Here is a 72,089-nt window from a genome sequence, read left to right as displayed (position 1 = left end):
TTTAAAGCCCAACTCTGGGTACAAAAAAAAATCTAAATGTCCTTTTCCCTTACCCAAAGCCATGGCAATGTAATGCTGCAGTCCCAAGTCCTTATTTAGGTGTCCATGTCACTGTCTGCATCCTATTGGCTTTCCAGTGGTGGAGTCCTCTCAGGATCAAGAAGAGGAGTGCCATGAGCGCTAGAGGACTGTCGGGGACAAGCTGGCACAAGCATATTAGCGCCCCCCCTGGCATATTTTGCCCAGAGTTGGACTTTTAAAATATGGCCAAATAGAATTGGTGTCCGGAGTTAACAAATCTCTTGTTTCATTTTAAAAAGATGGGAGGTAAGCCCAGTTGCGGAACTATTGCCATAGCGACCCAGGCTGCCGCTATGGGGCCCAGGACACGGGGCCCGGCCAGGATGAGGAACAAAGCCGTGCGGGCCACCTGCGTCGCTACGGCATCGCAGGCTGCTACTGGCGGGTGTGAGGAGGAACGCGTCGCTGTCCAGATCCCTGACAACCTGTCAGTGATCTGTGCAGCGGCGCATGCCTCCTCCCAGCCACTGCTCAGTCTGCAAGGGGCGTAACTAGAAATCACAGGGGCCTATACTTAATTTTGCTATGGGGCCCTGTGATTTCTAGCTATGTCCCTGGGTAGGTCATTAATGTTTAGTGCACATGGTTGTTTTTTTTATATTAGTTAATCATATTGAATGAACTATTGAATGAACATCAGTAAAGCATTTAAAAAGTGACAAGTATCTTTCTTCAAGCAATCCAAGCACCCTACAGATGCATCATGCAACACAGATCCTAATGGGAGTTTTGTCTGTAGGTTTTACAAGCACTTAGCAGGCATTATTATGCTTCAGGCCAGCATTTACAAACTCATTACAAAATTCCTGTATGTACTGGTCCAGTATGATTACATTCAGCTAGTGCAAAATAAGTGTTTTTTTTTTTTAATTAGAAGGAGACTTCAACCTTAATTTGTGTAAGCACGTTATGCATAAATGTGCACAGTAGTGGCTATGTCATTAGGTCATAGAGCTCTATACACTAGTTATTGCTTGGATCTACAATTACATGAACTTTACCCTTATTTTAAAAATTACAACAAAGACACATTTAGAAATGTTTAATACTGGCCAGGCTCTTTATTCTTTGCATGCTTTATTTTTCTTTTTCTCCCCATTCTTCGCACAGTGGCCATTTTTTTTTTTTTACTAAGGGCAGATTAATATATCTCCCTTTACTTCCTGGAACTCTGGCAGATGTGACCAGTAGACCTTATGTTAAGTTTTAGTCCTACTGTGACAACCAGGTCCCTACTGAATATCTCCCTCTGGAGGTAATTCCCAATATATTCCTAGTTACTCCACTACGATACCCACTAGGCCAACCAGTGATAAAATACCACCTTAAAGTAGTACTATGTTCTCATACTATTTTTCAGTGATGAATCCAGATCAAACAAACATACTGTATATTGCCCAGCAAAGTATTTCTTTACATTTGTGCCCAAACACTTATAGCCATCATGATTCCAAACAGCCCCAACTCTCTCATCTTCCCTTACCTGAATTTTCTGTCCAGTACAAAATCACTAGGGACAAAGCAGACGCTTGCCTTCTGCTTGACTGTATTTTGCATTTAAATTCCTTTCACATATTTTAGGGCTGCACCGATATATCGGCCGCCGAAACATATCGTCCGAAAATGGCACTTTTGGCTAAATGTCGAAAGTGCCATTTTCCTGCCGATACATCGGCGCATCCCAGGTTTCTCTCCTCCCCGCTGGGCGCTGCTGTGTGTCCCCGTGGGGAGGAGAGAAAGTGACAGCCGGCCGAGCGCTACGGAAGGAGAGCGCTGTGAGCGCCGGCGTCTTATTTAAAAAAATTGAAAAAATTTAAATAAAAACATTTTCGGTTTTGGCCTGACAATTTTTTTTATTTTCGGTTTCATTTCGGTATTTAAATTTCTATTTCGGTGCACCTCTAACATATATACTTAATTCTTCCTGTGCACTGAGTAGGAGGGTCTGCTTGCTATGATTACATGAACAGCCCCAGTATTGTAATAAAAGAAATACTACTAGGAAAAGGAGTAAGCCAATCACATGGAGCAGGAAAGGACATTGTCGTGTCAGTTCTGTACAAATACAGTATACGTCACTGCCCATCTGAATGTTTGCAAATAGGCTGAATTGTCTTATATAGAAAATCCTAGCTGGCTGCAGATTTAAGTAAAATGGTTATTTTTAATAACAATAAATTACAAAATGGCTTGTGTAATAATTACATATAATCTAAAGAAAAATGTGCGTCCAGACTATGGACATTTAAATGCTACATATTGTTTAACAAGCAATTAAAGAGCTTTAACCTCCCTGGCGGTCTGATTATAATCAGACCGCCATATATAATTAGACTGCAATATAATAAATAAAAAAAGAGAACAAAAAAGGAAAAAAATAAAATAATTATTTTATTTATTTTTTTCCTTTTTTGTTCTTTTTTTTAACTTTTAAAATTCCCGCCGGTTCCGCCCCCTGCGACGCGGAGGACACAGCGGGGATCATGGACAAGGTAAGAGACGCTACAATAAAAAAGGGGGTACTCACAAGAGTAAATGGATAAATAATCATGGGACTGTGAGCTAGAATGAGGCAAGTGGACATAACTCCTCCTTCCTCTCCAAGAGTTATAAGGGAAAGATTGCCCAATCAGGCCGAGCCGCAAGGGCTCGTCATAATCTATGCAAATGTGGACAGTGTGATTGTCCCCGCCCATGGGCGCTGGAGTGTGGTCTACTCCGTTGTCTTAGCACACTCCAGCGCCCATGGGCGGGGACAATCTCACTGTCCACATTTGCATAGATTATGACGAGCCCTTGCGGCTCGGCCTGATTGGGCAATCTTTCCTTTATAAGTCTTGGAGAAGAAGGAGGAGTTATGTTCTGACAAAGGGGGTGTGCCCCGGAAACGCATCAACGCAGATTTCTTCACTGGCACACAGGAACTGCTTTGCTGATGTCCACTTGCCTCATTCTGGCTCACAGTTCCATGATTTTTATCCATTTGCTCTTGTGAGTACCCCCTTTTTTATTGTTAACCTCTATTTGAATAAAACTCATCTGCACTAGGAAAGGCGCCCCTCTCTTTGTGCTTTTTTCTAGATAACACAGTCCCACTGGCTGAAGTGGGACAGCATCCTGCAGTGTACACATCATCATACCCTTCTGAGGAGTGACTGTCTTTGGTGCTTTTTGTCTATACAAGTCATCCCTGAGCTCTGTAGCTGTTTTACTGTAAAGTAATTAATTCTCAAAGAACCTCAAAGACCACAACAAAGAAAGGTTGGCCTGCCTGTCAAAGAAAGTAAAGGGGAAAGGAAATGTGATTTCAGTACCTCTGTTGTGAACTTTGAAGATACGTTTCTCCACAAGACATATAGCTAAAGCGGGGAATGAGGGCTTGTTCAAAGTGCTTTTAGTGCTTGTTTAGAATATGAAAATACTTTACTGTACATAGTTTGGGTACAGGTTAACGTTAAGACCAACAGAGTCATTAAAATGCAATGAGGCTCTTAAAGCAACCTACTGTGAAAATGCAACGGGCCAAAACGCTGAGCCAGCAAAATAGAGTAAATACTTATCTCTCCTGTTGCCCGAACCATTGACTGATGCTTTGACAAAAATTATCCCCTGAGAAACCAACACTTCCAAGAGTTTTGATATCCTGATCTCCCGCTGCACTCAGTGGTTCCTCCTGCAAACCTCCACTTCTCTACAGGACACAGTAGTGACATGAGGGTCAGTGGGAGAACTTCATGGGCACTATAGGGGACTAGCAGATCAGCACTCTCAGATGTCGGTGTGGAAAGCAGGAGAGGCATTTACTTTAGCTTTTTTATTCAGTTTAATTTTTGTTACAAGGTCACTTTAATAATATTTTAAAAGGAATGTGAAGGGAAGAGACACCCTGCTTCATGCTGTACACAGAGTTGTCAAAATAGAAGGAAGAACATTTGAGAGTATCTATTCACTATGTGCACCATGTAGTTACACTAAAGCAGGCCATGCACATTGTACTGCTAGGGTGAAAATTCAGCTCACTATTACACACGGGGGAATTAATCAAAAGTGGAGCAGCTTCTCTATGCCATTTTCAAATGTTACCTGAGCATACTGAAGAGAGATGCTGATTGGCTGCCATGGGCAACTGTTCCAGATTCTGTCTGCTCCAGTTTTGTGTTTGACAAACTGGGTCAATAGATAATCCTGCTGGTGGTTGTCACAAATGTCCCCACTGTGGATTTACCTATATACATATATTTAGATTCCTGTACTTTGCATCATTCTGTAATGTATCTAGCTGCTTGTATAATCTTCTCTTCTGTTATACTTAATAGATTAGAATTTTCATAAATAACCCATATTATGCAGATCAGAAAATATTATTAAAGCCAGCAGGCAGATCATATCATTGAGCATGTAGTTTAGTATGGGGATCATGAATATGCATTGTACAAACCATCTGCAGCCATTATCACTGGCTTGGAAGGGATATGTAGTGCAGTACGCATACTGTATATTGTCTCTCCGTTCAAATGTTTATAAATATGCTTTTATTATGTTTACTTTTGCTTGAATCGTGTATAATTGGTGTTATTATGTTGTATCTATGGCCAAAATACAGGAGTATGGATATTTAAAGGAGAACTATGAGATGAGTGATTTCCACTCACCTCATAGTTCTAGCCGACCTGTGACAATGAGACTGTCACAGGTCGGCTCAGTAGATCGGGAGGTGAGCGAACACATACCGGGTTCGCTCACCTCTCGATCCTGTCACGTCTCTCTGCTGTGACAGGGGGAGGGGCTGGATTCCCCTCTCCCCGCTCCGATCTGCCAGCGCTGACTGGCGGAACGGATGGGGGAGGGGGCTTGTACAGCTGGCTCTGCCTCTAGATAGGCAGAGCCAGCTGTCACTCACGCAGCTGGGCGTATCCCGACTAAGTCGGGATCCGCTCCGGCGTCTCAGTAGCTCGCGGTATACTGAGCTTAGGGTAACGGGAGGACGCTAGTTTGTGTCCTCCCGTTACCCTAAGGAGAACTATGGGGAAAAACACTGACCCCATAGTTCTCCTTTAAAGATGAAATCCAGGCAATCTAAACAATAACCATTGCAGTGGGGCTACCCTCGCACTGCAAGGGTTGACTGCTTGTTTTGCTGTAGGGGCTAAAAGAAAATAAACTCACCTGGTCCTGCAGCCGTGACCTCTCTCCCCCACCGCTCTGGCAGTTGAAAGTCCCCTGGTGTCCATTAGACATGATGACGTCACAGGTCCTTAGTGTGCTGGTGCCCAGGGGAAAAGAGGCTAAGGAGACCGGTCTGACAGCAAAGGGGACCAAGGATCAGGTGAGTATATTTTCTTTACACCTAGACTAAGCTAAGTCAGATATAAAATGCTCAAATTTCAAACAACAATACTTAAGAACTAAGGATCTGTGTTAATCTTCAGATCAGAGTCTGTGTACCAGGAGAGCCACAGGATGCTGGGTATAGGCTGTATACAGAACCTCGACTTGTGCCCAAATTGGTGCTAAGCCCCTTCCCCACCATTTCAAATGATAATGCCATACCATATTGTTTGCACTGTTGAATGGCAAGGAGACCAGTCAGCTTGGACAGATGCCAGCGTCGTTTGTTGAGCCGTCGGCTTGGACACACAGAAACTGATCTGTACATTGACATCACTACTTCTAGGTACCACAAGGTGCCTGCAGGTTAACAATATAGTTAGTGTAGACACTTTCCTGAGCCTCTCAAGTTCACTTTAAACAGTTCACATGTTATCAGGCATTGGGCTACGTATTAGTTGCTTTTACCCAAAACATATAACATACGTGTCATATTTCATTATTTCAACAATCCCCTTTTAGGGCAGGTTCACACCATTTTCCGGACCAGATATGGTCCAGATCTGGTCCGGAAAATGTTGTGAACCTGCCTGCAGTTCTAGTGCATTCCGGACCAGACAAAGCGCAACATGCAGTATTTTTCTGCTCTGGTCTGAAACAGACTGCGCTGGTCTGAACAGAGGCCAGAAATAGCATAGGGATACATTAGCAGGGCCGGATTTCCAACAAGGCCCGGCCTTGGGGCAGCAGGGAGTAGAGGGGCAGCAGGGGTGTGGAATTCCTATCTCCCGATGCCTGGGACATGCAGTTCCGGGCGCCGGGAGGGTAGTTGTTTTCTACATTTAGCCCTGCTTTGGGCAAGCATAGGTAAATGTACATCGGGGAAGCCGCCGCTTGTTTTGTACAAGTGATCCCAGCGATGTTGCCAAGATTACTTGTATGCAGCCTGCAGATCTGCCGTTCTACATGGGGGAGTGGTGGGGGGGTTGGAGCGCATTGAGGAACCTGGCCTTGGGGCAGCAGTGAGAGTAAAACCGGCCCTGTACATTAGGATGCATTTTCGGTCCAGAAACAATCCGGTCTGGTATGGAGATGATCTGAATGAGGGGTGAATAGGCCCTCAAACCTGCTTAACATCATTGTAGCCATATCAGTGCACTATTGTTACAATAGTATTCCTCTTTAAAACATTATCTCCTACACTTATAATCAGTCTGAAGCTTTTAATGAATTATTTATACTACACAAGATCCACATATGCTCAGTCTTCTCTACATAGCATGTTAATTATACACTATTTCTTTTTTCAGCTGGAAACCCCATTGACTATTGCCATGAAGAGGACACGGAGAAGCAAGGAATAGGCTGTGGTCTCTGTGCAGAGATTAGCTCAAATTCCAACTCTGAGTGGGAAAGTAGCTGTGGTGATTCTCAGTCTGCTGAAGATGCCGAGAAAAAGACATGTGAACTTATACCACCATATCACCAGGTATAAAACAACTGCCAGAGGCAAGGGTTGTCTTTAGTGAAAGAATGCATGTGCAGTAGATCCACAGATATGAGAACTAAGTTATTTGCAAATCTCCACTTTTCTTACGTTTGGCATGGCCCCACTACTCCCCAATTCCAATCCTCCCTGTAAGTCCTTTAGTGTGATGGGAAGCCTCTTTGACTAGCAAATATAGGTGGGTGATAGGGTGGACTATGGCATGTGGCATGTAAATGCAGCTGCTTCTATCTCTGGATTTACCAATAGTTGTGACAGTGAAGGAAATTTCTACTCATGCATTTGTTCATCTTATGCTCAGTTTCAGTTGTCCAGGAATGTAAAACTATAATAAGAGTATATACATTATTTATTTATAGTTTTACTTGTCTGTGTGATACAAGTATCTACTTCTGAGCCAACAGAATATGTTTAAGTATATAAGAACAACTTGAATGTTCGCAATGCTCACTGTGCTTCTGATACGTTATATGTAAAAATATTAAAAACAGCATCCAAAATAATTTTAAAAGTGACACTAAACTCAGGAGATAAATCTCAAAAAGACATTCAAGTACCTTAACTATGAACAAAAATGTATCTTATTTGTGTATCAGTCAGCTGTAGATCCTCAAATCATCTCTGAATTGGTGCCGACATTGTCCTTCCTTCTGGAGGGGGGCTACTTTTGTTCCTCATGGTCCATTTGTGTGTTGTAAAGTAGCCACCACACCAAGCTCACCCCTGTGATAGACTACAATTTCACAGTTAGTTTACTAATTTGTAGGGATGCACCAATATCGTTTTTTCGGTATCGAGTACGAGTACCTATATTTTGCTTTCGATACTCGCCGATACAGAGTACCGATACCGGTGCTTCCGCTGGCATGGAGCGGGCTTCTCGAGCAATCAGGAAGCCGGGCGGCGGATAATGACTTGCAGCCCTGCTTCCTGGTTGCCCGGGAAGCAGGCTCAATGTTGTTTGGCCGGCTTGATTGTGATTGATTGGAAAACCGGCTTCCCAGCCAATCAGCATCGAGCTGGCTTCCCGGCCAATCAGGAAGTCGGGCGGCGAGTAATGACCCGCCTCCCAACTTCCGTATTAGGCAGGAAGTCGGCTCCATGCTAATTGGCCAATCAGCAAGGAGGCGGCTGTTCGGCTGGCTTGATGCTGATTGGCTGGGAAGGCGGCTTCCCGGCCAATCAGCATGGAGTCGACTTCCCGACTTCCTGGGTGAGTACGAGTACTCACCCAAATACTCGGTATTGGCACCAATACCAATACTAGTATCGGTATTGGTGCGTCCCTGCTAATTTCTATTGAGATTGTAGTCTATCACAGGAATGAGCTTGGAATGGTGGCTACTTTACAACACACACAGGGACCATGGGGAACAAAAGTAACCCCCCTCCAGAAGGAAGGACAGTGTCAGCACCAATTCAGAGATGATTTGAGGATCTATAGCCGAGTGATACACAAATAAGAGACATTTTTGTTTATAGTTAAGGTACTTGAATGTATTTTTAAGATTTAACTTCTGAGTTTAGTGTCACTTTAAACATGCATGGGTCTGACAATCCTTGATGCTGACTTGGTTAGTTCAGGGTTGCGCATATATTAAGAGCAATGAGCCTCACAGTTACTTTATAGAAAACTAATAGGACATACATAATCACATTGTTGTCATTTTTCTTTCCTCCCTCATTAGTGAGTCGTTGACCTGGAACAAGCATGAAATTATGGGGTGCTGGGACACATAATATGCATTTTCATTTCCAGTATTGCTCACTAAATGGTGCAGAAAGAATAAAAAATGGCAGTTGCAATGAACAAAAATCAGCAAGACAGCTTCCACAATTGATTGCATTTTCCAGGAATCATTGCATTTTCATGTGGCTAATGTGACTTTTTCTTATAGACTGGGCAAATAGCAAACAACTTTTCCTATTAACACATTGATGTTTGTGAGTGTTACCCAATTCAGTGAATGAGCAGCTCAGTCTGGCTGGTGAATGTGCTTTATTAATAGGGTGAATGGCTCTTTGGAAGACACAGGGCAAGTTAGTTCAGAAAATTCCTCAAGTCACCTATCATTGTTAAAAAAAAATTGTTTGGATGCAGGGATTTTTTTTTTCTTTTGCATAAACTTTATCAGAAGCAGAGTTAGCACTGCAATTGTTGTTATTTACATAAATATATTCTGTTGGCTCAGTAGTAGATGCTTGTACCACACAGACAAGTAAAACTATAGATACATACAGGTGAAACTCGAATAATTAGAATATCGTGCAAAAGTTCATTTATTTCACTAATGCAACTTACGGTAAAAGGGGAAACTAATATATGAGATAGACTCATTACATGCAAAGCAAGATAGTTCAAGCCGTGATTTGTCATAATTGTGATGATTATGGCTTACAGCTCATGTAAACCCCAAATCCACAATCTCAGAAAATTAGAATATTACATGCAATCAATAAAACAAGGATTGTACAGCTACAGCTAGCGGTATACTGAGACGCCGCGGCCGGAAGGGATCCGACAATTATGTCTGGATCCACCCAGCTGAGTGAGTGACAGCTGGCTGTGCCTATCTAGAGGCAGAGCTAGCTGTACCCGCCCCCTCCCCCATCCGTTCCGCCAGTCAGCGCTGGAGGATCGGACAGGGGAGGGGGGGAATCCAGCCCCTCCCCTGTCACGGCTCTCTGCAGGCACAGGATCGAGAAGTGAGCGAGCGCTGGTATGTGTTCGCTCACTTCCCAATCTACTGAGCCGACCTGTGACAGTTTCATTGTCACAGGTCGGCTCAGATTATGAGGCTGAGTGAAAATCACTCACCTCATAATTCTCCTTTAATATACCCGAATGAGAACACAAGAAAATGTGCCTTTCTAATCATTTATTGAACAAATTATCAATATATGTACTGTGGAAAAGTGGAGCCTTGCCATCAAAAGCTGGTATTGGCCCCTTCAGCAGAAATGACTTCTTATAGGCATTTTGTTTAACTACCCACCAGTCTCTTACATCAATAGAGCATGATCATAAATACAGAGGGGGTGGAGCCTGTGTCCCTTAACGGACTCCAAATAAAGGATTTCCCGGTGAGTACAGCAATCCTGACAGGGAAGAACAACACTGATTCATAAACCATAAGCCTAGAAGCTGATCTACTGATCCAACTAGAAAGGTGGAACGAAAACAAATTCCCTACAGGGACCTTGTGAAGGGCAAACAAGGAGAAAGGACCTAGACCCAGGTGTGTAGATCCCACATCAGCCAATTTTCTGCTACAGCCAGAGGACTCCTGCACCAGGAAACAAGCCTGTTCAGCATGCAGATGACCCAGGGTATCATGGGGCCCCCATCCGACATCCCTTACCTGCAATGCACCCAGGTGTATGGACCAATCACCTATGTCCAGAAACAACCAGTTGGAGAGACCTGACCTCCAAAAGACTATGCTTGAGATAAGCACAATGGATAGGCTTAGAACACACTATTCTGTGCAATTCAAGATCCAAATTACCTCTCTTGTCACAGCAGTGGCGGACCTAGGGAACAAAGGGCCCTGGTGCAAGATTATTGCAAACCCCCCTAACCCATATCTCCTTTAGCAACCACAAAAAAAAGTTGGAAAAATGGCATTGCTGTATAAAGTACTGCTGAGATTTGTAGTCCTCTATACAGGGTGCCATTCTGCATTGCTGCAATGCAGAATGGGACCTGCTATATAGAACTACAAATACCAGCTGTACTTTATACAGCAATGCCATCAATTGGGTTACAAACAATAATGATCTATTAACTTACCTTCACCTCCTCTGGCTGTTTCCTGGTGGGGGAGGCTGCAGAAAACCACCCCTGTGTGTGTGTCCATCTCAGCGCTCAGTGTACTCAGGCGGCTGTTTGCTGGGTCCTCACGGCCGAGACCCAAGCTGCCCCCTGCAGTGCCTGCAGGCTTTTTTTTATTCTTGGTTCCCTCCACAGTTTTCGGCTGCCGACGGGCCCCCTCGTCTCTGCGCCGGGAGTGTCGGAAAGACCCGATACTCCTAGCGCAGAGATGAGGGGGCCCGTCGGCCGCCGAAAACTGTGGAGGGAGCCGAGAATAAAAAAAAAGCCTGCAGGCACTGCAGGGGGAAGCCCTGGGCCTCGGCTGTGAGGACCCAGCAGACAGCCGCCTGAGCACACGGGCGCGCTGAGATGGCCACACACACAGGGGAGGTGCTGAGATGGACACACACACAAGGGGCCCGTCAGCCAATGTGATCAATGGACACTCCCGGCGCAGAGATGGGGATGCCCGCCGCATACCGATCCGATCGTAACCAGCGGCCGGACACGAACGAGCCCCCCCATCTCTGCCCCAGGGTTGTGTTTGAATGGATACTGGGCCCCGGTGCGGCGGCACCGCCCACACCGGCGGTAGTTCCGCCACTGTGTCACAGCAAGATCTCCTGTTCCTGCTTGATAATAAAGGTATGCCAGCACAGCACAGTGACATTTTCCAACTGGCTCCATAACAGGAGACCTGTTCAGGGGGTGAACCTGCAATGTAGGAGGAACCACATTTTCTAGAAGTCCAGGATGTAGAGCAGGCAAACATAATTCTCAGATGACAGCATCTTCCACAAGATAGGAAAAGGAGTACTCTCCAACCCCACAACTGTAAGACTGATTCTCCAGGCCAGGAACTCCCTAATCCTCAAAGGCAATTTAGTGAGCTCAGAAACTCGACCAACTTGATCTACAACTGCAGTGACAAGAGCTGAGACAGTTTGGGAAGAGGCTACAAAAAAGGGATGCCTCTTTAAAGGGTGGCCCATCAACACATGACTCTCCGGAAACAGCTCGGAGACGGGTAACTCCAAGACTAAGGGACAATGACATGATAGCAAATATACTGTGCATTCTTCTGCTGAAGAAACATTCAGAATGAAAAACTTCCAGTGGAGATTTCTGACAATACAGGATCAAGCTGAATCGTGGGGACATCTGGACAATCAGTGAGATGTTGTCCAAGAGTGCCCATGCTATCTGTGTTGTCCAGTTGGTCCTCTGGGTATCCCAGAATGGGGATGCCATTAAAAGGTACTAGGACAAAAAATGGGGCCAGTACCCTGAAATAAACTCGGGGAGCAGGGACGAGGCTGAAGAATCTGAAAGGCCCTGGAGAGATAGTGATCTGTAGGCACATGTCTTAGCTGGCCACAGAGGACAGAGGGTCTCTTTGGAGAGGTAAAGGGATGGTAGATCTGATGGGTACCATACAAACCTTTTGGAATAGAAGGTTCCAAAAAAGGCAGACATTCTCCCTGGGAGAAAGAACAGCGACTAGTCTGAGATACTGCTTCCGAGACCAAAAGAGCAAACTGCAATTAGGCTATGACTGTTCATTTTTGTTTACTGTGGTCTAAATTCTAAGTATTCCACTGCAGAAATGTATTACAGAGCTCCTCACACATTTAAAGTCTGTAGAGATGTGGAAATCTGAGTGGGGGCTGAAAGGAACCTCTTAGTAGTGAAATTCTGATACGCACATACAAAAAACCTTGTGTAACATAGTGGGCATGATTAAAAACAACTCTCCTGCAATACAAGGTTTTTACTTGATGTCTGAATCACTATTTTTTTTTTTACTGAAGCAATATTAAGACTATCAATGTGGTTTCAGGTTTATGTGGATGGTCCCAGCTTGACTTATGAATATGCAAATAGCAGCAAGGATGTGATACAAGCTGTTCAAAACATCAGGTATATTGCTGATATTTACTAATTCTGATATGAATATCTGATTGAGCTTTTATGTAAATAAAACATATATTATTTTATAATCTGACCACTAAAAGAAAGCTATCCACATGCTGTAATAGTGTCAATATCGAATAATCATAGATGATAATGTGCAAGCTCCAAAGAGAAAGTGGTTTCAGGGATTTTTTTTTTAGCACTCAAGGGCTGATTTTTAAACCCTTCACACAGATTGCAGTTGAAGAACTTTGTAAAGTCTTAAGAATTTTGAACATTTCAGCATTAATGGCTTCTAAAATGTAATTTAATCTTCAAGTAAAAAATAAAAAGTCCTGTTTAACCAACACACAGCATAAAATCCTTATTTTAAAATCCATTGAAGGACACAGGAAGTCATTCACATTCTGGTAATCTCCCGCTTACATTAGGATTGGAAAATGTCAAACAAAACAGCTGTAGGCTTGCACAGGATAAGCCCTCCTACTACTGGCAAGCCTCAGTTTTGTAGCAAACAGGAATGAGAGCATGCTTATAAACACCAAGGAGTGGGATCCATGTTCCTCAATAGACTCCAAGGAAAGGATTTTACTGTGAATACAACAATAGGAACCTTTTTTGGAGCCCATTTGAGTGACAGCTGGCTCTGACTATCTAGAGGCAGAGCCAGCTGTAACCGCCCCCTCATTGTGCTCTGAGAAAAGGATTTTACTGTGCGTACAAGAATCCCATTTTCCCTATCGTCCATTGAGGGACACAGCCTGATAGTACGCAACCCAGGGACATCTAGAAGCAGTCCAAATAAAAGGGTGAGCATACCTATACAATACAGGGAAACCCGCCCAACTAAATTAAAAAAAATGAACAAAACACAAGGTAAACCAAGGGCATGAAATAGCTGTTCGTAGAACCTTCAAGCCAAAACTAGGATCTGCGGAGGCAGATACATTGACTTTGTAGAACGTAGAGAACATATGTACAGAAGACCAGGTCATAGCCTAACAGATATTAGACACATGATATGAGAAACACTTACTGCCCTTGTGAAGTGGACTTTACCAGGAAAAGGAGGCACTTCATTTCACATCTCATAGGCCTGTACACTAACCTGTGTAATCCACTTAGAAATAGTGGATCTGGAAGCCAGAAAATCTCTTTTAGGACCATCTGGAATAACAATAAGGGAATTATTCTGAAAGAAGCAGTGGCAGAAAGGTAAATCCTGAGGAAGTTACTTTATTTTTACCTGGTGATTCAGTCAGTAAGTCTGTTATTTTTCAACTTCCTTTAATAGACCAAGCTGTCCAGCAAAAGTGGAAGGTAGAGGGTTAAGGCAAACCATTTATCAATGACAGGGGTGCCTATAATAGTCAGGTTTTATTCATTTATGTAGGGATGTACCGATACCATTTTCAAGATCGAGTACAAGCAACAATACTTTTCCTCAAGTACTAGCCGATAACAATTATAGATACCTTTTTTTTGGTGTCATGTGACAGTTTTTCTAACAATACAGACTAATGATTTTAGGACACAATGGTGGAGCGCCAGGGCCCAGTCGTAGCTGCAACTGCTGTGTCCCTGGTAGTTCTGCCACTGACTGGAGGACTACAAATGCCAGCATTGCATTATACAACAATGCAAAATACAACCAGCAATAGAGGACTACAAATCCCAGCAATACAGAATACCATCAGCTATAGAGGACTACAAATCCCAGAAATACATTATACAGCAATGCAGAATACCATCAGCTATAGAGGACTACAAATCCCAGGAATACATTATACAGCAATGCAGAACAATATGAAGCTACAAACACTCTGTTGCTCACCAGGGCTGTGCCGGGTCACCAGACCCTGTGCAGGGTCTGACCAGGGCTGTGCCGCGTCTCAGGAGGCTGTGCGGGGTCTCACCAGGGCTTTGTGCGGTCTCAGGAGTATGCAGGGGTCTCACCAGGGCTGTTCGGGGTCTCGCCATGGCTATGTAAATTCTCACCATGGCTGTGTGGGTCTCACCAGGGCTGTGTGCGGGGTCTCACCATGGCTGTGCGGTCTAACCAGAGCTGTGTGCAGGTCTCACCATGGCTGTTTGTGGTCTCACCAGAGCTGTGTGTGGGTCTCACCAGAGCTGTGTGTGGGTCCCACCAGGGCTGTGTGTGGTCTCACCATCACTGTGTGTGGTTTCACCGGGGCTGCGTGCGGGTCTCACCAGGGCTGTGTGTGTGTGGTCTCCCCATGGCTGTGCGGTCTCACAAGGGCTGCATGCGGGTCTCACCAGGGTTGTGCCAACTCACCAGGGCTGCGTGGGTACCCAGAATACTTTAATTTGTAGCAAGCAGTACCAAGAGCATGACCATAAACACAATGGCGTGAGACTTGCATTCCTCCAGGAAAAGTATATACAGTGAGTACAAAAATCCTATTTTCTTTCTTGTCTATTGAGAGACACAGAAATTCAAATACTGTTGGGAGGTCCAAAAGCAGTCGAACTGAGGGGTGGGCAACACAGCAACAACCACTAACAGGTCTAAGGAAGAGAACTGGGGATTGCCTATAGCCCAGGAACCACATGATGGAGCAACACCCAAATCTAAACCAGATTATGTCAAGCCTTTTACCAAATAGCTGAACCTGCCAATATAAACAGACGAGAAGGCACAGAGAATCAACCTGATGCTCGAGACATGGAAAGTTCATCACAACAAAGAATGATTCTACAAGGAAGAAAACACTGAACCAGCGATAAGGTGATAAACCAAAAACTCACCAAAAACAGATAAAACCATGACAAATGTCTGTGAAGGAAGAGAAGACTCACTACTTAATGTGGTCAACAAAAAATTAGGGACAAACCCCAAGAAGTAACAAAAACCCTAGAAGTAACCTGTCCAGGTAAGAGAGACCAGACTATCTAATGTGAAAGCCTGAAGCCTTAACACCCTTGATCCCCTATGATTAAAGTGATAAACTCTGGCCAGACAACTAATCTTGTTAACAGCCCACAAGGGTGTGAAGTGACTCCTGAATCCTCCAGAGGACTAGGGTTGCAACCTGTCCAGGATTCACCCGGACAGTCCGGGTTTCATGGCAGCTGAAACCCGGACACATGATGTCAGGCAGACAGGGGAAACCAAAATTAAGATAGGGGCTACTGGCCCCCCACTAAAAATAGATTTGACTGTGATATTTACATATAATAAGCCGCAACTCATTCTCCCCAAAAAAATTCCGTGCGTCGCTCTAGTGTTTGGGTTTCACTGAAAGAAAAGGTGGCAACCTGACAGAGGGCTCAGGGCCGAAATCTCATAAAGCCAAAGTACCTGAAGAGTGCATGGGAAGCACGCCCACAAAGGTAGGTAGGGAGTGGAAGTTAAACCTTTGTCCTATACTGGTGGGGGAGGAGAAACCAGATAACGCCACTTTTATTGAGAAAAAAATCAATCCCTTTTGGGTGATGTATGTACATTGCAAGGATTTTATAAACTTTATTGCAGGTTCCTACCTGTTTCCTAAATGGGGGGTCCAGTTCATTATAACCCATCTGGTGCACCTTCTGCGTTGTAATGAGGAAAGCTGCAGTGTCTGCATCACTTTAGTAGTAGTTAACCCTAAAGGATCCCACCAAAAATTTAATTCCCATCGCTATTTTAGTGCAGACTTCTGGGAAGAACTGTGACCCAATCACAGAAACAGGAAATTATAATTGTGGGGGCGTTCTATACACAACTGTAGAGACTAGTGTGTTCCATCTGCTGATAATTCAGTCTGTGGAGACTAGTGTGTTCGGTCACACTGTCTTGGTATTCTTGCCGGATTTTCCCTCTTGTCTAGTGCCCATATCAGATTTCCCCCTCTGCCCTAGGAGCTTGGCTGTAGGGCTAAGGGCGATTTACAGGGCTGCAGCCAATCTTCTCACTGCCTGCCCTATTTAGGTTCACATCACTTGTTGCTCTGGGTTCGAGCAACAACTATAATTCCTGCTGCTGGACCCCCCCTGTGTACTTTATTATTTTTCTGTGTTTCTGGAGTTTATCCTGGATGCCTTGTGCCCCTGTGGATTTCCTGCTTGGCAGTTCCCTCCTTGCTGTTCCTAGTGTCCCTGCTTACTTTCAGACCCTCGTGATTCCCTGTGGTATCATTGTGCATTCGAATAACTAAATGTGCCGAGCATTCACCTGTAAGTGGCCATACTTGTCTGTCTGCTGGTGTGTGTGTGTGTGTGTGTGTGTGTGTGTGTGTGTGTGTGTGTGTGTGTGTGTGCCCTCACTCCAGTGTGTCTGCTTTCCCTTTCTGCCCTGCTCTGTCTCACCTGTGCTGAGTTCCTTATTGATGTGCTAGTTCCTTTTTCTCCGTGTACCTTTTTTCACATTGTCCTTGCTTATACCTTCCTCGTGTCTAGTGATGTGCCTTCCTTGTGGGCATCTTCTTGTGTGTCCATCTCCACTACCTGGGAGTCACCTTCAGCCTTCCTTGGGCCCTCCTTGTGTGTTCATTATCTTTTACCCCTGTGTATGCTCATCACCTGTGTGCATCCTACAACGCACACGCTCCCTGTGTGTTCCCTGTATTTGCTACTAGGTCCTGTTTCCTTGTGCACCGGCTCCAGCCTTCCTACAGCTCTTGGGCACTGTCTTGTCCTGCTTGCCAATCCAGTGCTCCTTGGTCTCCTGCATTTTCTGTTGTTCTGTCAGATGTGTCTGCACGGGGGTGTTGTAGAGCTGCATCCTGGGAGGTGCCCCGCCACACAACATCGTCACCCTCTGGAGAAGACCAGGCTCACCTTAGATCCCGCACTTCTGGCACACCCAGGTTTATTGTGCAAACACTGCTCCCGGTTCCCTGTATTTAGCGCAACTAGTATCCCTTCACTCTACAAGATCTGCATTTTAGGCCTGTCCCGTACTGCTTCGAAAAACCTGGAGCCCAAGATCCCCAGTGCCCCGTTTGCCAGATCATGACATGTTCCATCTGCTGACAATCCAGAGAGGCACAGGGCTCTCCATTGGCAACCTCCACCTGCCATGTGGGATCTGAGGTGCGTAGAGACAGACATTAGACATGTGAACTGCTCAGAAATGACAAATGTAACGGTGGAAAACGGAGCTGAGATGGACTGTGAAGAAAAAGAGATAAATTACCCTGAGAGGAGGGTCCCTCAATTCCCAACACTCCTGCAAAGGAGGAGAAGGGGCCTAAAGGTACACCGGTTCTGCCTTTATTAAAATGCATTTTCTTTTGTGACATACCTTTTTATCGCTACTAAAGGTGGTTTTACTATACCAAACTAACGTGCTCTGGCATTTTATATATTTTCTCTCCATCCACACATCGCTAAAGCACTCCACTATTGTAACCAGTTACATACATCTGGTTTGGTGTGTGATGGAAACATATAAGCTACTGTGACTGGTTAGTTCCACATCTGCACCCCCAAGATGATCATTGTTGATGCCCCCACATCCTTGGGGATATCATATCTGGACCATATGATGATGATGATTGAATCATGGATTCGTGTGTGTACAGACTGAAATCTGCAAATGGCAATTCAGGATCATAGGAACACATGGACAATCAAACCTTTACGAAGCATTTATAATGCTGAAGAAAAAGAAGGTGATTATGTTCCCCTCTGACACTATGAAAGCCTTTGGCACTGGTATTGCTACAGATTTTGCTGATTACGCTATCAGAATATTGCGGAGCTCACAAGATACCACAGGGGTTCAGGATTATAAAGTAAACCCACCGATAGGAACACATATGAAATTTGTACAAAGGGATTATCCCACTGACATCCCACACCAGGCATGCCAACAACCTCATGGTATGTAATGGGACAAAATGGAATACCAGTGACTGGATCCCGTTTGTACAGAAATTCAATAGGGTCTCCAAATTTGTACAGAAAGCAACAATTTGTAACCTAAATATATAACTGGCTAATAAAAGCCTCGCTCAGACTATCACACAAAATTGATTGTTACAGATATCACAATTGCAACTTGACCGTCAAGCAACCTAATGCGGTTGATCGTCCCTCCCACATGGTGGTGCAGTGCACAGTGATTGACAGATAATTACACCACCTGAGGGGGGTGCAATGCACAGTAACTGATGGTTAATGACCCAACCCCTCTCCACATTTTACACATTTTTCAGCTGCTGTACATTCTAGAGCTCCCATGAGAAGTAATAGACAGTCCGACGTACATTTTGTTCATTCACTCATTGATACACAGTGGTATTTTATATGGTTTCGGAGAGTCTCCAGTTTTATATAGGAAGCTACAATTTATAACCTGAATATATTACTGAATGAGGTAGGCAAACCCAGCCTATTGGGGAATTACCCCCCTCTCATTCGCCAAATGCCCCCAAGTCGAATGGGGGCAGGCAAAAACACAGTCCCCCAAAATATCTGCACAAGGAGCAACCTTTATGAAGAAGGTTTGGCCCGTAACACTGTATCTATCGTGACTTCCTGGATCCTGTGCAGGTAGCAGATCTAGGAACCCAGGAGACAATGGGTGGTTCCTGAAGGGTAAAACCCCTGTAGAAGTGAGAACCAATGAAGCGGGTCTAGCTTAATGAAGTTTGCACTTATGTTCCAGAAAGGATGCAGAGCTCTGGTCCCCCATCACCTGAAAGATATTGCCATTGAAGCTATAAAAAGGCTTTTCCTATAAATAGGTGACTGTCACAGGGTAGTCCCAGAGAACTGCAGCCCAGTTCTTGAACCAAAGGGATCTGCGCATCTGGACAGACAAAATACTGGTGGGGGACACTATCCAACTAGTGTCGGGACTGTTGTCACACATAAAGCAATAGGCAAACTGCATTTGTTCTGAATCTGGATACCCATGCCAGCAAGAGTCAGGTTCCATCCTATTTGCTTGGTCCACTCTGTAAGCAACTGGGCCAGTAAGACAAATAGCAAAAATTGGTCTATGTGGCGTGCCTACAAAAGGAGTAAAGGGAGCAAAAGAGTCTCACCTCCATTGGGTCCATGAAGGGAGTGGAAGCGTCCTCTAGGGACACAGCTGGCTATCTAAGGAGAGACTGAAGTATATCCACTGTGGGTGGGGTGGCCCACTTCTCAACAAAATCCTCAGCAAAGGTAGAGAGGACAGATAACTGTTTAGGGGAAAGGAAGATCCTGTCTGGGCATACCCATTCCTTGTAGAGGAATGCATAAAACAAGGTGTACTGAGAGAAGGTTTGAGCAATACAGTTGTATTGTTTGCATCGCTAGCAGTGGGCACCAGACAGTCCTGCAAATGGAGTGTCCCACACCGTAGAAATGAAATAGACAAAAGTTTTTGCTTTCAATTTAACAGACAGGCAGAGAACAATAAGGCAATCATAATAAGAGCTGAGCCACAGGGAGCCTGTGAAAGAATCCAGAGCCATTGGGCTGTCAACAACTGACTTTGCAAGGGTGGTGGGGCAGGGGCATGCACTGCCTCCTTACACTGACCCCTGTAGATGCTGGGTAAGTTTTTGCATGAAATCCTGTATGGCAGAAGAGAGGATCTCCGCCATTAGATAGTTGGTAGCAGGCAGTTAAGAAGCAGTCTCAAGGGAGGCGGAGGATCTCAGCAAGCACCGGGAATAGTTAGACCCTCCAAGAAGAGGAGAGGGCTATGATGTGCATGAATGGTAAGAGCTGTGCTAAGGAATTGACTAGTCAAGTTTCCTAGAAAAGGCACATTTCAAATCAATAGAAAATAATGTAGGGAAAGAAAAAACACTGCAAGTAAGCATGTAAAATACTTGATTTTTCTGTGTTTTTACCTGCAATTGTTTAAGTTGGTGACAAGGTCTTTTTAAGATTATTACAAACTGCTTCAGTAAGGAAGGATAGTTTCCTAAGCATCTTCCTCAAAAAATAAGCATAGGGATTCAGCCCTCAATCACTGCTGCCGGTGGTGGTGGATTGGGAACCTTGTTACAATATATGTACTGTGTCCCTGGTGAGCTGATAGCCAAGAGTGCTGGTTACACACAGGAGCAGTGTATTCACAGACAAGGAATCTCTGGTATGATGCATGAGCTTATGCAAAGACACATCCAGGCATGCTTCTGCAGAGACAGAGCTGTCGTACTGGGATCACCAATATTCCAGTGAATTGGGAAACCTGCACTCAATGGCTGACTGGAAAGATTTCAAAGTTTTAACACCAGCTCTGAATCTACCAGCAGCTGTTGATTGAAAAAGAGAATGCTCAAGAAAAATATTCAAAATAGCAGAGCAAGTCCATAGACAACGCTTTAAAAGCCCCTACAGGTCATCAGTTTAGAGATGCATGTAAATATTGGCCCTAGAATGATTGTTTTCACTCTGGCGTGTGCGGCGATACCCAACATGTGTAGCGCAATCATCGTTTTCGTACGTAGGCACACCCGACGAGTGTTTACATACCGCACGTGTTTGCGGGGGCCTTCAAAAATTATTTTTACATTTCATTTATTTAATATTATTTTTAAAACTTTTTTTAACTTTACTTTAATTATAAGCCCCCCATGTGATAGTATATTGGCAGTGACAGGTACTCTTTAAGGTGCTGCTGGGGGTCCAAAAGACCCCCTAGTATCACCTTTATACCAGAATCGCTGGCGACCGCCTCTACAAATCTGCACAGAGTCCCGGCGGCTTTTGTTTAACCCCTTCAGACTTCATGACGGAATTATCCCGTCATGGGTTGTGAAGGGGATACATTTCAGTAATGGATTGACAGAAAAACAGCTAAATCAGGTTCCTTATATATATTTGTCTGTGCATTTCAGTTTGAATGGAGTCCACCTTTTGCTACTGCAGTTGACACACAATTTTGCCCAGCACAGATTTTGAAATACTGTTGCATCTTTTACTTCCAAGGAAACAGAAGTGATAATGCGATGAATCCTTCACACCAAGTGACCAATGGATTGGTAGCTGCTGTCCAAGAGCCATTTACACTTAATTGAACCATGCGTATTACTGTAATAGAGGAAGGATATAAAAAAATAAAATAAAAGAGCAACATATTTAACTGCCAAGTGCTGTGGCAGGTTTATGTGCTGGCAGCACTTTGGAGAGCTGGATTGCTGCTTACACACACAAAGCCTTGCTCTCCAGCAGTCTTAAGGTGGCCATACACTTTACAACCCTCGCAAGACTTTTGTCTTGTGAGGGTTGTAAAGTACTTAAAAAAAGTACAATCTGCCCAGATTGTACTTGCGATGACTGCAATGAGGGGCGGGCTTCCGATGACTGCAAACGGGCAGTGTGCGCGTGCGCACACCGGCCCGTTCGGCAGTTGTCGAACAAGAAGGCCACTAACCCGCTGATAATCGTACGATTCCCGGCGGGTTTTCCAGCCTACTTGTTCGACGGAAGACATGCGACCGTACAGTAGAAACGGTCGCACGCCTTCCATAGACTGCACTATTATCGTACGATCGCGGGATTTCTCACGATTCTCGTACGAGAATCGTGCAGTGTATGGGCACCTTTATCCAGACCCCCAAAACACTGCTACAATTAGCAGCGCTACTTTAGGAAACAAGATGATAGCAGCATATAACTGTATATACAGCCTGACTGCATTATAGTAATAAAAAGACATTAACCAGTTGACATCCACGGTGTTAAACCCCCTTCCCATCCAGGCCATTTTTCAGTATTCAGCGCTGCGGTACTTTGACTGACATTTATTCCGTCATGCAATGCTGTACTGAAATGAATTTTATACCCTTTTTTGGGGACAGATAGAGCTTTCTTTTGGTGGTATTTATTCACCACTGGGGGTTTTTATTTTTTACTATATTAAGGAAAAATTACCGAATTTTAAAAAAAAAAACAGTTTCCCCTATATTAAATGATAAAACATTTATTATTACCCAATTTTTTGGTAAAATATAAAAGACGGGGTCACGTCGGGTAAAAAGACACCAAACATGTCAAGCCTTAGAATTGCGTGCGCGAAACCTCAAAAAACGATAATACCCAAAATTGGCCATAGGCGACGCTTTAAAAGCTGTTACCGCTCATCAGTTTAGTGTTTTAGTGTTAAGCTTTACCAAGGAGTTGTGTTTGGTACACTATAGAGCAAACATTCCTTGGTTGGATCCCGGGGCCCCCAGGCTGCTTGGGACCCTTGCATGTGTATCCCCCTAATGGAGGGGTCCCCTCACCCGTTACAGCCCAACCCCCCTCTCCAGCCAGAGAGGAATGGAACTGTGCGAACAGGTGGCAACCCTCCACGCTGCAACCCACTAGTTGGGAACCGGGGCCATAGATAATACTGAACACTGACAAGTTTCCTTGTCAGTATGTTACCTGAACTAATATCCTGCCTCTTTACTTGCTGGGTGTAAGGAAATGATACACAGATGGAAAACTTAGCCACTATTGTAGATAAAATATCCAGTATAATTAATTCAGTATCATTCAGCTTTCATTTAAAATGTCCAGCTTTGCTTTCAACCTGTACGTAGGAAGCATGTCCTGGGCCAGATTCTGTCTCCCCACCCAGAAAATCTTGATCGCAGAAAAAAGTTGTCCACTAGTTTCACACATTGGCCTATACAGGGTGTACAGGACAAGGATCCTTACAACTTGGGATCATTTATTCTTTAACCGGTGAACATGGCACTTTTGGCATTTGCATGCAATTTTGTTGGTTTATAATAGGTACAAGTATATATAGTTTATCATTTTATCCATTTACAGGGTTCCATTTGAAACAAAACAATGGGCATTTGACTATCTCAATGAGGTGGATGTCAGCAGACCGTATCCAGTGAAGAGGAAGAAACTGCAATGACTGAACTATGCTGTATCCAGCTATATTTCCAACAACTACCTGGCATGAACACAGTTGTTTGTACTGTGCTTACTTTTTCAGAGCGATTTGCCTTGCATAAAAAGCCTCTTCGTGGACATTTAAGACATACTTCTACATTTATATTGCATATTCTAAGGTAACAGTAATTTATTGCATGTTTACACCACTTTTCATTGTATGGCAGGTTCACACAAACAGATGGCAAAGCTTGAGAATTTTTTCACCTACCTCTTATTTGGGAAAGACAGCTTTATATACATCAGGTTTACAAAGAATTATATTTACACGTCCTCCAGAACACTTTTCCCTATTTGAAGAGAACCAGTCAGTTTCTTAACTTGTACACAAGTACCTAGAATGCATGCATGCAGCCCAATCCCTCTTCTGATGCCTCATATGCAGGAAGGGACTGTAAGGTCCTAATCACATGTATAAAAATTTAGGTCAATACAGGATGATTCGTAGCAGTGATGTTAATGGCATGAAATGCCTTCAGTTCTAGAGCCAGAGAAATCAAATTCTTCTAAAGTCAGCTTTATTCGCCTAACTGCAGCCAGGAAATGAGAGCCCCCTTTTCCAGGCACATGATGACTTGAAGACTTCATTTGAGTACACAGCACACTGGCTGACATTCTGACTGGTTTGCTTCAACATTAACATGCGAGCCAATCAAATAACAGCAAAGCATAACTGTATGTGTTACAATTACAACAGTGTCCTCAGTGTTCTAGTATAACATTACAATTCATACAATATAATTCTATGCAATAAAAGGTTGCTGCATTTAAGATTTGCCAAGGCACTCTAAGCAGACAACTGAAATGGCATTTATTCCATAAACAATTTCTAGAAATATAATGTAGCGTAAATTATGTGTTTCTCCACTTTGCTAAACTATGAACCCCTTTAAGACAAGTGTTTGCAAAGTACCACCTGTTGTGGAAAATTATTTCTCATTTACCTCTCGATGTGTGTGAATTTATTGCCTGTACACCCAGTGTAAATTTTTCTTTTTTTAAAACACTTCTATTAACCGCTAAAAATACTGATCTAAATCTGTATTAAATATAAGATTTAAAAACATTAAGCTCTATAATAGGTTTACCTTAACAGGTAGAAATGCTCAGTGAACTTGTCAGATATACTGTACCCTCTGGTCAACATATGCCACTGATTCAGATGCACTGCATTCAAAACCTCTTCCCGAGTCCATTGAGTGAAGCAAGAAGTCATACTGTCAGGTTATACTGCCACCTACAGGAGGATTGGACACTGGTGCACACAAAAAAATAATAATTGTAGGCTAGCCCAGGATAACCTCTCCTACTCCCAGCGTGCCATAGTATTGCAGCCAAGCAGTACCATGATCATAATCACAAAAGGGTGAGACCTGTGGCCCTTAGTGGACTCCAAGAAAATAATTTTAGGGTGATTAGAAAAATCATATTTTCTTTCATGTCCAGAGGGACACAGGAAGTCATATACTGTCAGGACAGTAAGAGAAAAGCAGTGCACAACAGCAAACAAAATGCTAACAGGCCTACAACAAAACAATGTACTTCCTGGAGCTCAAACAGCTGTATGGAGGACCTGAGCCCCGAAGCTGGCATCCGATAAACCCTGAACAATCACCTAGTAAAACTTGGATAATGGGTGAACAGAAGACTAAGTTGCAGCCTTGTGAATCTGAGAAATAATAGCTTGATGCCAAAGAGCCCACAGAACTAGAAAAGTGTGCCTTGACAGTAGGGATGCTCCAATGCCGTTTTTTCAATATGGAGTACCGATTTTTTTTTTGGTACTCGCCAAAATACCAAAAGTCCCATTAACCAGTTGACATCCGCGGTGTTAAACCCCCTTCCCATCCAGGCCATTTTTCAGTATTCAGCGCTGCGGTACTTTAACTGACATTTATTCCGTCATGCAGCGCTGTACTGAAATGAATTTTATACCCTTTTTTGGGGACAGATAGAGCTTTCTTTTTGGTGTGTGCATTGATCGGGACTTTTCTGCCCGTGCGTGCCCGTGCGTGCCGTCCGTCCGTTTTTCTACTACGGCGGACGGCAAGAGGTTAAGGAAGCCAGGCGGCGTGTAATTACTTAGCAGGGGACGAGGAAGCATCGAGCCGGCTTCCAGACCGATCAGGAAGTCTGGTGGCGAGTCATTACACACCGTCCAGCTTCCTGATTAGCCGGGAAGCTGACTCCATGCTCCCTCGTCACCAGGTGATAAGGAAGCATGGAGATTACTTTCTGGCCAATCAGGAAGCAGGGGAGAGTCATTACTCCCCCCTCCCTGATTGGCCGGGAAGCTTGCTCCATGCTGACAAGGGAGCATGAAGCCGGCTTCCTGTAAGGAAGCCTGGTGACGTGTAATGACTTTGCAGCCTGGCTTCCTGATACCAGAAGTTTCCGTATCGAACTCGCCCAAATACTCGGCATTGGCACAGATACAGACACTAGTAACGGTGCATCCCTACTTGACAGGAAAGGGTGGCACACGATTCTTGAGACCATTAGCTTGTAATAATGGCCTGTCTGAGCCACTGAGAAATAGTGGAATGAGAAGCTTTATGAGGGCCATCAGCAATAAAAGTCAGTCTTTCTGAAGGAAGTAGTAGCTGCAAGACAGATTCTCACAGCCTGAACTACATCCAGAAAATGGAGGGAAATCTCCTCCTGATGAAATTGAGCGATACAGAGGGACATTTGAACGATGTACTGATTGGAAGTGGAAAGAAGTTATGGGCCTCAATACCACGTTGTATTGATGCAAGACCAGAAAGGGTTTTTAAAGGATAAGGCCACTAGCTCAAACACTCACCTTGCGAGGTAATGGAAACAAGAAATGGGTAAGATTTGAAGAAAATACCCCTGATAGGTTTTTAAAGTGCCAAGAGAACCAAAAAAGGGAAGTCAACAGTCTCTAAAACAAGGTAGCAGGAGCAGAGACTTGACCTTTAATGCTGCTGGGGGCCACATAGTGGTCCAAACCCATCTGTAAAAAAAGGAAAGGATTCGTCCCACAGAGGGAAGGATGGACTTCAGTCAGATTCCTAAACCACTAGCCAGGGACAACCTGGTTCTCTGCAACACACAAATCAGTATGTACAGTCTGACTTGTCTCACTGCGATGGAAAGTTGTGTTGTAGGGGTCTGAAGTCAAACTGGGTAAATAAGTCTGCAACAGTGAAGAGTCGGGCAAATAATGGACTGAAGAGTAGGAGTCTGAAGTTTCTCGTGGGGAAGAAAAATCCTGTCTAGATTTAGACAGATATTCTAAATGATGAGTCAGAACCTGTGCTGATTTCTGATGGTTCAGGATTGAGCTTGATCTCTGCAAGGTCTGGACAGTCAGTGCTACATTATCCTCCAGAACCTTTGCCTTTCGCTCATTAGGTATCCCATAAGTGTTCAAGACACACAACAAAGTGCAGAAATCACTGGTGAGGTGCGCTGGGAAGATGGGGACATATAGGCAAGGGTCTATGATTTTCACAAACACCAGGAAGTCTCTCTGGTGGAAAATGGTGATCATCGACCTAGGTGGATTCTATACAGAACCTCTGAACTTGAAGACATTTAATGATTTAGATACAAAATGGGGCGGACATTACCTTTGTGTTCAGAGGCCATTTAACAGGTTGAAAAAAAAAAACCCTGAACCAGTTTTGCCAGAGTCTGGGGCAACAATACCTTGATCCAGAAGACCTGCTAACAGGAAGATAAGAGGTGATAAACCAAGGAGGGAGCTGGGAGTGAAACTCTAGCTTGCAGCCCCTGGAAACCACCGAACTTCACGAACATCTGAGATGCAGGCTCAAATCAAGTGGGGATGTGCGCCTTCATGCTAAAGATTTGTCTGACAGTTCATCAGACTTAGAGCTCCAAACCATGCGGGTGGACTGGGAGCCAAGCTTGGGTGTGGACTAGGATTTAGCTGAGGTTTAATAACAAAAAGGACTTGAAACTCTAGAGAAGGGTGAGCCTTCGGGCTTCTATGGCTGAGGAAAAGGTGTGCTCTTGCTGCCTGTAGCGTGCTTGATAATATCTTTCAGAGTAGAGGCTAAGAAAAGCATTTTTTTTTTGCAGAGGGTCGCACAGGGAAATGTACCCTCTGCACAAAGAGAGAGGGAGTGGCAAGTAGCCTCTGGAAAAAAATCAAGACAGAAATTTGGCACTTGATAGTACTCAAGGCTAAACACTGTTCTGCCCCAGACTGAAAGACAGGATGCTTCCCACAGAGTACTTCCTGGAATGTATCTTTGCAGCATGCAAAATAAGCCTTCAGGCTAGGTTCACACCATTTTCCGGACCAGATCTGGAACGTGGTGCATTGAGTTTTGTCGTGTTAGAGCGTTTTTTTTTAGCTTAAACGCTTTCAGGTGCGGTCCAGTACATTTCCATGCCTTTTTGATGCGTTTCCATGCATTCCAGACCAGAGAAAATGAGACAAGCAGCATATTTTTATGTCCGGTCCAGACTGCGCTGGTGTGAACAGGGCCCCAAAATACCACAGGGATACATTGGGATGTTTTTTTTGGTCCGGGAACAAACTGTTCTGGTCTGGACATGTAAGCAAGCCCTCAAGGTTCAACGTAGACCTTTCAGAAGCTAGGGATAACCACTTGTGACAAAGGTCCCGAAACACCTTGAGGTAAAAGGTACCATTATCATGCCTCCCTGATGCATGGCATAAGCCATTAAAGTGTCTACTGAATCCTAGTTGGCTTTGTAATTGGAGTGGTCTAGCACTGAAAGGACAACTGAATGAGCCTGAGCTCCAGGATGACACCTGGGAGACAAGATTCCTCAGTTGACCACGTTACTGGAACCAAGATGTTTCCCAGAACGAATCCTCCCCAGCCTGAAATCAGTCGTGAGCAACCTATAGACCATTGGTAGGATGATTTTCCAAATTCCAATGCCAGGATGGAGATCTACCATCTACTGGACGGCAAGGCATCCGACTATTCTCCAAAAAGTTTGCACAGGTACCCCACTATGAGGATGCCTTGAGAGTGAGGCAGATCTAACAAAAGGGGTCACCACCTTAGTGAAAACCTGAGGCGCAGTGGACAGGTCGAATGGAAAGGCAACAAATTGGTAAGATTGCGTGCCCAAAAGCAAAGTGCAGGTAATGTTAATGGACAGAAAAAATGGGGAATGTGCAAATATGCATCCTTGATGACCTCCGATGGCAAAGTCTCCTGGCTTAAGGGAGTTGACAGTGCAGCTAGGTTTGATCAGGAATTTCTTGACTTGCAGGTACCCACTGAGAATCACAAGGGGGAGGGGACAAGTTGAGTAATGTTTTGGCAGGTTTTAGCATTTTTAGGGAACCCAGAAGAGTGACCTTGGGCAAGGTCAACATAGGTGGCTCTAACTGTAAGCAATCACACACCATGTCCACATGGATGGAGATCGGTTGCATCATTAGGCATGCTGCAAGCAGCATTGGAACAGTAAATGTGATCTGGGGGTACCCATAACGAGACTGTCTCCCCTAGTGTCTAATTAAATGTGGCTCAAGTGTGTGATGGCGATGCAATATAGCTCAGGGTACAAGGCAGGGCCCCAGGTACCTTACAGAATGAAACCTCTGGTAGCAAGTTAAGGGTCATTGCTACGGGTGACCAAGTCACTGTAGGCGGGCAGCATGAACAGACCAAAGATCTGAATTTCATGTGGCTTGTGGTGAAGCCAGAGATGCAGCAGGGAGATGTTTCCTTGAGGCTGAATTGTTGGGAGTGTAGAGCACACACAACACTCTACCCAGCAGGTGACATCAGCGCTCAATCCATAAGCATTAACCCCTCCCATAGTAGAGAATGGCAGAAAGCTGGATTGTTTTTATTTAGGGTGCCCAGCGTTACAAACCATGAGTTAGCTCCTGGTGCTCAGACTGATCAGCCTACGCACGGATCGAGTCAGGGCAAGCACTGGAGGCAATGACAGCAGCTCTGGACTTGAAAATTGCAGTTGGTTACCTTGTTAGCCTACGGAGCATGGAAAGCACCATACATGGAATCCAGTGCCTGAAGGACATTTCAGGCTAGTGTAATCCAGCGGTGTGGAGTTATGGCACTTCAAATCAAGGCTGATCTGAAAAGCTGCTTTTGTAGAGACCATCAGTGATGTATTGATTGTAGAAAAAAAAATAGAGCTAGAAAAAAAAAGTATGTCAATCTTCCTAGAACACTAGCAAAAAAAAAAAAAAACATGACACGTGCAGGTAATAGGAGGGGTTATCCTGGGCCAGCAATCTAGTTTTTTTGTTTGCCAATGTCCAATATTCATGTAAGTGGCAGTATAACCTGATTAGTCTTCGTGTGCCCACTATAGGATGAGAAAAATATTTTTCACTGCAGATTCTTCAGTCAACAGCCCTATTCTCCCTAAGTGTCCACCATCACTTGATGCCGCAGTGACTGGTTTGCTTGAACATTATGAAATAATTTTGATCTAGAAATGGTTGTGCAGTATAAGTAACAAAAACTGATCTTGCAGTCTAGCACAGTGTTAGCTATTCTGATTATGCTTAAAACTCCTAATAAAGCTCATGGGTATGGGTCACAGTTACATAAAAGCAGAAGTAGTCTGCCATTCTTGCATTTTAGAATAAAGGTAAAATAATCGCTTCAATAAAAAAATATAACCTCTTTGGTTCTTGCTCATGAAAGATGTACAAAACAGTAGCTGTTCAGGCAGATAATGTAGAGATCCAGAAAAGCATACTGCCACATGTAACAAGCCAGTGGTTGGGAGCCAGATATTGGATTTAGGTGCACAAAACTATGGATCAGGACCTTAAATGGATTCCACAATTAAATTTGACCATCGCTAATGGGAACTATGATTTTATGGTTCAAGAAGAATGGAAAAACCATGTCAGCAGGGGGTTCCAGAAAATGCCCATATGGACGTTGAGGTCCCCAATGTAAAAAAAAGGGTTTCGCACCTCTGGTATAAAGTGTATATTAAAAAAACATGGACTGGTTCCAATTGTGCATCATAATTCTTATTATACAATATATTACACAGGATAATGTACTGAAACACTACAAAGATATAAAACTAATGCAGAATTTTATTTTCTGATATTTCACTTCATTTATAATAAAAAAAATTTAAAAGGAACACAAAGAAAAAAAATAATCAGTGGGTAGATGCCACATGTGGCAAAGGAGAAAACAGTAACCCTTTTCCTGGCACTTTGCCAGGTAGAAGGTTACATATGAAGGGTACTCATTGCACAAATTGTTCAGGAACGTCCAATGATGGGCCAAAGACGATCTCTGTGGTTTAGATCCAGACAGTGTTGAGTTAAAAATTACAGAATTCAGAGAAAGGTAGGTCCGGAGGGAGGGAGTCTCAAGAGAGAGAACTCCACAGAATTCCTTTAGAAGGAAACTAGCTCCTCATCGGAGTTCTACTTTTTCCCCCATATATGGTTCTCTTGTGAAGGGTTGAGTTATAAGTCTTTAACAATATGTGGGCTTGACATGTACATAGCAGCTGAGCGGCCAGCAGAGAAAAGGTTGAGTGAACTAAGGTCAACGTCGCCCTCCCCTATCTCTCACTGGTGTACTCCTGCTGCGGCTTCTACTGTGTCTCTTGGGATCTCTACGCTCTCTCTCGCGAGGGTGCTCTCGGCTGTGCTCCCTCCTTTTCTCCCTCTCTGCCTCTCGTGCTCGTTCTCGGTTTCTTTCTGCTTCTTTCTCTCTCTCTTTAGCACGCTCTTTTCTCTCTTCCTCCTCTTGCTCTTCTAGTTCCTTTCGCCTTTTCTCTCTCTCCTTCGCCCTCTCAGCCCTGTCTTCAACTCTTTTCAAAGCCTGTGGGAACAAGAACGACAATGTTAGGTTCTGTACAATACAGTACTGCCCTCAATGAAAATGTTTGCAAGATACTAAAATGTATTAAATCATTTGACACAGACAGCCAGTCTACTTCATCTGAGAAGAATTTTCTGACATACCTGGTCATCTGTGAGGGGTAGCCAATATATACAAGGGGCGGCTTTGGTTTTGTGGAATAAGTCATCCAGGAGTTTTGCTGGAGGTTCTTCCTGCACTTTCTCTGCAATGAACAGATTAAAGAATGTTAAACAGGGTCATAAGTATGTAAAATGTAGTTAAAAGGTAAAGTCACTAGTGGAATGCCAGTAACCACATGTTCATATTCAAATTCTACTTTACACTTTGGTGCGTAAATGCCAACCAGCTCTAGTGCTCAAGAGTACCACTATTCATCACATTGAAGTGCCAATAGTGAAGAAAGGGGCCATGCCAGGATCAACCACAGGAGCAATCTAAGTATGCATAGCAGTCGCTCTAAAGCATTTAACATAAAAGATGAAGTTACAAGTAGAAACCTGGAAGTACATGCAATGGCATTTCACTTAAGGTACATATTAACAACCATCAATAGGTAATTGGTATAAAACCATATAAAGTTTATACTTATATATATATACACACACATATATACACACATACATATATACACACACACACACACACACACACACATTATATATACACACACTTGAAACAAACAGCCTAAAGTAGTATTCAACTCAAACATTTTTCAATAATGGATCCAGATAAAATATACATTGCCCAGCAAAGCATTGCTTTACATTTTTGCCCAAACACTTAGAATCATTATGTTTCTGAACAGCTGCTTCCAAGTCTCAACTGCTTCCCTGAACTTCCTGTCCAGTACAACACAAAAGGGCAGTGCAGACCCCAGCAACTGTTCATTTACTAGCTTGGAGAAGGGAGGAGAGGGGGGCCAGGGGAGTAGCTTGATTTGCTGTGTGTATGTGGAGACACTCCGCTTACTAGCACACACAAGGATAACTGAATAGCATTTTGCTTGAGAAAGGAGTGACTAAAAACAGGAAGTGAGGACCAGTGCTCAGAGGACCAGCTGATTTTGCAGGAAACTAAAAAAACAACAACTTTTAAACATGAAGCAGCATTCATAAGTGATTTTGTCAGCATTTGAAAAAGCTTAAAATCCTTTTGACTTTCATATCATTAAAACCATAAACTGCTGTACAGCATATGCAAGATTTGCCTTCTGACCAGTAGTGCTGCATAGTATTGAGCTTTAGTGTTCCATCTTTGGTGCATGTTTACCAGTCAGTCCTGACTAATGAGAACAGAAGACACTACCTATATTATTATTATTACATAGTATTTATATAGCGCCAACAGTTTGCGCAGCGCTTTACAATATAAGGAAGACATTACAGTTACAATACAATTCAAGACAAGATGGTAAGGAGGGCCCTGCCCCTGAGGGCTTACAATCTAAAAGAGGAGGGGGAAATGATACATGAGGTAGCTGTGGGAATGAATTATGTGAGAATGTGAAGGTTCAGTGGTTAGGTTGAGGTGGGATAGGCTTCCCTGAAGAGATGAGTCTTTAGGGAACGCCTAAAGGCAGTCAAGGTGGGAGATAGACGGACAGGTTGGGGTAAGGAGTTCCAGAGGATGGGAGAGACTCTAGAGAAGTCCTGGAGGCGAGTATGGGAGGAGTGGACAAGGGAGCTGGAAAGCAGGAGGTCAATGGATGAGCGGAGGGGACGTTTAGGGTGATACTTTGAGACAAGGTCTGAGATATATCCGGGGGCAGAGTTGTGGATGGCTTTATAGGTGACTGTTAATATTTTGAATTTTATCCTCTGGGCGAGTGGAAGCCAGGGCAGGGATTGATAGAGGGGGGATGCAGACACTGAGCGGTTGGTAAGGTGAATTAGTCTGGCAGCTGCCTTCATGATAGACTGAAGGGGGGATATCCTGTGTAGTGGAAGGCCAATGAGGAGGGAGTTACAATAGTCAAGACGAGAGATAACAAAAGGGAATGCATGAGTAGTTTTGCGGTGTCATTGGTGAGGAAGGGGCGTATTTTTGAGATGTTACGAAGGTGAAGGCGGCAGGATTTGGATAGCGATTGGATGTGGGGAAGAAAGGTGAGGTCCGGGGAAGAAAGGTGAGGTCCGGGGAAGAAAGGTGAGGTCCGAGTCAAGGATGACACCTAGGACCTTGGCATGAGGGGAGGGTTGGATAGTTGTGTTATCAATCACAACTGAAATGTTGGGGGAAGGTGCACGGGGTGGAGGAAATATCATGAGCTCAGTTTTTGAAAGATTGAGTTTTAAGAAATGTTGTGACATCCAGACTGATATGTCATTTAGTAGATTGTACTATATAATTATAGTATTATAGATTACTGCAGACATAGATTATATGCAGCTTCATTTTTATTTCAATAGTTGAGAGAGGCCAAGATGCTGCAGTGTAACAATACAGTTGCTACAGAGAGGAAAAGGTATATAAAAATGAATATGGTATAGTAAGCATGCAAAATACACTAGCTTCAATTTAAGTACACACCAAAGTCTAAAATAATCTGAGGAAAGCTTTCAGAAGAATAAGTTAGAGCAAATGCAAACATTTCCACGCACCTTTCTTTTCATTTTTCTTTTCTTTGGACTTGGCATGCTCTTTGCGCCGCCTGTCTCTGGAGCGCGATCTGGGCCCTTCCCTTACTTTGTCCCTGTCCCATTCTCTTTCAGAACGAGTGCGTTCCCTCCTTTCCATCTCACGTTCTCTTTCTGCCCACTGTTCACGGGCACCGCGCTCATGCTCCCTGTGCTCACCTCGTAATGGAGGGATATGGGGATGAGCATAAGGATGTTGGTGGGGGGGTTCCTCCTGCTTGGGTTCTGGAGGGCGTTCTACAAGAAGTCCTCTGTGGAAGTCCAGCTAAGACAGCAAAAAAACAAAACCAAAAGATCAGCTAAATTAAAGTAAAACCCATCGTGATATAAATACTAATGCTGCTTGCCCAACATGTGGATCCTCTGGCTTCAACCATTTGAATGACTGACACAGAACCAGCAAAAAAAAGTTAGAAATTTAGATAAGCATGCTTGTTCTGGTCAAGTATTTCAAACTACTAAAGCCAGAAGTTTAGTACGACAGCCAGGCATTTAAGTGGCCATGATCATTGGCAGCCTTATTCCTTTTGACACCTTAACATGCATAATACATACCTTGAACAAGATATTTAAAAAAGTGCTACATAATGTGGTAAGAAAATTTCTCTTGTATATATTTAGTGAAGACAAATAAGAGTAATAGCAGGTTCCAAAGGTCTTACCTCATCTTGCTCTGCAAAGTCTACTGATAAGAATTTTGGATTGGACTGTGGCCACTTGACTCCGTGCAGAGAATTCCTTGTTGCAATGGCTTCTTCTAGTGTGGAATACTAACAAAAGACCACAAAGTAAAGTTAACAAAAGAAAAACCGAAAAAGAAAAAAAAAAAACTGTACTGCAGATGCTGCCATCACTGATCCCTTCTTCTGAAAATGCTAGCCCTCATGCCGATTCAATAACTCCACAGCTGTGATTGACCAAACGGAAACAAGTATGGAGATCAAGAGTTACAACTACCCTTTTCTGTTCTTATGCCTTCGAAGGGTTAGACACTCAAAGTACTAATACTTTTACTAGTACTAATACTAGTACTTTTCCAATCATCTCTACAGCTGGTTTTCCTCCACTTGCATGCAAGAGCAGCACACCAAAAACATCCAATACCTTTCCCCCTTGGGAACCCTGTTTCAGGACGCTGAGGAATTTTCACTGTTTTTAGACTTAAAGTACTGAAGATTGAGTAAGGCTACTAGCATATTTAGAGTGTGGTCAACGATGGCAGTTTTCATATTTTGTTAGCGCTCTTTACTTGAAGCCTCATTTTTACCACAACGAAGTTTGGGGGAAAAAAAAGCAGCAATTTACATTGTAATAGTACACATGCCTGGAGGCAGCTATAAACTCTGCATTGATGCACATAAACAGGTGCTTGATCTATTACTTGTAAAAAGATTCTCACATTTGTGTGCATTTCTACCGGACATTCCAAATGCCTCCCAAAATCATGCTGGTTTACCCAGATTTCATCAGTCTAGGCAGCTACAATAATTATCACTTGTGTTACTGGAACGAATATCAGATCACCAATTCACTACTGAGAGAGTAATGAAACTAAACTACAGACAAGAATCCACAAAATAACTCACTTTCCCACAAAAGAGGTCACTTCCCTTTTTGAGTTTTGGAGTACCAACTCTTAATTATGAGCTATGACTAAGGCCTCAATGGCTGAAACATGTTGTTATCTTGTTCTTGTGTGGATTTATAAGCCTTTTAAAGACAGTCTACGGATACAGATTTTCAGTGGATAGTGGACTATCTTGGATGCAACAATTATGTACTGAAAAGGCAAAAAAGCCTTCACGTAATCACAAAATTATCTGCTGGTCATGGTAGCACAATACAGAAAGGTGCCAACTTACTGGCGGAACGGACGGGGGAGGGTGCGGGTACAGCTGGCTCTGCCTCTAGATAGGCAGAGCCAGCTGTCACTCACACAGCTGGGCGGATCCAGTCATCTAAAATCGGGATCCGCTCCAGGTGCGGCGTCTCAGTATACCGCAAGCTGTAGCTCGCGGTATACTGAGCTTAGGGTAACGGGAGGACGCTAGTTTGTGTCCTCCCGTTACCCCAAGGAGAACTATGGGGGAAAACACTGACCCCATAGTTCTCCTTTAACAATTAACGTTTTTACATGGTTGGCACCTTAACCACATGGCTATGACAGCAATGTAAAAAATCCTTGGTTACATGAATATAGTCTTGCATAGTATTTGAGGTTGAATAAAGACACAGGCCCATCAAGTTCAACTTATTGCATGCATGTATGTAATTCTGCATGTGTACGAGTCCTTGTGTGAACTTGCTTTTTTACGGGTACCAGTACCCCTGTATGTCACGGTCTTAGGAAAATTGTTCAAATGCTTTTTGAACGATTCAACACTCTCAGCTGATACCACTGCTTGTGGCAGTGAGTTCCAGACCCTAACCGCTCTAACTGAGAAGCCCCTACGCCCCTTGTGGTTAAATCTTTTCTCCACCAATTTTAGGTGGTGACCTCTAGTCTTTGTTATGGAGTTTACAATATACAGTTAGCACCTATAAATCAAGACTCATTTCTGAATCACTGTGAAGTGTGTTGGCGAATTTCCATTTAAGTTAATGGAACATGCACATGCCTGCAAGGACTAAGGCAGTTCAGGCAAAACTGCCAGCTGATAGAACAGCACAACACCCCAAGCCTCTCACAGACAGACAGTATACTGAGGTGGGTCAATATGCACCCTATCATGATGTCACAGATTGACAATGGCAGCTGGTACAATATAATTTAATAACACATATCTTGATGAATCTATTTTCTCTATCCATATATAACCTGGTCTGAAGGAAGAACACAGAAATTGTTAAGGGTATTTAGTCTCATGAACTTACAGTGACATAACAGTGAGACTTTATCTTGTCTATCCAAAAGTTTTCCTCTACTAAGGTACCAGTACGTGAGAGTAGTTCCTTTAGTTGTCCCAAGGTGAAAGGACGGACCTGCAACAGAATACATTGAATAAAACCAAAATTAAAACAGCCCTTGTTGACTACAAAGAATCTAATCTGTTACATAGTTGCTCAAAACTAAAAGCAGTTAAACTACAACAGTGATAAGCAACCAGCAAATCTTCAGCTGCTGTGGGACAACACATTCTGGTCAAAAACAATGAGGGAGCTGTAGTTCTACAAGTTGCTTAAAAGTCAGAGGTTGCCTGTTACTGAACTCTTAGCACCGGCAGAGGACTGCTTTAAAAAATGAATTTCTTTTTAGCATGCCGGTGTTGAAGGGGAAACAGGGGGCAAAGCCTCAGGTTCCCAGATCAAGTGGATGGAAGATATACAATTACACAATGACTTGCAAAAACTAACCGACTGTAAGCAACTTATCTTATATACCTTATATAGAGACACTTGCAGCTACACTGATAACACCAAGCTTAGGAAGAAGCACTTCCCACACTTACCAGATTGCAGACGTGTACTATACAGCTAGGTTTTCTTCTCGGGGGTGATGGCTGCTGTGAGGCAGTGCGCACTGGGTCATCAATTGTAATGGAAACACCAGTTTTCTGCTGGCTGATTGATCTTCTCAGTAAGGTATCACCTAATGTAACTACCAAGTTGCAGAGTTAGCAATAAAATGTTCTAATACATATATGTCAGCAATTCATATACTCAAAGCAATTCCCACTTTTGCAGTCAAATTTGAGAAAACCCCACTATGTTTGTTTTGTGTTCCTGTTCATACAGTATATCTAAATATAAAGATTTCATAATTGTTTTAGATACATCTTTGGTGTAGGCCTTTATGCAGATTCCAAGCTATTCTGAGTAGTTTGAAAGTAGAGACAAACTGAGGGACAGAACAAGCTTCTTCTCAGTAACATGGAAATGCTCTAAGTCTTTAACCCTTTGCCAAGAAAGTTTTCAAATCTAATTTACAAATGATAATGAAATCTGCCAGTACAGAGTGTTATTTAGAGTAAACAAAATTCCCACAAGCAACCCCTTAACACTACATGCGGGAAGATAGGTAGGATTTTTAAGTAGAAAAAAAAACACCTAACGCAAGCAGCACTTTATTTTTTTTAGGTTCTGCTATGTAAATAGGAACATATAGCAAATATGAAGAGTTGCATCAATTTGGTTGCAAAAGTGGAAACAAAATGTTTTTAATTACCTCGGACTTCTGCCTGTGCTGGGCTTTCTGGTAAAGGTTTCTTTACTTCCTGCTCATTTGGAGGTGGTGCCTCTGTCTCCATAGGGACAGGATCTCGGTCTGGAACCTCTGCAGCTTCCTCCGACCTCTTATCTTCCTCCTCATCCTGACCATTTTCTTGAACCTCTGCAGGAACTACCTGGAAAGTTAAAATAGATTAAGTACAGTTTGTGTGCAAAGAAACTTTGCTAACCTTTTATAAAAAAATAGAAATCTGAAGCAGCATGCTTACCTGTGTAACAGTCCTGCATATTTTCAATCCTTTATCATGAGAGTTGTCATCGCCATTTCGTTCACCTTCATCTTCAGAAATATGGGCATCTTCAGCATGAAGATCTACAACGGCTTCTTGCTTTATTTCTTTAATCTCGGGTATAAGACTCTAAGAAGAAGGTATTATTGTGTGAAAAAGTGCAATTGCAAAGTTAAATCAATCAGTGAGACATTAAAAAGGTATCCAGCAAGTTACCACTGTGCTATAAAGAAGAACATTCCCTTTACCTTTTTTATATAATGCTCATCATCTCAGTGATGTGTACCTCACAAAGCCTCTATTATGTGGCTTCCTAACTTGTTACTGAATAGCAATCACATTCAAAAACTTACATTTTTCTTACATAACAGGCTTTGGGGTTGATTTATAAAAGCTTTGCATAGTATATAGCTGGGTGAATGCCTTCTGCATGGCATTACAGCCCCTAGGTGGCAATAATTAGAAATACCTATTTACAGGTATAAAACCGCAAAGAGAATAATATAAAAAATAGATTACCTTTAAAGATTCAGTAGAGATACTAATTGAGGGTTTCTTCTGAGTGGTAGCAGTGCTGGCCCCCCAGCGTCTGCGTCGAGCTGGATAAGTACCTTCATTGTCACTGCCTGTGGTTGAAGTAGGCTGACTGGACCCTTTTGTAGCAGCTGAAATGGTAATAAAAAGTTAAGCTGTAACAACCGTACGATGCAACTTTAATTTCACATGTTCAGCTTCGAGGTATATTGTAAAAGGCAAAAAAAAAATGTTTGTGCTTGTAAAATCTTTTCCTTGGTTTTGAGGGACACAGGAAGTCATCAACTTTCAGAATGTCCAAAAGCAGCGCAACTGAGGAGTGGGCAACAGCAAACACTGCCAATGAGGACAAAAAAAACAAAAAACGGGGAATGTTGAGATCAGGAGAGATGGATATAGAAAAAAAGATAGATGTAGAGAGAGAAACAGACAGACACCCACTAAAGGAATTGGAACCAGACAGAGATCCATAATAATGTTCAGGTAGAAGGAAGATCAGAGCTTGTCTAAATAGCAGCAACAAAAAAGGGGTCCTAAAGCCTTAACTCAAATAATACACAAGAATCCATGAACAAGAAACTCCATGTCTACAATGATCACTCCGCTTGTCAAAATGAGAACTATTAGGGTAAACCCAGCGCACACCTCCAAAGAGTAACGGTGGCTCCTGAAAACACCTATAGACTGTTTATCCCCACAAAGTCAACCTGACCACCAGGATGAGGTACAAAGGAAAGCATATATAAAAAGGTAGGAAGGGAATTAAAAAGGTAGACTTTCACAAGAGACAGAAAAGAAGAATACAGGCCGATATAAAAACACATCCATCAGCAGGGAGTCACCCCTGGGGCGAAGCCCTTAGAAAAGGGGACTGCTAAAAACCCTGAATATTCTAGAGACTGGAAGTCACAGACCTAAAGCTGCCCCCAACTCCCTATATACCATGATGCATCAGAATCTGTAGAGCAACAGTCAAGAGATAAATTGGAGAAAGGAGTATCACCATAGGAGGCCCACCTGTCAAATGTTCAAAAGCAAATCAGGAAGGAAAAACCAAGACCAAGGTATGCAGATCCCTGTCATTGGACCCTTTCCTGCAGCTGCGAGAGGGTTGCTACGTGAGGAAAATAGCTTGTTCAGTACACAAATGACTCAGCAACACAGGATAAGAAACCCATCTAAGCAGAGAGTTGGGAAAAACTAACCTTTTAGATTGCATTTGGCAACAGGGTCAGGACCCAAACTACCTTTCTGGCTCTGAACCTGGAAAGCACTTTGCAGCTAACTTGTTACCAGAATGGGGCCTGAAAAATGCCTTAGGCGGAACCCAGTGCCTGAAGGTTAATTCCAGACTAACTCACAACGTCCAGTTTAGCTGGGTTGGGGTTCAGCACTCCAAAGAAGCGATCATAGAGACCAACTCAACTAGTGATGGAGAGAGAGAATCTTGATTAAAAAGGAAAAAAAATTTAGAATCAAAACAGGGGAAAAAAAAAAAAAAAAGTTAGCAAGAATTAGGATACACTTTTTTTCCGAGAACACTAGCAAACTAGGCATGCTCGGAATAGGAGAGGTCATCCCCTTGGCTGGCCTGGATATTTTGTTTTTGTTTGCAAGTGTCCAATCCTCCTGCAGGCAGCTGGCAGTATAGGACCTCCTGCACCTCTCAATGGATAGAAATGAAAATACTACTTTATTTTAACACCTATTTTTAGTTGCTCACATCTAATATAAAACACACGTGTACATTTCAGGTTTAAAAATTGTAACAAGCAGGTAGCAAGCAAGGGGCTAAATGACCAGGAAGAGGGAAAAGATCCTCTACCCAGTCTGATGGCTCACGGGGACCTTGTAGGTTTTCATCAGAGGCAATTAGTGAGCAGAAGGGACCAGCAAGCTCTGAAAAATCTACAGTCAAAGAAGCTCCTTGTATTAAATATTTGTAGAATAAAACATTTTTCTAGTAATACAAAAATATAAAAAGATCAGTTTATAAAATTAGAACTACAAAATTATATTTTTCCTTATAAGGGCCCCCCACCCCACAGATCAGTGCTTACAAAGATGGCAGGCATGGTTCCTCTATTGTTTACATCCAGCACTGCTACCTCTGCTTACCACACCTGCCCCATATAGTTCTATGGGGCCGTCTCCCACCCAGGAGGGGGATACTTGCAGCGGTGGATGTCAAACGGACTAGCAGTACTAAGCATAGGATCTGTGGATGTTTAGAGTGGTATTGTTCAGGTCAAGGGAGGTCTGCAAACTTGAACAAAAAAAAAGGATGCATAGCTTTCCAGGTCAACTCATACTGCCCACTTTTGTGAAAATCACTTTCTAGGGTGCAATGAAGAGCCCAATGCTTGTCATGCATCGATTTTCTATTAAAAATCGACCATACAAGGAAACTGTTTCAAAAGTAACAGATGTACCTGTTCAATGCAAAAAATAACCATTCGTCTATGCACACCAATTGACAACGAAACAACTACCTTCAGTATTAGTATGCGTTGCCAATCTTTTACCATTATTGTAAAGCGATGCACAAACTGTTGGCGCTATACAAATCCTGTATAATAATAAACTTAATTGGCAAAAGCATACAAACTCTAAAAATAATGGTTTCGATGTTAAATGTTCTGTACACCCAATCAGTGTCCAAACCCATCCGATCACTTTCATCTAATATTTGATCCCACGTTTGCTGAAAGCAATCAAAATAGCAGTAATGCAAGATTAGCGATATAATAAAAATTTAAACAAAATGAAACCCAAAAATGAATCTTACACTTTTTATTCAGGTTAATCTGCAAAATCAACACTTTAAAAGAAACCAATCATGTGCACGCAAAGTATCTGATCTGCACGGATTTAGACAATTCATCAACAGCCTGACACATTACACTTGGGAACAGAAAATGTGTGATTTTTCACATAAAGACGATTCTTAAACTGATTTGTTCATCACTAACTAATGAAAATAAACCAGGAATAAGAGAATTATCCTACTTACAAATAACAGAGATCTTTCTCTTGAAAGTCCTTGGTGGCGTTGTGCTCTATGGAAAAGGGACAAAGGGTAGAAACAGAAGGGGAGGGATGCAATATGGCATCCCGGGGAGAAAGGACAGTTGTTAGAAAATTAAACCATGAATGACATCAGAAAATAATTTAAAAGCAAGGGGTAGGGGAAAAGCAGAGAGAAAAAACAAAACAAAAGAAACAAAACCCCCTGTAGATTATAAGCCAAACCCTTAATATATATTGTAAAGATGTAAGATTGCAGAACACTAGCCGGATGGAGTTAATCAAGTTGGTCTCTTTTTAGGATAGATTTATTAATAGCCTACCCTACAATTATTTCTTGTGAACATTTCCAAACACCAAGAACCTTGCATTACCTAGCAATGGAAATCCAATTTCACAATGTTGGTCGAAGGCTGGCAAATTCTCATCATTGCAAGAATGTAATTAATAATTAGAAATAACCACCTTGAAATAGAATCTGCATGTAATATTGTGCCCAGCCCTTCCATCTGTCCGTCCAATGAGCGCTGGAGGAACAGAGAGGGGAGGGGGGAATCTGACAGTCACCGCCCTCTGCAGGGAGATCTTGAACTGCGGCTTTTGATCCCTCAGTTCTTCTTGTGATCCCTCAGTTCTCGATCTAGATTTGGCATGTGACAGCTGCAGTGTTACACGCCAGTTCTAACTATGAGGATGCGTATATTTTACACTCCCAATAGTTCTGTAAAGCAGAACGCCTAACAGATATTGGAAAAGCTGCCCATACACGTTATGAATTCCCGTCTATTCCTTGATCAATGCTGAATTTGCTAACTGGTTGCAGGTGCTGCTCGGCCAAGAAGTTTTAAGGTGCTCATACACTGTAGGATTCTCGTATGAGAATCGCGGGAAATCACACGATCGTACGATAATTGTACAGTGTATGGAAAGCGTGCGACCGTTTCTACTGTACGGTCGCACGTCTTCCGTCGAACAAGCAGGCTTGAAAACCTGTTTGGGGGGCGGGGGGGTTTCAGATGTACAGCAGGTGTTGTACTATCCTTCATTCTTTTCCTGACTTTACTAGAGTGTCAATGATCTGGAATAAGCATGCAGGATATATCACTGGCTGTGTGCCTGTTGCAGGTCAGTGACTCACTGCATCCAGCAAATGGATTAGAGCTGGTAGATTAAAGAACAATGGCATCCCATATTTATATCCTTAAAAGTTTGCTTAAATGGAAATGTAATGTAACAAAACCTGAAGTGTATAAAAGTTACCGATATCCTGTGGCTGCACGTACACTGTCATCATCTCATCTGTTCGTCAAGAGAAAGGGATGGTAAAACTGAAGGGGTGAAGTTCTCTATACAAGAACAGGATTTATGTGCATGCATCACCAGACTGTAGCAGTACACCTGGAATCATCTGGCACAGAGGTTTTTGTTTCAAGAACTATGCATACAGCGGGTCCTTACTATGTACAAAAAAACTGATGTACTACAGCAAACAGACAAATCCAGTTACAGCATATGTCTGTCTCCTAAAAAAGGATGGCATCCAGGATAAACTGCCTTCATTGATATGACTTTGCTCTAGCAAAGCTGTACAATGTAGACAAAGATTTGGTTGAAAGGAATGATGAGAACACACTATAAGGAAGGAAGCAATACATCCAATTAACAATTAAACCAATCCAAGCTAACGTTCTGCAATGTGTGCTTCAGCAAATCAAAAAGAACAGAAAGAAAAAGATTAATTTAAAAAAAAGAAGCTCCACCTGAAACATAAAACCTGTATTTGGTGAAGAAATCCAAAGTTTTACTTGGTTGTGATGTGCTCCCCACTCTACTGCAAATACAACCCCACCCCAGTTCTTGGTCGCTCTGTTGTATAATAGTACTTCTTGTTTGGAATAAAGGAGGCTGTCATTAAAGGCTCAGTCACACTATATGCAGTGCGTTCCGGCCCGATTTTGGCCGGAACGCACTGCCTCGCATTGCGGCCGGCTCACTTTCGGTGGGGTAGGAGGGGGTGTGGTGGGCCATTCAAGTGAATGGCACCGTAGCCACGCCCTCCGGCCACAATGCTATCCGCCGCACGGGATCACAGGGCACATTGTGCCTGCGGTCCGATCAAAATGCTACAAGCACTATTTTGATTGCACCGCACAATGTGCCTTGCAATCCCGTGCGGCTGATCGCATTGCGTCCGGGGGGCGTGGCTACGGCACCATTCACTTTAATGGCCCGCCACGCCCCCTCCTACCCCACAAAAAACTGAGCCGGCCGCAATGCTAGGCAGTGCGTTCCGGCCAAAACGCACTGCATCTAGTGTGACTGAGCCCTAAAGCCCTCACTATCTCTAAAACATATGCACATGGCATCTGTACATGAAAAGGGGCGAGACTAGTATACCAAACGTTGCTCAAGGCTTCAGACCTGGTAAGGAATCACACTAGACATCACAGAAAAATAAAATCAATAGAGCTCCGGTGAGAAAATATGGTTGCCGTCATTGTTAACTTATATTTACAGGATCTGCCTTTCCTGCCTAGTAAGTCGCTGACATGGAACAAGTATGCAGGATCAGAGTTCAAGCTTCACTGGCTGCATACTCAATGCAGATCTGTGACTCACTAGACAGCCAAGAACTTGTAAGTCTGAGGGCTCTTTCACACCAGCTGCAGTGACTGGTGTTGCTCTAAACTAGAGCTACATCCATCACAGCAGGGACACACAGCAAACAATTGTTTTCTATGTAATCCGTTCCAACCACGTTAATATGATGTGCAGTATGAAAAAAATGCAGACATGCTACATTTCCCCGGCAATGCAGTGAATGGCAAAAGAGGACACACTTTGTACACTGTCAATAAAGTAAAAAAAAAAAACAAAAAAAAAAAACCTGTGCCTTGTGTAACAATGCAAGGCGCCACTACACACCCCTGCTACCCAGAGGACATCAACTAGACGCTAAAATGTTACGATTTAACTGTTTTAGAAAGTGACTTGTGCAAACCAGCCTAGAAGTCAAATCATCAAAGACAGCTATAATATTTCTCTCCTCATAGGTGGCCCTAAATATTAAAGCTATAATGTTGTGAAACAAAAACCTGTAAAAAAGGTATAATATAAACCTGTCCTACTGCCTCTACCTTGAATCTTTGCGGTCTTCAAAAGCTAAGCCGACGAATCTTCAGAATTCAACACTCCAAAAACCCAAGGAATTATGTAGAATGCGGAAGATTCTTCAGTCAGATTAGCCCTTCAAGAGGTTGACGATTCGAGGTACAGGTGTGGCAGGAAAGTATACCTGTTCTTTTACGTTTTTTTTTTTAAAAGGAGAACTATGAGGTGAGTGAAAATCACTCATCCTCATAGTTCAAGCCGACGCGCGACAATGAAACTGACACAGGTCAGCGCAATAAATCAGAAAGTGAGCGAACACATACCATCGCTCGCTTCTCGATCCTGTCCCTGCAGAGAGCCGTGACTGTCACTCACGGCTCCCTGCAGGGATTCCCTCCCCCTGTCCGATCCTCCAGCGCTGACTGGCGGAAGGAACAAGGCGGGTACAGCTGACTCTGCCTCTAGATAGGCAGAGCCAGCTATCACTCACGCAGCTGGGCGGATCCAGATATAATTGTCGGGATCCGTTTCACCTGCGGCGTCTCAGTATACCGCGAGCTGTAGCTTGCAGTATACTGAACTTAGGGTAACGGGAGGACGCTAGTTTGTGTCCTCCCGTTACCCTTAGGAGAACCAAGGGGAAAAGCCCTGACCCCATAGTTCTCTGTTAATTTTCACAACACAATTGCTTTAAAGAGGAAAACTCCACCTAATACAAAATCTTATGATTCTGGTGGAATCCTTTATTTAGAAAACAGAATTTGATATAAACTAGTATAAAAGAAGGTTTAAAAAAAAAAAAAAAAAAAAAGGAAACAGGAAGGGTAAAATAAAAAGGAAAAAACCCAAACAGGCTAAGGAAAGAAATTGAAATATATAAAAAGAAACCAACGATTAATCAGAGGAGTGATGAAGTGTCCTGGTACCCCGTGTGTCTCTCCCACGTGGCTCAGGAATGGCCAGCCGGTACCCTTCCACTTATTTTGGATTTGGTTTGGTCGTGTGTAATTGGAGGGTGAGATGGGAAGTGGTGAACGGTGAGGAGGGTGGGTGAGAGATGGGGTTGCCTCAAATTCACTTTTCAGTTGCTTTTAAGAGTCACTTGTGGTAAAAGTTCAATGATGCAGGGACTTTGTATTTTTTTTTCTCTCCCTCAAATAGACAAAAGACCCCATACAGGCTGTGAAGGGGGTCAGTGAATAAGCAGCATGACACGAAGCTCAGGTCTGCAGCGTGGATGAACCGGGCAACATATCTTTACTCCAGAAACACATCATACGATGTTGTCAGAAGTCCTTTATACAGTTCTGGGTATAAACTTGATTTTTTTTAACTTTGTTTTTATGATTTCTGTGGAAGCAAACTTCAGATCTAGGCCATAGGAGTCTTGCCGAGAACAGAAAACATTTGGTTTATAGTCTGTAATAATGTCCATTTGGGTGAGTATTTTTTGTTTCCTTCCCAAACAGTTTAATATGGCATGCAGCAATATGTTGTGCTGCTCCTCATCATCTTCTGTAATCTGTATGTTTTATGGATGCAGCAAATTACTGATGAGCTGAATAGGAATCCTTCTGGAAAGTCATTATTAGTAACAGCCATTTATCAGCCAAGTTCTCTTCAGAAACAACCAACCACCACCAATGTTTGTGCCATCTCTTAGTTGCAAGCTCTAATGGCGCTGAGCAGTCCTTTTTGTGAAAACCAACTCAGTTACAGTATAAGGATTGTCAAATATGCACATACTTCAGATTGAAAGTCTTTTCTCAAAGGAGAAGAGTCTTTGTGCTTGAGGTCACAATGTGGCACTCTGAGTTTCATGTTGTTGGAAGAACTGCAGAGAGAAGCAGGTAGCTCACCCAGCCCTCCTTTCTTTACACTCATAGTAGCGTCTGTTCGGCACCCTCGGGGCTGCCCGGGTAAAGCTGGGCTCTGACTGGATATTGCTGTGCCTGGAAGTCCAGTAGGGTTTTGGTGGAAGCGCTGGGGCGATGGGACAGGTGTCTTTACGGAGGAAGGAACGGCACACACACTTATACAGGCTTTGCTGGTGGACAAGGGAGGTGGGAGAGAGCAGGGAGCACCTTTAAACACCATCTCCCCCCTCCCTCTAATAACCCCATACTGTGAGATCTCACTCTTAAGATTGCCACCCACCCATAATGAAAAGTAGCATGGAACTATTGGCCTGTTCATGAGCGTAAGGTGATCATAAGGTGTATGCTTGGGATAAGTGAGGGCCTAGTCATAGTTTTAATGTGTTATCTATCCAAATTCCCCAAAAATGTAGAAGTGTCAGCTACCCCCATATCCTGCAATGAATAGATTTCATGCCTTGGGTTCTCACACTCCAATGATGTATTGCAGGATACTATTTAAACTGATCAGGGAAGTAAATCTATGGAACCATTACCCTGTCAGTGATATAATCAGTAAATAAGCAACATGGCAATAAACTGGAGACGAATGGGGTGAGAGATCCCACACATGTGCTCCCATTATGGTCCTGTTATTCCTCAATGTTAGGCCCCTGAAAGTCTGGCTGTTGGGCAAATCAACTCTTACCTCTTTTTTCTCATCCGTCTCGCAACTCTCCTCCTGATCCTGAGATTTTGCAGTCTCTTGGACCTCACCATCAGCTTGATTCTCGACTGCATCCATTATAGTATCCTCTCTCTCGGTTGCACTGCAAAACAGAATGATCGGTGATCAAGAAACAGATACAGAGTCATTGTGAGCACATACTGCTTTCACGTCAAGGAACCCAAGGGTAAAATTAAATCGCATGCATTTGGCCAGCTTGCAAAACTTGTGAATTTTAGGTTACCATAAACTGAATCTACAGATAAAATATTAATACTGCCGACCTCATACAGAATCACTACAAGCTGAAGAACAATAAGTCCAAAAACCCCTGAAAAAAAGGAAACCTGTAATTCTGAAGAAAAAAAAAATAAGCTTGTGTAAGAGCCAATCCACACCGGCCGCTGTGCTAAACGTGCAGCGGCTGGTGAGCGTTGCCAGACAGTGCCGATCCCGGGAGATCGCACGGTGTTCTTTTTCGGTAGAACTTGAAATGAATATTGAAATGTCACAATTGACACTTCATTCAGCTTTACAGGCACAGCTGGGTGCGGGATGTGAGGCGATTGTTTTGCATGGCATCTCGCTGTGCTGAAAATAAGTATTGCATGCTATACTTTTTTCAGCGCACACCACTGCGTTCCTTTTGCAACGCGGTGGTGTGAACCCCGTTCCTGTAACCGACAAGGCAAATTGCTAGCACAGACCCAATGCATTTAGTGTGAATGGGGCCTTACAGTCTCTGGCTCCAGTACTTTGAGACAATATATATGCAGATAGATTAGTAAAATTAGTGTCCCCAGTCCTCATTTTCTGTTTGCCAAAGTACTAAAACCACTGTGCCAAAATTACAGTATTCCCTTATGGTAAGGTCAGCAATGGCAGCTTTGTTACTTTCTCTGTGCAGGATTTCCGGAAAGAGCCCCGACAACGGCCATCGCGTTTTACACTACAGCAAGCACGCACATATGTGATCCATGTCTTGCACAATAAACGAGCCTCTTACTAGGATTTGTGAACAGATTTCTATAAGCAGAACTCGGGAGTGAAACGCTGATGTGTGGCAGCACGCACACCCCATGCTGTACGTCCGTCTACACGTATGAGCAGAGCCTCACGCCCTGCTCCCTCCCATTTCACGGAGAGCACCGATCACAGCACCGTGCAGCCAACCGTACCGACCAACACACACTGCGGCACCATCCAGCCCCCACATCCCCCCTCCCCTACCTGCTCATCACATGGCCACGCAACAAAGGACACCTCTCCTCCCGCCCCGCTTCCAGCGCTAAGCCACCACACCAAGGCCGCTCATGACAAAACACGACCGAACCTGAACCGAATCCCCTTACCAGTCTTTGTTTTCTGATAACATTTCCCTGGCAGCCGGCTGAAAGGAAAGGGGGGGAGGGGAGGTGGGCGGAAAGGAGCCTGTGGAGGTCGAATGGAAAAGGGTGATGAGGGAGGGTAAGATGGGGGAACGGGAAGGAAAGGGGGGCAGAAAAGCAGATATGGCGCAATGAGACCGCCTGGACTCTGGCCTGTTCTCCTATTGGCAATGCCAGCGGTTACTCAGCGTCCGGCAAAGGAGCTCTACTCAAACATGCTCTGCGGCCATCTTGGTGATTACCCAGCAGCCCCGCGTACAGGGAGGAGAGAGGGCGGAGGAGGAAGGCTCCCAGAGGCAGCACAGGGGGGTGAGGGGGTGGAAATACGAGCAACAGTGCTGGCTGATCAGGTTACAGACATATTACACCGGCACATCGATTAACCCGCTCAGGCCTGAGGGAAACCTTCTAGTGTACAATGATCCAATCCAGTCTGCATTAGTGTCCTGCCTTGTCAGAACAAAGTTTCAGCTTTACTATTCCCAGTATGCAACTGTGCACCTATACAAACATTGCAGTATGGCTGTTCTTATAGGCACTGCAAACTCTTACAGCTTATAGGCCAACTCGTATTAAACCTTATCTTTGGTTTTTCTTTTTACAATTTACAGTGCCAGAGGTACTTTACTGCACCGTTTTCTAGTTATCCCCCATGTGATGATGTCACACCCTCAATATGGGTGTTCCTCCAGAGGTTGATAGGGGTTCCTTGTGCAATAAGCAATGTTTGATTTGTAAATACATGACCACAGACACCAATCATCTTTTTTGAGCTATTTGTAAAAGGTGCGTGATTGCCACTGACCACCAAGGTAAGTAACATTCTAACCAATTAACCATCAGTGTCAGAAGCATTCTTCCCACTGACCACCAACGTAAGGAACATTCTTCCCACTGACAACCAACGTAAGGAACATTCTTCCCACTGACAACCAACGTAAGGAACATTCTTCCCACTGACCACCAACCTAAGGAACATTCTTCCCACTGTGCATCAACCTAAGGAACATTCTTCCCAATGTGCACCAACCAAAGGAACATTCTTCCCAATGTGCACCAACCTAAGGAACATTCTTCCCAATGTGCACCAACCTAAGGAAAATTCTTCCCACTGTGCACCAACCTAAGGAACATTCTTCCCACTGTGCATCAACCTAAGGAACATTCTTCCCACTGTGCATCAACCTAAGGAACATTCTTCCCAATGTGCACCAACCAAAGGAACATTCTTCCCAATGTGCACCAACCTAAGGAACATTCTTCCCAATGTGCACCAACCTAAGGAACATTCTTCCCAATGTGCACCAACCTAAGGAACATTCTTCCCAATGTGCACCAACCTAAGGAACATTCTTCCCAATGTGCACCAACCTAAGGAACATTCTTCCCAATGTGCACCAACCTAAGGAACATTCTTCCCAATGTGCACCAACCTAAGGAACATTCTTCCCAATGTGCACCAACCTAAGGAACATTCTTCCCAATGTGCACCAACCTAAGGAACATTCTTCCCAATGTGCACCAACCTAAGGAACATTCTTCCCAATGTGCACCAACCTAAGGAACATTCTTCCCAATGTGCACCAACCTAAGGAACATTCTTCCCAATGTGCACCAACCTAAGGAACATTCTTCCCAATGTGCACCAACCTAAGGAACATTCTTCCCAATGTGCACCAACCTAAGGAACATTCTTCCCAATGTGCACCAACCTAAGGAACATTCTTCCCAATGTGCACCAACCTAAGGAACATTCTTCCCAATGTGCACCAACCTAAGGAACATTCTTCCCAATGTGCACCAACCTAAGGAACATTCTTCCCAATGTGCACCAACCTAAGGAACATTCTTCCCAATGTGCACCAACCTAAGGAACATTCTTCCCAATGTGCACCAACCTAAGGAACATTCTTCCCAATGTGCACCAACCTAAGGAACATTCTTCCCAATGTGCACCAACCTAAGGAACATTCTTCCCAATGTGCACCAACCTAAGGAACATTCTTCCCAATGTGCACCAACCTAAGGAACATTCTTCCCAATGTGCACCAACCTAAGGAACATTCTTCCCAATGTGCACCAACCTAAGGAACATTCTTCCCAATGTGCACCAACCTAAGGAACATTCTTCCCAATGTGCACCAACCTAAGGAACATTCTTCCCAATGTGCACCAACCTAAGGAACATTCTTCCCAATGTGCACCAACCTAAGGAACATTCTTCCCAATGTGCACCAACCTAAGGAACATTCTTCCCAATGTGCACCAACCTAAGGAACATTCTTCCCAATGTGCACCAACCTAAGGAACATTCTTCCCAATGTGCACCAACCTAAGGAACATTCTTCCCAATGTGCACCAACCTAAGGAACATTCTTCCCAATGTGCACCAACCTAAGGAACATTCTTCCCAATGTGCACCAACCTAAGGAACATTCTTCCCAATGTGCACCAACCTAAGGAACATTCTTCCCAATGTGCACCAACCTAAGGAACATTCTTCCCAATGTGCACCAACCTAAGGAACATTCTTCCCAATGTGCACCAACCTAAGGAACATTCTTCCCAATGTGCACCAACCTAAGGAACATTCTTCCCAATGTGCACCAACCTAAGGAACATTCTTCCCAATGTGCACCAACCTAAGGAACATTCTTCCCAATGTGCACCAACCTAAGGAACATTCTTCCCAATGTGCACCAACCTAAGGAACATTCTTCCCAATGTGCACCAACCTAAGGAACATTCTTCCCAATGTGCACCAACCTAAGGAACATTCTTCCCAATGTGCACCAACCTAAGGAACATTCTTCCCAATGTGCACCAACCTAAGGAACATTCTTCCCAATGTGCACCAACCTAAGGAACATTCTTCCCAATGTGCACCAACCTAAGGAACATTCTTCCCAATGTGCACCAACCTAAGGAACATTCTTCCCAATGTGCACCAACCTAAGGAACATTCTTCCCAATGTGCACCAACCTAAGGAACATTCTTCCCAATGTGCACCAACCTAAGGAACATTCTTCCCAATGTGCACCAACCTAAGGAACATTCTTCCCAATGTGCACCAACCTAAGGAACATTCTTCCCAATGTGCACCAACCTAAGGAACATTCTTCCCAATGTGCACCAACCTAAGGAACATTCTTCCCAATGTGCACCAACCTAAGGAACATTCTTCCCAATGTGCACCAACCTAAGGAACATTCTTCCCAATGTGCACCAACCTAAGGAACATTCTTCCCAATGTGCACCAACCTAAGGAACATTCTTCCCAATGTGCACCAACCTAAGGAACATTCTTCCCAATGTGCACCAACCTAAGGAACATTCTTCCCAATGTGCACCAACCTAAGGAACATTCTTCCCAATGTGCACCAACCTAAGGAACATTCTTCCCAATGTGCACCAACCTAAGGAACATTCTTCCCACTGTGCATCAACCTAAGGAACATTCTTCCCAATGTGCACCAACCTAAGGAACATTCTTCCCAATGTGCACCAACCTAAGGAACATTCTTCCCAATGTGCACCAACCTAAGGAACATTCTTCCCACTGTGCATCAACCTAAGGAACATTCTTCCCATTGTGCACTAACCTAAGGTGCGTGATTGCCACTGACCACCAAGGTAAGTAACATTCTAACCAATTGACCATCAGTGTCAGAAGCATTCTTCCCACTGAGCACCAAGGTAAGGAACATTCTAACCAAATTGACCATCAGTGTCAGAAGCATTCTTCCCTATGACCACCAGTTTAAATAGCATGCTTTTACTGACCAGCCCACTAATGTGAGCTGTAGTTATAGTAAATATTGACAGGCGTTCCCTAAAAACATGAGTAATTTCAAAAGTGCCTTCACTTAAAAACAAAAAGGTTGAGAAAGGCGGGCTTAAAGTATGGAAAGGCAAACCTTTTTTTTTTTTAGACAAAGTAGGGGAGGGTTAAAACCTTTAAGGTTTTTATTGCGGTTAAAGGACAACTATGAGGCATAGTTCTAGCCGACCTGTGACAATGAGACTGTCACAGGTCGGCTTAGTAGATCGGGAGGTGAGCGAACACATACCGGCGTTCGCTCACCTCTCGATCCTGTCACGGCTCTCTGCTGGATTCCCCCCTTCCTGCTCCGATATATAAAATATTTTGGGTTTAGTTACACTTTATAATAAAAACTTCATTACTTTCAAAATGATACAGAAAGCAAAATTGTGGTTGCTGGACCTGTACGCATTCTGAAGATGAGAGGCAGCGAGCAGATAGCAAAGATTAGATATGCATTAGTCTATGTTTTAGGTCTAAATAAAAATGGAACCTCAGCACAGGAACAGGTTTCTCTATGCTGGGATCCAGATGCTACTAGCCATATAAAAAAAATAGGATTTTTGTACTCACCGTAAAATCCTTTTCTCTACGTTCATTGAAGGACACAGGGCCCTGTGTCCTTCAATGAACGGGAGAGAAATAGGATTTTTGTACTCACTGTAGAAACCCATTGAGGAACACAGGACGTCATTTACCTTGGGATTACAATGACACCTACAGTAGAATTGGACACCGGAAAACATAAAAGTGTAAGCCAGCCCAGGATAACACCACCCACTACCAGCATGCCTCAGTTTTGTAGCAAAGTAGCCCCAAGAAGATAAACATACACAGAGGAATGGGACCTGTGTCCCTCAATGGACTCCAAGAAAAGGATTTTACTCTCATCTATTGAGGAACACATGAGGTAATTTCCTCTGGAATGTAAAAAAAGCAGTCCAACTGAAGAGTGGGCAATACAGCAACACATTCTGTCCCAGAACAGAGGACCACCTGCAGCACCTTACCCCCGAAGCTAGCATCAGGAGAGGCCTGAACATCCACCTGGTGTAACAAAGGAAGAAAAAGGAAGTCCTAGGTCTCAACATCACCTTGTCATGATGCAAAACCAGAAAAAGTTCCTTACAAGACAAAGCCACAAGTTGCCTTGCAAATGTAATGACTACAAGGAACTTGTGGGTGTGAGTAGAGAGAGGAATATCTCGAACGGGTTCAAATGGTGGTTGCTTACACACAGAAAACCAGATTTAGATTTCTCAAAATCATAGGGGGCTACATGCGAGACTCTCTATACAAAGATCTTAATCAAGGATTGAGTAGCTGTCTCTGAAAAAAGACAGAAAAAGCAGAAACCTGACATTTAAGTGCCAAGAGCCAAAAGCTGGTCCAGACCCAGCTGTAGGGTAGGAGAGGATTCATCCCATGGAGAATACCCGAAGGTGGAAGTCCTGAGACTCAAACCAAGTGAAGTATGCCTTTCACCTCTGATAATAGACATAGCAAGAAGACTTCCTAGCTTTTAACACAGCCACCACGAGTGTTATCAGGTCGGAGTACTACATCAGCCTGGGCCAATTCGAAGCAAAGAGGTTTACTAGAATGCACTCTGTTTTGATCCTTCGAAGCAGGACATTTTAGCAGAAAAGGCAAAGATTAGGGTGCATTGATCCCACATAGCATCCACTGCTTGTGCTAGTGAATCCCTGTACCTGGAGACAAAGTTATCCAGTTTGTTGTTAAACTTGGATGAAGCCTGCCTGCCAATAGTCCACACCTGGGATGTAAATGGCAGAAAAAGGCTGGAACTAAAGCTGGCCATACACTTTACAACCATCGCAAGACTTTTGTCTTGCGATGGTTGTAAGCTAATTAAAAGTTTGTACGATCTGCCCATCTTGGACAGGCAGATCGTACTTGCGATCATCGAAAGCCCACCCCGCTGGGGCGGGCTTCCAATGACTCCAATGCCGCATGGGCAGTGTGCGCTTGCGCACACCGGCCAGTTCGGCATTTGTCTCCCGAGCATACCACAAACCCGCCGACAATCGTACTATTCTCGGCGGGTTTTCAAACATGCTCGTTAGGCAAAAGATGTGCGGCCGTACAGTAGAAACGGTTGCACGCCTTCCATACACCAGCCGATTATCGTACGATCGTGGGATTTCCCGCAGTTATCGTACGATATTCGGCAGCTGTATGGGCACCTTAAGACAGGATCCACTTTACCTCTCTTGCTGCGGTGAGACTGCTAGTACCTCCCTGATGGTTGACGAATGGCACTACTGTGGCATTGCCTGACAACATTTGCATCCTCCAACAATAAAGTCCCTTGCACCAGGGTACCCAGGACTCCTTCCCAGCCCAATAGGCTGGCATCCATCATGAGGATCAATTAAAAGACGGGAAGAGAAGCCTTTCCTGACTACTGAGCCAGATTCCTGAGCCACCATGCCAGGTCCTTGAAGGAGGCCATCATCATCAGTTGTGGCCAAAAGTTTTAAGAACTAACACAAATATACATTTTCACAAAGTCTGCTGCTTCAGTGTTTTAAGATCTTCTTGCCAGATGTTACTATGGTATACTGAGGTATAATTACAAGCATTTCATAAGTGTCAAAGGCTTTTTATTGACAATTACATTAAATTTATGCAAAAAGTCAATATTTGCAGTGTTGACCCTTCTTATTCAAGACCTCTGCAATTCGCACTGACATGCTGTCAGTCAACTTCTGGGCCACATCCTGACTGATGGCAGCCCATTCTTGCATAATCAATGCTTGGAGTTTGTCAGAATTCGTGGGGGGTTTTTTGTTCACCCGCCTCTTGAGGACTGACCACAAGTTCTCAATGGGATTAAAGTCTGGGGAGTTTCCTGGCCATGGACCCAAAATGTTGCTGTTTTATTCCTCAAGCCAATTGGTTATCACTTTTGCTTTATGGCAAGGTGCTCCATCATGCTGGAAAAGGCATTGTTCGTCACCAAACTGTTCTTGAATGGTTGGGAGAAGTTGCTCTAGGATGTTTTTGTACCATTCTTTATTCATGGCTGTGTTCTTAGGACAAATTGTGAGTGAGCCCACTCCCTTGGCTGAGAAGCAACTCCACACATGAATGGTGTCAGGATGCTTTACTGTTGGTATGACACAGGACTGATGGTAGTGTTCACCTTTTCTTCTCTTCTCCGGACAAGGTATTTTCTGGATGCACCAATCGGAAAGGGGATTCATCAGAGAAAATGACTTTACCCCAGTCCTCAGCAGTCCATTGATACCTGGGGTGACGCTGCGATGTCCGTACTGAGCACCGCCCTTCGTCTCCGGCGGGTAGCTCTGCTCGCCTCCACTCAGTTGGCGGCTTAAAGCCATGCAGTTTGAAAGTGCTCGGCATCCTGTCAATGTTAAGACGCTGAGCACTTTCCTCCCTGCAACTGAACGCCGACTCCTCCTCCCGGCACCTCTCCTACATCCTGCTCGTTAATCTTTGGTGTCAGTATTGATTGTTCCTGGTGCAGGATCTTGCTTGTTTGTTCCCTTTCCAGATCTTCACCAGCCATCCATCCACTTTGGATCTCCTTTGTCAGCGCGCACTTCTCCGCACTGTTACCAGTAGTTACACAAGTCTCGAAGCCGCCATCTGGGATGAACATCCCTCTCAACCTTGCCTGCATCCCACTCGTACCTGAGACTGAGGGGCTCCTCTGGGGTATCGGAGACTCACCTGGCCTGCTATTGGAGATTCCTCGTGTATACATTGAGACTACCACCACTACTGCTAACCGCAAGTATATTACATTAATTAAACCAGTGTGCTTTCTGGGATTAATGTATTCTATAAGAAGGTTATTCATTGGAGATGTGCAGTAGTTAACGGGACTCCATATGCTCACTGTGAGACTACCACCACTACTGCTAACCGCAAGTACTACTTGAATTAAACCTGTGTTTGGACATTTACGAGGGTATGTACCACACCCACACACTTAGGCTGGATTAAAGTAAAAACTGTCATAATTCCTACAGAGGTTAATTCTTACCTGTATGAAGTAATATAGGTTCCATAGAAGAATTGGACTTCTTCATTTACATTAACCTCCTATACATGTATGATATAATACATTCCTCTGAACTATACCAAGTTGAGATTAAACCTTGCCTTTTGAATTTCGTATGATGAAATACCAATTCAATCACTTGCTAATTAACCCCTTACGCTGCTTTGCCTGCTGAGCTGTAAGTACACTTGCTTGAAGCCAAGGGTCGCTGACTCTCAACCATTGTTGCACCAAAAAAGCTCTGCAGCTGTGATCCATAGAAGTTAAACCATACAATTTCATTCAGCGTTGTTGTTTCCTAGTGAAGCGTTACAATCAGTCTGTCCTGGATGTTTTTCCTGGAGAGAAGTGGCTTCTTTGCTGCCCTTCTTGACACCAGGCCATCCTCCAAAAGTCTTTGCCTTACTGTGCATGCAGATGCGCTCACACCTGCCTGCTGCCATTCCTGAGCAAGGTGGTGCCCCAAGCTGAATCAACTTTAGGAGATGGTCCTGGTGCTTGCTGGACTTTCTTGGGCGCCAGGAAGCCTTCTGCATAACAATTGAACCTCTCTCCTTGAAGATCCGATAAATGGTTGATTTAGGTGCACTCTTAGTAGCAGCAATACCCTTCCTGTGAATCTCTTTTTATACAAAGCAATGATGATTGCATGTGTTTCCTTGCAGGTAACCCTGGTTAACAGAGGAAGAACAATTATTTCAAGCGCCACCCTCCTTTTAAAGCTTCCAGTCTGTTAAGGTGCCCATACACCTTACAATTATCTGCAGATTTTCTGTGGTCAGTTGGAAAAAGTGCAACAGATTTGCCCAGGTGGAGATTACTCCATACACACAGTTAAATGTAGATGGAGGAATCTGTTGCACCTTTTCCATCTGACCAAAGAAAATCTGCAGATAAATTGTAAGGTGTGTGGGCAGCTTTATTCTAACTCAATCAGCATGACAGAGTGGGCTCCAGCCTTGTCCTCGTCAACACTGACACTGATGTTAACGAGAGAATCACTGACATGTCAGCTGGTCCTTTTGTGGCACGGCGGAAATGTAGTGGAAATGTTTTTTTGGGGATTAAGTTCATTTTCAAGGCAAAGAGAGATTTTCAATTAATTGTCATTGATCTAAATCACTCTTCATAACATTCTGGAGTAAATGAAATTGCCATCATACAAACTGAAGCAGTAGACTTTGTGAACATTAATATTTGTGTCATTCTCAACACTTTTGGCCACGACTGTAGAGTCAGATGACCACTGCATTGTACAGCATGAATCTAGGAGAGTTTAAAATTGCTTCTGAGTGAGAAATACTTTAGCCTGAGCTGTGTCTAAAAGCTGGCCATAGACCTTACAACCATCGCAAGACTTTTGTCTTGCGATGGTTGTAAGGTAATTAAAAAAAACGTACGATATGCCCATCTTGGACAGGCAGATCGTACGTGCGATCATCGCAAGCCCGCCCCGCTGAGGGGCGGGCTTCCGATGACTGCAATGCTGTACAGGCATTGCAGTCATCGGCATTGCGCTTGCGCACACCGGCACGTTCGGCATTTGTCTTACGAGCGTGCCACAAACCCGCCGACAATCGTAAGATTCTTGGCGGGTTTTTGACCATGCTCTTAAGACAAAAGTCGTGCAACCTTACAGTAGCAGAGGTTGCACGCCTTCCATACACCTTGCGATTATCGTACGATCGTGGGATTTCCCCCGATTATCATACAATAATCGCAAGGTGTATGGGCACCTTAAGACTAGACCTACATACTCCAAATGATAAGTTGGTTTGCCGCGCCAATTTATAAAGGTCCAGAATCCATCTGAATCGTTGTAATATCAGGACAGTCAAGGCTACCTTGTCCGACAGAACCTGCACCGTTATCTTAACAGGAGATCATTACAGTATTCCACAATGGGGATGCCACAGTAGAGCTAGTATTGGGGCCAGCACCTTGGTGAACACTAGAGAGACAGACGAGAGGCAGAATGGCAGGGCCACAAACAAACTACAGTGACTCACAGTATAGTGTAGAAGTGCTGGTGCACTGGAAAAATGGGGACATGCTGGTACACGACTACTGATAGGCGACTAATGTGGGGAATGAAACAGGAAACCTCCAGCAGCCCTTCACAACTATAGCTTAAAGCAACAATCATTTGAGTCAAACATTTTTATGACCAAGGGATCAACTGCAGTAGTGACGAGATTCCTTCTGATGGACTTTGACCAATCAGCCAGAGTTTAGAAAAGTCACAGCCACAGCTAAGGCACCATTTACACTTGGCATATGCACAAATGCACATGTTCGCAAAAACATGCAATCAAGATGTGTCTTGACGTGCGCAAAGGGTAAACAATTGAAATGAATGGGCTGCCCTATGCCGATGCTTGACAAATGCACCAAAATGTTAGTCAAGTCTATCTAACATTACCCTCTCCACAGGTTGACCATGCTGCTGTCAAATGGTGTCATCATTGATTCTCCAAGGAGTAGAGCCACCCTAAGACAGGAAATGTGTTACTGGCCAGACCATCAGTTGAAAAGAAAAAGAAAAAAAAAAGCCTTAAAGAAAACGAAGGCAGCCATCACATTTAGTAAATTCTGGAAAGCTGCAATATAAAATTTTGGGGTTTAGATACGCTTTAAGCAACACAAGGCTCAAAACACAAGGCAAGGCTAACGATAAAAACAAAACCTAAATGGATGGTAACAGATGTGGGTCGGATGGCCAAAGGTAACCATTGTCACTATGGGCGGGCAGCAGCAGTGTACCAAAGATCAGAGTTCCATGTTGTTCTTTGCAATGTAGGAGCAGCAGCAGGGAGATGCTTCCTCGAAGCAGAGTAGCAGAAAAGAGAGCACGCATGCAACGCTCAGTTCCTTAGCTTCAACTCAGTGATGCATGCAAATCTGGTAAGCTCCTGATGCTTAGCCTGATCAGCCTATTTAGAGTGAGTCTTCAGAGACAGGGCAGGCACTGAGGCAGTGTCAATAGCTCTGGAACTAAAACGTGCTCCATGGTTAACATGTTACCAGAAAGGAGTCTACCGTATGTGAAACCCAGTGCCCGAAGGACACTTTTAGGATAGCCACCCAACCTCTAGTACAGTGGGGTTCAGGTGTGGCACTTCAAAAGCTAGGCTGAGGATGGCCACAGTGGAGAGCTGCAACAGAAAAGACCAAATCTTACAACAATGCGCATTGAACAAGAAAGCAAATGATGCTAGCAAAATTAGGTTAGATTTTTCCCAGCAGAACTGAAGAAAAGATGACCATCTACCCAAGACAATAGCAAATAACTGAGACATGCAGTACTTGGAGGGGTTGTCCCAGGCTGACCTAAAGTTGTGTCCAATTCTTAAGTAGACAGCAATGTAACAAAAAGGCCTTTGTATCCATTTCAAATTTTGAACTAATCTTACCTTACTGATGCAGGTCACCAGCCTGACCCAATTCTTCACTCTACCAAAATTATTTTTAACATATACAGTATAAGCAATCTAAAAAGGGGGGTGGGACATTAAGCACTATAACCCCTCACACACAGACTGTGCTCAGTTGTAGAGATCAGTAAAAAAAAATAATCACACACACAACACAGGGTCACTTTGTATGTAAAATCATACCTGAAAAAGAAGAGGAAATAGATTCCCTTTCTACCAGGCCATTTTTATTTTATTTTTTAAACGCGGTCTTGTCAATGCTCCGTCTGCTTGAGGCTAGGTTCACACCTAAGCGACTGAGCTGGCGAGCGGTTTTCGCGCGTTTCTATTCGCACGATTTTGCCTTGAAAACCATGTGGTTGACGCTCTGTTTTCAATGCATGGAGATGTCTATGGAACCCAAACCGTGCGACAACTGCTCCTGCACCTTTTTGCGTGACAGGCGATTTCTACCGCACGACAAATCGCAAAGGTGTGAACAGCTTCCATAGACTTGAATGCAAATCTGTTGTGTGATATCGTGCGGATATATCGCCTAGGTGTGAACCTAGCCTTAATTATTCAACCAGTCAGATGGATTGAATACCTGTTTCTACAGAACAGGTATGTTCTGTAGTGACATATGAGACGGTGGCGGAAACCACAGCAGCGGCAAGGAAGCAAGTGTCCTACACACAATGAATACTTTCAGAGGCGGAGGAGCAGCAAAAGGTCGAATTTCAACGAACAAGAAGCAGGAAATGCAAGTAAGCAAGGTTATTTTACATATAAAATTACTGTGTACCGACAGGGTCATTTTAAGCGAAGGTGTCCTGTGCATTAACAATCAGAGAGCCGATTTAAGACACCAAACCGCTAGCATGCAAAGCCACGTCGCACATGAAGTTCAATGTGAAGGACATTTGGTTAGCGTTTTGTTGGTATGAAACGTAAATTGTGAAGAAGTCAAATCCTTACACCAGGGTTTAGAACAATCAAAGCTGAAATCAAGACAGGCTGCAATATAGATCCTGCCAGGTAAATGCATGGTGCAGGAGAGAAATTCTAATCTTTTATTCATGGGGTGCTTAAATGTGGGGGCATCTTTCACAGAAATAGCCTTATTAGGTTTTGACACCAGGTAGTCTACAGCTGGTGGGGTAGACCACTATTTAACAAAGTCCCTTGGCAAAGGACCAAGGAGAAGAAATGGCCTACCCAGAGAGGAATTCCTGAGTCCTATGATTCAATGTAATCAGAGATAGAGCTAGTCTCTGCAGCTCTCTTATTCAAATGAAACTGGATCTATGGAAGTTGCATGCACCACAGAGGATTCAGCAGCGGTGATTGACACCCAGGGGGTGTGTCTGTGACATCAGTGGGTGTTAGGAGGCTGAGTGCCACACAAACAGGAAACATGCCTGCTGCAATGACCTTAAAAGCAAATTCAATGGCGCACAGTGGGTAGGGGACGAAAATGAAAGAGTAGCATAGTTTTCCATCAAGCACCATAGTTTCAAACCGGTGAGGCTGGCGTTCTGCTTTATGGGAAAAGGATTAGAGCAATAGTACAGATGTTACCAATACATCAAATCCCTAAGAATATAAGAAAAATATAGGAAAAAAATATGAAGGACATTCAAGGCAATATATTATATAGAACACAGACACAAACAGCAAATGCAAAAACAAAATGGCTACATTCACAAGATAAGGAGTCCTTCCCTGACAATTCTGTTTTTATTTACGGAACTTTTAAAGTAAAGTAAACCATTTGCAAAAGGTACCAAGTACATATGGAGGCCAGCATGTGAAAGAGCAATGTCGTCAGTCCTGCCCTTTTCAGAACACCTCCCCTTCCCATAACAGAGATGTTTTGTAGTCCAGCAGGGTAAATTCAGGCAGGGCTGATAACAGTACAGCAATATATGGCTCACTATAAAACGTTAAGCGCTCACTGGATTTCTGTCAGGGTCAACAGGTATTTTTCTGTACTGTAGAATTTTTAAAGAGACAACATGGGGAAATGTGCATGTGTTGGGAGAGATGTACTGATGTACTGATTTTATTTTTACACTTTAACTGCTCCATAACCATTGACATTGTGATTCTTATTCAAAATTTACATGCTCATTTTGGGAAATGCTTTATAAAATACATACATTCACTGTAGCAGGAACTTGTGAGCTGAGCGATCAGCGGTTTGTGATGGCTTAGTTCTAGATCTATAGAGGTGGTGTGTGACAGCTGCGATGTCACACGCTGGCTCAAACTATTGGGAAGAGTACATTTTACGCTACAGATAGTTCTCCTTTAATTATCATAAACATTAGCCTCCCGACCCCCTTTGCATTCCAGAGGAAAACATATACCTTTACGAATATTGGCCGATTTTCGTATGCGATCACGTTTTCGCCCGATATTCGTAAGGTTGAAGGGCAGTGTACAACCGCAAATACTGTACAATCGAACGCCTTTTGACCAACCAGCAGGATAGAAAACTTCGGTTGATTGTACGATTTTCGCAAGGTTGGTGGCGTTTCCTTAGGTCAGAATTCGTACGATTTACACTGCACGTCAGACGAAAATACGTGCAGTCGATTACCAGGTGAAAACCAGGTGCTTTCTTTTAATTACCGCTGATCCAACCTTGCAATAAATTGGGGCAGGATGGGGCCACCATACAGAAATCGAATGAAAAGTTTTGTCCGATGATCACAAGGTGTATGGGCAGCTTTAGTTTAGAGAAAAATGTTTCTTTCAGAAACAAGGAAAATGGTAAAACAGCAATTTTTTACTTGTGTTTTTTTAAGTTATATGTGAATTGGAACAAATATAACATAGGTGTTATACCAATTTGGCTGTAAAAGTGAAAATACACTTTAAGAAAACTGGTTGGTGGGGTGGAGTTAATGGACAACTTTACAAAAACTGTAAAAAGTACGATCCTTGTTTAACCCATTCACTGCTGAAGCCATTTTCCCCCTTTATATATTTCACACACATTCTAAAATGATATTTTTGTTTTACAAGATCTTACATTATACCCCCAAAACAATACAGATTTTCTCAAAGCAAAGGACCTGTTGGGGAAAAAAAAAAATATGTTGCACAATATTTACGCACCTGTTCATCAAATCTTATTTTCAGTAAAAATATGATCAAATACATTTTAGTGCACTCAAAATAATCTCCAAATGTTCTGTTAAATATAATTGATTAGACTGTCACATATATATATAACAGCCTTAGAATTAATTCCTTCTGCTGTGTGTAGGGATGACCAATATGTGTTGCACAATTGTCACTTACAAAAGGCATTTATACTTTTACGTTTTCATTTGTGTGTCAAGGTCTTTTACATTTTTCTTTTAAAACTTTTTTTATAGCACATTTTATTTTTAAAATACCTTTATTACTATCACAAAGAAGCTATTAAGCCCAGTGTGATAATACATTGGACTCAACAGGTCCAAGAGACCCCCTAAAGCAGTGGTGGCGAACCTTGGCACTCCAGCTGTGCCAAAACTACAAATCCCAAGATGCATCTGCCTCTGGGAGTTATGTCTGTGGCTGTCAGAGCCTTGCAATGCCTCATGGGACTTGTAGTTCCAAAACAGCTGGAGTGCCAAGGTTCGCCATCACTGCCCTAAAGCCTCCTCTGTACTCTTCTCAAGATGATCAGGAACAGAGTGACCAATCTGCTCTTCATCAGCCACAGCCAGTTAGAATCTGACACACATGAACTTAGAAGTGCACCGAAATTAAAATGTCAAAATCGAAAATGTTTTTTTTCTAACTTTTTCAAATATTTTTTATAAACTTTTACTTTTTTATATTTTATTTATATTAAATATTTTAATGTTTTACTTTACTTTTAGGGGCTCTGGAGAAATATTGGGGGTCTAAAACAGACCCCTGATATTTCCCTTTTAAAATAGAAAAAGAGATTGAGGACACAGAGCCGTTAATCTCTTTTTCTGCAGCCCCTGTTATCAATGAACAGGAATCCTCTATACTGAGTGTTCCTGTTCATTTATAACTTGAAGAAAGAGTATGTTTGCTATATCCACAATCATGAATGAACAGGAAGTGATGTAGATCACTTCCCATTCATTCATAATTGAGGACACAGTAAACATACATTACTGATCGCTAAGTGTGTGTACCCGCTCTCCATCCTGGATTGGCTGTCACAGGAAGCCAAGCTGGCGGTGCGAGGAGAGCTCAATCTCCTCTGACAGCTGAGCTCCCCCGCACCGCCAGCTTAGCCTCCTGTGACAGCACTGCAGCTGTCTCTTTGCAGCGTTTTTGTCGCGCGTTTCCATTGGGATACAGCCAAGTAGCCCTCGGAAACGCGCGTTTGTTGCGCGTTTTTTTTTACTGCGAATCGCGGTAAAAACGTGTGTCACGAAACACGCGACAAACAAGCATATTCGATACGCCTAGGTGTGAACAGAGCCTTACAGTCGCACAGATCACTTCTATGGTAAACAGCAGAGCCAGCAAAAGGAAAAAAAACAAACAAACTCATGGTTATTGTGGATGACGTAGTAGTTACATCAGAAGCAGTAAAAGGGTCACTACAAAGAGTAATAACTCTTGCTTAAGGATAACGATTAAACTAATGATAGATACAGATAATGTCAATTAATTATCTTTAATACTGAAATCACATACATTCATATTCTTTATGAATGTACATAGTAGCACTTTCATATGTTTATTGCATTAAATGTAGAGAATTATAGATTGGTAATTAAAGACTAGATTAGCTACTACAGTAAATCAGCCTCAGTACTTGCAGTACTTGTATTTTGTGAAGGAGCAATAAAGTAGCATGTTAAGATACAACTGCTATGCAACAAGCAAAACATAACAAATACAGCCTTATATGTCCTTATATAATTAAAGGAGAACTATGAGGCGAGTGAAAATCACTCAACCTCATAGTTCTAGCCGACCTGTGACCATGAAACTGTCACACATCGGCTCAATAGATCGGAAAGTGAGTGAACACATACAGTCGCTCGATCGCTCACTTCTCGATCCTGTCGCTGCAGAGAACTGTGACTGTCACTCACGGCTCTCTGCTGGATTCCCCCCTCCCCTGTCCGATCCTCCAGCGCTGACTGGCGGAACGGACGGGGCAGGTACAGTTGGCTCTGCCTCTAGATAGGTTGGATCCAGACAGTATTGTCGGGATCCGTCCCGGCTGCGGCGTCTCAGTATACCGCGAGCTGTAGCTTGCGGTATACTGAGCTTTGGGTGACGGGAGGACGCTAGTTGCATAAGACTATTTTCTTGGCCTTTCCTTTAAAGGGAAAACTACATGTACATTCATATAGTGAGTGCATCTATACAGGTAGTATCTCATGTTTACATCATATATGTTATAAAATAGAAGAGCATATTCATTTTCCTGTTAGCAACACTGGAGGGATGTCCACCAACTGAGCTTTACACCCGTAAGGATCATGCACCGACCTCTGTACTTTACTCCTCCTCACTGCGTAAAACCCCTTAACCCCCTTCCTGCTTTTCTTTGTAGTGTTAAAATTCCACTGTGGCTGTTTCTCTCCTCCTTCATTTTCGAGCTGTGTTCCCACAGGCCCAGAGTAAACACAGTCAATGCACAGTATGCACAGTCAATGCACACACACATCAGACAAAGCACATGCTGTCAGAGAACACAAGCACAGAGCACATAAAACCACACACAGAACACATGCAATCAATGATGACACAGACTGACCGAACAGGAGCAAACAATCTAAGAATAATTATCATACGTGACCATCTTACCACTTCCAAAGCCTTTCTGTGCACAGCTAATGGTGGCACCAGCAGAAACAGATGAAAGTAAAGGCCAGCCCCCTATCCAGTTTCTTTGTGCTCCATCATACTTCCTTTGATACCTGTAAATCTTGCTTTTTTTTGGTAACAATTTCTGCTCTTTTTGCACACGATAAAATTCGTATTTTAGGCCTAAACATTGATTAAAGCCCCCCCCCCCCCCCCCAATTTTCTGTACAATAAAATGATAGCAGTTGCAATGTTTTATGTCACAGGATATTAGTGCAACTGTTTATCAAACCCACATTTTTTGTGAAATATGCATTCTAATTAATTTTAGTGCACACCAACACAATATAACACCCAATTTTTGGGTAAAAGATAAAAGATGTGGTTAATTGTAGTAAATAGATTCCAAAGAGGTCAAGCCCAGTACCCAAAATTGCCCATAAGGCAACGCTTTAAAAAAGCCTTTACAGGTCATCAATTAACAGTGAATGATGGGCAAAGAGTTATTGCTCTCACTCTGTCTGCAGTGATACGTAACATGTGGTGCAATCGTTGTATGCGAGTGCACCCAACATGTGTTGCAAAAATAGTCATCAATTTAGGCGCGGTGATACCAAACGTGTGGTGCAAAAGTTCCTTTTCATACGAAGGCATACACTACATATGTGCATGTGTGTGTTTATTAGTTCCCTAATGTCACCTTTGCAGCCCACTGAAGCTGATCAAGCATGGGGAAAGGGGGATGCATGTGTAGGGGTGTAGAAGTGGTCGGCCACCCGAATTGCTTCTACATAAAAGCTAACAGTCAGCTTGATTGAGTGTAAACACAATGCCAACTGCTATAGCCAGGAGTGCGATTACAGCTCCCTACTGCCAGAAAGGGTTGTTGCCCGTCCTTGTATGAAATCAACTGATGTGCCCAGATAAACAAGAAGGTATTGAAATTGTTCTAGAATTGCCGTTTGCATACAAGAAACCATGCTATTGTCAGATGTTTGCTATACTGATAACTTACAGTAAAGTAATTTGCACAGATAACCTATTAAGGCAAACCTATGACAACACTGTGTATAACAATGTCTTATTTGCCCCCTTTTGGTATAGTAAATATGCCATTAAAAGCATTTTATTTTTTATATCCGTGCACCGGTTTGTTTTCTCTTAAACAATAAATCAGCTATAAAACAAGTTACCACTGACTCTTTAGCAGCACTTACAGTGCAGTAAATTAACCTTAAAGATCCTCAAAAGATCAAACAGACTTTAAAGTCGGGTTTCAGTCTGTTTCTAGCAGTTTAGAAACACTTGATATTTGTTGACAGAAGGTAGCAGTCCAGATCTACACAAGTTCTACACATTACTCTGCTCTAATCAACAGTGCTCTCACTACGTGAGAAAACTGGAGCAGGGTTTGGTGGAGTGTCAGACCCTGTACTTTGTGTGAGAGATTCTTGGTCCGACTCTCTTATATGCTGCCTGGTATTTAAATGCTTAGTAGTGTAAAAAAAAAAAGAGACCCATATTTATTCGTGTACTTCTCCTAAGGCTGTCACTGCAGGGCAGCCTTTGGAGAATGGATGTCTCTTTTCTTCTATTTTTTTGCTTGAATTGGAAGATTTTTTTTCTTCTATCAACAGCTATTGGTAGATTCAGTCTGGAAACTGGAAATCTTTTAATAAAGTTGGCAGTGACCAAGTTTTCTTTGTTCCAGTTAGCACACTACTCTGCTATACAGGTCAGTCCATTCTAGGGATTCCTTGCATAGGTATGGGGACCGAAGATGAGGCAGTACGTCTGACCTCGTCTCTGAACACTCACTTTTGCGAGTCGGTGAAGCAGATCTTTTGCTGTAAGGCATACGTGTCAAACTCAAGGCCCGCGGGCCAGGACCGATGTAATTATCTTCGGCCCGCATGATGATATTGAATTATCATTTCGATCTGGCCCGCCAGTATATTGCCCACACACAGGGCCATAGGAATGGCGAGGTGGTCTCACTTGCCTCGTGCGGAGGCTAGGTGGGGGCGCGGCCAGGACCCTGGTATTCCACCAGTTTGGGGGAGGGTGCGCTGTGGCCGGCGATCTTCATGGGACTTGGGAGCCGGAAAGCTGCCGCCGGCCAGAAGACTGCATTACCCAGCGGCACAGCGCGACAATGGAGGTGTGGCCGTGAGGTGACGTGACTGAGGGGGGTGCAGAGGTCCAGTCCAGACGACGCAAGGGTGCTCCCTGGCGAGAATCAGGATTCACCCTTAAGGGCCAAGTCACACCATAAAGAGTGCGTTCGGCCTCTGGAACGCACTGGAACACAATCCAGCCTGCTCAGTTTGTTGTAGGGCGAGAGGGGGCATTGAAATCAATAGCACTGCAGCCATGCCCCCTCCCGCCCACAGTGTGATCGCTGGCACCCGAACGCGTGGCACATTTGTGCATGCGTTCCGGTCCAGTGCTATCTGCAAAAATGTTGCATGCACTACTTTTTGCAGATCGCACTGAACCAGAACGCAGAACTAATGTGCCACGCATTCGGGTGCCGGCGATCACATTGTGGGCGGGGTGTGTGGCTGCGGTGCCATTGATTTGAATGCTCCGCCACGCCCCCTCCTGTTCCAAAACAAAGTGACCTGGCCGGGTTGCGTTCTAGTGCGTTCCAGAGGCCGAACGCCTGGAATGCACTCTTTATGGTGTGACTGGGCCCTCAGGCTTAAGCACTGCCTTCATGTGCAGCGTGTCATGTAATTTTCTCTCTGGCACGTCAGCTTGCAAGAGCGCGCATAGCTGAGCGTGCCAAGATGAAAAATTCCATCTTCAGACAATCAGCTCACGTGTATAAACCCGCACGTCAAGATGCGAAGGCCATTCTGTTGTTATAGGCTGCAGTATTATACTGTGTGAACCAGCCCAGCCCTCAACTTGGGGGCATTTTTTAAATTTTGGCCCACTGTGTATTTGAGTTTGACACCCCTGCTGTAGGGGATTATTCTTCTTAGCAGAGGTTTTGTGTGTGTTTTTGCTAGTAGTTACAGAAATGGCTGTAGCAGGGCACTTTGAGTAAGAGAGAGTAACATTGAGCTTATCTGTGCACTTCGATGGAGTATAATAAGCTAAGCAATTTGGGGCAGCAACCGCTAGGGTGAACCATCTTTTTGATATCTCATCTAGAGGTGATGCTTTTGTATGTGTCTGGCGGCCAGCACGATTTATGCCTGAACCGCCATTTCAATCTCCCCCCGCTGTTCCTTTTTTTAGGTTGGGTTCTTGAAGACGCATTTACCTAGGTCCTTTCTTTCTGCCCATTTTCTCCTCAGGTGGAGTCTTGAGTCATGGATTTGCAGCAAAGATGACTTGGTGGCGATTCTGCAATTCTTCAGGTCACATTAACTCTTCCGTGTACCCTGACACTTATCTAGCTCAGCTGGTTCATGAGTATATCAGGAGCAACACTCTTTTAAAAGAGAAGTGAAGCCAATTTTTTGGGGGGTTTACTTACTTTTGGGTAACAGGAGTACGTATACTCCTGTAACCCAAAGTCAGCAGAGAGCGGGCCAATTCCTTACGCAGAGATTTGGGAAGCTTGCACAGCTAATGCATGGGTACAAGAGGTAGAATCAAACGTTACAAAATAGTTTCACTTGTATCCTTAACCATGCTTCTTTGCTTTGTGTCTTATCATGTCTCAGCAACATCTTTGCAAGCAGAAGCAGGGTGGCAACCCGCAGATAGGAGTCAGCCGTCCGTTTTTTTCTTAACGGGCGGATGGCAAGAGGTTAAAACTGTATAAAGTGAAAGAGCACAGAGCATGCATGCATGACACTCAACCCAGTGCAGGTGTTTGCAATCAGTCAAAACAGCACTATCCTCTTCTGTGGTGGAAAAAGGGGTATTTTAACCCATTCACGACTGACGAAGTACAGTGTACGTCGCCAGCATCGGGGGTGTTTAAACAGACCCCCGGCGGCTTTTGCCACCAGGATTCTGTTTAACCACCTGCTGTCTGACCATTGTAATTATGCTTCTTGAGAGCGGGTGGGCGCTAGGCGGCGGCATGAGCGGGAAACCGGCTTTGAATGTAAACAGCCAGCGATGGCTGTTTACATACAAGCATTCGGGCGCCTGTAGAGACGCCCGTCGTTTGTAACATGCACACGCAAACATGTGTCAAGCCCGCCTACGTGCGAAAATGCCGATTACATCCATTGCGCCGCACATGTTACATATTGCCGCGAACATTTGGAGTGAGAGCAATAATTCTAGGGTCATCAATCACTGATAACACTAAAGTGATGAGCGGTAAAAGCTTTTAAAGCGTCGGCTATGGTAAATTTTGAGTATGGTAGTTTTTTGCAATTTAACGGGTGCGTGCAATTTTAACCTCTTGCCGTCCGCGCGTTGTAAAAAAACGGATGGACGGCACTGCAGCATTGGCGGGTTGCCGTCTCCAGACGGCATTTTTTTTCTGCTCGCGCGCCCCCTAGCGGGCACGCACGGGCAGAAAAGACCCGACCATTGCACACACCCGTTACCGGGTGTTTCACATATAGGCGATCAGCGGCTCCATAGCCCGTCGATCGTCTATATGTGCTCGTTCGCGTCTGTCAGTCATCTGGCTGCTATAGCCAGAGAGAAGAAGCTGATGAAGCAGATCTCTGCTTCATCAGCTTCTTTTGGGGTCCACAGGTGACATTAGGGGTCCTAGAGACCCCTAATGTCTCCATAAAGAGGACCTGTCTGTGTGCCTTTGCTATTATATAGGGGGATTATTATCCCCCTATATAATAGCAATAACAATAAGTGCAAAAAAATAAATATAAATAAAAAAAAATAAAAGTAACACATAAAAAAGTAAAATAAAATAAAAGTCACATATAAAAAAAGGGGAAAAAACCCCCCCAAAATGTTTAACTCCCCCACCCCCACGTTTACGCGCCTATAAACGTAAATACGCGTCCGGTGCCCCAGCGCGCAAAAATTACAATTGCGCTACACATGTTACATATCGCCGCGAACGTCGCAGTGAGAGCAATCATTTTAGGGCCATCAATCACTGATAACACTAAACTGATGAGCGGTAACAGCTTTTAAAGCGTCGCCTATGGCCAATTTTGGGTATTATCGTTTTTTGAGGTTTCGCGCGCGCACGCAATTTTAAGGCTTGACATGTTTAGTGTCTTTTTACCCGACGTGACCCCATCTTTTATATTTTACCAAAAAATTGGGTAATAATAAATGTTTTATCATTTAATATAGGGGAAACTGTTTTTTTTTTTAAATTTCGGTAATTTTTCCTTAATATAGTAAAAAAATAAAACCCCCAGTGGTGAATAAATACCACCAAAAGAAAGCTCTATCTGTCCCCAAAAAAGGGTATAAAATTCATTTCAGTACAGCGCTGCATGACGGAATAAATGTCAGTCAAAAGTACCGCAGCGCTGAATACTTAAAAATGGCCTGGACAGGAAGGGGGTATAAACACCCTGGTCAGCAAGTGGTTAAACTTGTAAAGCTCACTGTCGGCTTTACAATAGAAGCGAGTCTGGCAACTCAGCTGTTGCCAGATCGCTACTACAGCTCGGTGAGGGTGTGTGTGTGTGTGCGTGTGTGTGTGCGTGTGTGTGTGCGTGCGTGTGTGCGTGCGTGTGTGTCCAACGCTCGACACCCCCGCCGTGCTTCACGGGCTCTGATGACCCTCCTACGGCCCGGGACCGGCTTCTCTGGCGTCAGCGGGGGAGGAGATGGACGATCCTACATTCATCAATCCCCTCCCCGTTCTATGGGACCGGAAGCAATGTAGACTGCATCACTTCCGGTCCCTGGGCTGTCAGTGCTGGACTCCTGAAGCCCCGCTATATTTGGAGTGTAAAGGTGACGCTGGGGGTCTTTTGGACCCCCAGCATCACCTTAAA

General features: G+C 43.7%; 1 protein-coding gene across 2 annotated transcripts; it reads right to left on the bottom strand.

Moving 5' to 3' along the window:
- Positions 1-30,549: 30,549 nt before the first annotated feature.
- Positions 30,550-49,338, bottom strand: ACIN1 (apoptotic chromatin condensation inducer 1). 2 transcript variants are annotated; one of them, XM_018556124.1, is made up of 12 exons: positions 49,055-49,338; positions 47,685-47,805; positions 41,995-42,040; positions 38,967-39,112; positions 38,427-38,576; positions 38,156-38,333; positions 37,440-37,588; positions 36,865-36,972; positions 34,653-34,760; positions 33,955-34,255; positions 31,456-31,556; positions 30,550-31,312 (listed from the first exon to the last, which is right to left on the bottom strand). In XM_018556124.1, exons 1-12 carry the CDS (start codon positions 49,075-49,077, stop codon positions 31,034-31,036), a joined length of 1,710 nt encoding a protein of 569 aa, XP_018411626.1. In that variant the 5' UTR covers positions 49,078-49,338; the 3' UTR covers positions 30,550-31,033. The 2 variants fall into 2 exon arrangements, with proteins under 2 accessions (XP_018411626.1, XP_018411627.1); XM_018556125.1 differs by having other exon boundaries at positions 38,967-39,109.
- Between the last annotated feature and the right edge of the window lie 22,751 nt (positions 49,339-72,089).

The sequence above is a fragment of the Nanorana parkeri genome, unplaced genomic scaffold (genome assembly GCF_000935625.1).
Source record: "Nanorana parkeri isolate BGI_ZX_2015 unplaced genomic scaffold, ASM93562v1 scaffold225, whole genome shotgun sequence".
NCBI classification, from domain to species: domain Eukaryota; kingdom Metazoa; phylum Chordata; class Amphibia; order Anura; family Dicroglossidae; genus Nanorana; species Nanorana parkeri.
Note: the sequence above shows the minus strand (reverse complement) of the source record. Positions and strands in the feature narration are given on the sequence as shown.

Coding starts and splice junctions, on each gene's coding strand:
- ACIN1 (XM_018556124.1), bottom strand. CDS start 49,077: ATGTTATCAGAAAACAAAGACTG. Junction 38,334..38,426: donor TATGCAGGACTGTTACACAG/GTAAGCATGCTG, acceptor TTAACTTTCCAG/GTAGTTCCTGCAGAGGTTCA. Junction 37,589..38,155: donor AGCACAGGCAGAAGTCCGAG/GTAATTAAAAAC, acceptor GCAACTTGGTAG/TTACATTAGGTGATACCTTA.